The 72,089-nt window shown below is 44.3% G+C and overlaps 2 protein-coding genes across 3 annotated transcripts; both read left to right on the top strand.

The window, feature by feature from the left end:
• The first annotated feature begins 15,296 nt into the window (after window positions 1-15,296).
• On the top strand, window positions 15,297-20,201 carry LOC123482636 (BTB/POZ domain-containing protein 17-like). 2 transcript variants are annotated; one of them, XM_045211028.1, is made up of 3 exons: window positions 15,297-15,568; window positions 18,392-18,677; window positions 18,856-20,201. In XM_045211028.1, exons 1-3 carry the CDS (start codon window positions 15,475-15,477, stop codon window positions 19,922-19,924), a joined length of 1,449 nt encoding a protein of 482 aa, XP_045066963.1. In that variant the 5' UTR covers window positions 15,297-15,474; the 3' UTR covers window positions 19,925-20,201. The 2 variants fall into 2 exon arrangements, with proteins under 2 accessions (XP_045066963.1, XP_045066962.1); XM_045211027.1 differs by having other exon boundaries at window positions 18,347-18,677.
• A 1,586-nt stretch (window positions 20,202-21,787) lies between these two features.
• Window positions 21,788-48,720, top strand: LOC123482637 (dual specificity mitogen-activated protein kinase kinase 6). Its single transcript, XM_045211033.1, has 12 exons — window positions 21,788-22,102; window positions 30,661-30,730; window positions 31,311-31,359; window positions 32,178-32,291; window positions 33,053-33,172; window positions 34,370-34,486; window positions 34,982-35,033; window positions 35,289-35,416; window positions 39,212-39,289; window positions 39,690-39,829; window positions 45,364-45,409; window positions 45,700-48,720. The coding sequence occupies exons 1-12, from the start codon at window positions 22,084-22,086 to the stop codon at window positions 45,775-45,777; spliced, it is 1,011 nt and encodes a 336-aa protein (XP_045066968.1). The 5' UTR covers window positions 21,788-22,083; the 3' UTR covers window positions 45,778-48,720.
• The last annotated feature ends 23,369 nt before the right edge of the window (window positions 48,721-72,089 follow it).

Raw genomic sequence — 72,089 nt, 5'->3', positions numbered from 1 at the left:
TAGTATGCAACGATGAGTACATAGTATGCAGTTTAAGTATGTAGTACGCTAGTATAGGTATTCGGACAGGGCAAGCGTCTGGGTGTGCTTCTACATCTGCATTGCTTGCTGTTTGGGGTTTTAGGCTGGGTTTCTGTATAGCACTTTGTGATGTCTGCTGATGTAAAAAGGGCTTTATAAATACATTTGATTGATTGCTCCTGCCACCCTGTTATTGGTTCCGTGGCGTTACCTGCCAATGTGGTTGTTTGGTTGGTTGGTCGGGCTGTTCCTGTTGTGGTGTTCCAGTAGATAGGTGGTGCTGCTGTGGTGTTGCTGCCACCTGATGTAGCTAAAGACAGGAGTTCAGTACAAACTTACTTTACACAATTTTATAATAATGAAGTCCCTAGTGGAGGTCGGGTTATAAAGGGATGGGGAGAAGTGGAGGTTGGGTTATAAAGGGATGGGGAGAAGTGGAGGTTGGGTTATAAAGGGATGGGGAGAAGTGGAGGTTGGGTTATAAAGGGATGGGGAGAAGTGGAGGTTGGGTTATAAAGGGATGGGGAGAAGTGGAGGTTGGGTTATAAAGGGATGGGGAGAAGTGGAGGTTGGGTTGTCCTCCTGATTGGCGCAGTGGTCTAAGGCACTGCATCGCAGTGCTAACTGTGCCACTAGAGATCCTGGTTCGAATCCAGGCTCTGTCGCAGCCGGCCGCGACCGGGAGACTCATGGGCGGCGCACAATTGGCCCAGCGTCGTCCAGGGTAGGGGAGGGAATGGCCGGCAGGGATGTAGCTCAGTTGATAGAGCATGGCGTTTGCAACGCCAGGGTTGTGGGTTCAATTCCCACGGGGGGCCAGTATAAAAAAAATATGTATTCACTAACTGTAAGTCGCTCTGGATAAGAGCGTCTGCTAAATGACTAAAATGTAAAATGTAAATATAAAGGGATGGGGAGAAGTGGAGGTCGGGTTATAAAGGGATGGGAGAAGTGGAGGTTGGGTTATAAAGGGATGGGAGAAGTGGAGGTTGGGTTATAAAGGGATGGGGAGAAGTGGAGGTTGGGTTATAAAGGGATGGGGAGAAGTGGAGGTTGGGTTATAAAGGGATGGGGAGAAGTGGAGGTTGGGTTATAAAGGGATGGGGAGAAGTGGAGGTTGGGTTATAAAGGGATGGGGAGAAGTGGAGGTTGGGTTATAAAGGGATGGGGAGAAGTGGAGGTTGGGTTATAAAGAGATGGGGAGAAGTGGAGGTTGGGTTATAAAGGGATGGGGAGAAGTGGAGGTTGGGTCCAAATAGAATAAACATTTAAAAAATGAGGAAAATGAATACATAAACGAGAAAAGGACAATTCCTAAAAATGTGTGCTTGCTTCTCTTGACGTATTTATGGTTGTGAAATCAGTTGTGGGGTTTAAACCATAAGACACCAGGATGGTGATCTACCTGTATCCAGAAAACCTTTACTAAGGTTGTTGATTGAAAAATAATTGATAAAGAAGCTTAAAAAACAATACTCCTACCTGAACAGACGACACCAGCGTCTTCGTGATGTCCACAGTTGTGTAATCCAAACCCATTGTGACTGCACCTTGTGAGATTAGACTCGCTGCCTGTACATATAACGTCATCCAGCCAGATCGTCCCGTTCCCCTGTCCGAAGTAGGAGTTAGGACCGTTGACCAATCTGACTTGACTATTGGCTATTGCTGATGTTGTATCGGATGTCATTGTTGAGAACATAGTGTCTGCGATGCTGTCGACACCTGTGTTGGAGAGGTGGTGTTGACATCTGACCGAACTGACAAAAGAGAGTTTCTGATGAAGCATAGGCTACTAGCCACAGTATCATGTACCATAATTATGTATGTCTAACAAGACCTTCAGAAAAGATGTCAACTACTATGATGAAAATTGAACTCTGCCCAGATCTTAAACACAAGGACCTGAAACACATAATACCAAATGACCAAGACCATCAACCATGTTACCTGAGCTATGACCAGTGGTGGCCTGTATGAACAGGAGCAGCAGGGGAGCCCCTGAGGACGTCATTAGGAACAACATCATTCAGATCCAAAACACACCTGAGAAGAGGTTCAGAGTTAGTCGTGGATAGTTAGTGGAACAATTGGTTGATACTGTATATAGTTAAACATCTATAAACCATCTATAGGGGACAATTCACATGAAGTGGTACTAGGAATTACAAATAAAATAAAGCATAATTGAAACCAAATCCAACAATGTCGTTTCAGTCTGCTAGAATAGTCAAGTCTTCCAGGACACCTCCGTTGTTGACTTACCACTCAGAGGAGTGTTCTGGATTTCACCTGGGAGCTCCATTTAAACCGTTTCCTAGGACACATCATGTGACGATAAAGAACATTTATACTGTGATTACCGGCATCAAGTTACTTATTCATCGCTTTTAAATCCAAGCAGAAACTAAACTGACAGATTAATAAAATGACTATTTGTCAGAAAGCCTTGTATCAATATACTTAGTCATAGGACTTTCAATAATTTGGACACAACCTCCATATAGAATAGAACAATACAACCTTGGGGGTTATGAACACAAAGACAGTTCCAAATAATACCACAGCCAACCCCTTTGTTCCTTTGGCCAACAGCCATGTCTATAAAATGTATTTAATGTTTTACTATCAAGAAGTCCTTTGAAGTAATTTGAGTCCATTGCGAAACTGAACAAAATAAAAAATAAACATAACTTTTTTAAAGGCAAAGCTCAGCTCAATTGTAAAAGTGAACTATTTGTTTGATTGTACCCATTTCTTTGAATGTTTGATACTCCTTTAATTTCCTTCTGCAAAATGAGTTATTTTCACAAAGTAAACTTTTCTATTGCACAAAGTAAACTGACCCAACCTGCACAAAGTAAACTGACCTTAACCTGCACAGGACAGTTGCCATAGATTCAAAGTGTGCAAGAATGCAGAGAGGCTTTGTCTTTTGTGTAGTAAACCATGACAAACAATCTTGTAGAGCATTTCCACTGTCTAAATCAAACATAATAACCATGGTGGTCAGATAACCTACATTCCCAAATTGTCACGTCATGTCTGCGTCAAGTGTTGCTGGGAAATACCCAGGATGCGTCCCAAATGGCACCCTATTCCCTATATAGTGCACTACTTTTGACCAGGGAAAAGGGTGCCATTTGGGACTTAACCCTCCACACATGCTTGAGGCTGTTTACCAAAACTAAAGAAGTTGGCAAAGTTACATGGTGGTGTTTTGGAATCCCCACCTCATCTACTAATAAGATTAATTGTCATACGTGTGATATTTGCTTTACTAGAAGTGTTGTTGGTGCATGCCTCTTGTTGTATAGCTCCTGAAGTCCTAACTGTGCTGTACACTCTCAGATCAAAATAAAAGGGTTTTATTGCAGACAGAAATACTCCTCAGCACCCCCCCTGAGACGATCTCGCAGGTGAAGAAGCCAGATGTGGAGGTCCTGGGCTGGCGTGGTTACATGTGGTCTGCGGTTGTGAGGCCGGTTGAACGTACTGCCAAATTCTATAAAATGACATTAGAGGCAGCTTATGGTAGAGAAATGAACATTCAGTTCTCTGGCAATCTGGTGGACATTCCTGCAGTCAGCATGCCAATTGCACGCTCCCTCAAAACTTGAGAGATCTGTGGCATTTTGTTGTGTGACAAAACTGCACATTTTAAAGTGGCCTTCTATTATCCCAAGCACAAGGTGCACCTGTGTAATGAGAATGCTGTTTAATCAGCTTCTTGATATGCCACACCTGTCAGGTGGAAGGATTATCATGGCAAAGGAAAAATACTCACTAACAGGGATGTAAACAAATTTGTATACAACATTTGAGAGGAATAAGCTTTTTGTGAGTATGGAACATTTTGGGATTTTTTTATTTTAGCTCATGAAACATGGGACCAACACTTTACATGTTGCCTTTATCTTTTAGTGCAGTGTAATTGTGGGACAAATGCTTATCACTGGGGAGATACCCAGTAAGATACACTCTACAGTGCCTTCGGAAAGTATTCACACCCCTTTACTTTTTCCTAATTTTGTTACGTAACAGCCTTATCCTAAAATTGATTAAATAAATAAAATTCCTCCACAATCTACACACAATACCACATAATGACAAAGCGAAAACAGGTTATTTGAAATGTTTGCTAATTTATAAAAAGAAAAGAACAGAAATACCTTATTTACATAAGTATTCAGACCCTTTGTTATGAGACTCAATACTGAGCTCAGATGCATCCTGTTTCTATTGATCATCCTTGAGATGTTTCTACAACTTGATTGGAGTCCACCTGTGGTAAATTCAATTGATGATTGGACATGATTTGGAAAGCACACATTTGTCTATATAAGGTTCCATGTCAGAGCAAAAACCAAGCCATGAGGTCGAAGGAATTGTCCGTAGAGCTCAGAGACAGGATTGTGTTGAGGCACAGATTGTGTTGTGGCCTCCATCATTCTTAAATGGACAAAGTTTGGATCCACCAAGACTCTTCCTAGAGCTGGCCGCCCGGCCAAACTGAGCAATTGTGGGAGAAGGGCCTTGGTCAGGGAGGTGGCTAAGAACCCAATGGTCACTCTGACTGAGCTCTAGAGTTCCTCTGTGGAGATGGGAGAACCTTCCAGAAGGACAACCATCTCTGCAGCACTCCACCAATAAGGCCTTTATGGTAGACTGGCCAGACGGAAACCACTCTTCAGTAAAAGGCACATGACAGCCCACTTGGAGTTTGCCAAAAGGCACCTAAAGACTCTCAGACCATTTGAAACAAGATTCTCTGGTCTGATGAAACCAAGATTGGCCTGAATGCCAAGCGTCATGTCTAGAAGAAACCTGGCACCATCCCTACGGTGAAGCATGGTGGTGGCAGCATCATGCTGTGGGGATGTTTTTCAGCGGCAGGGACTGAGAGACTGGTCAGGATCGAGGAAAATATTAATGGAGCAAAGTACAGAGAGATCCTTGATGAAAACCTGCTCCAGAGCACTCAGGACCTCAGACTGGGGCGAAGGTTCACCTTCCAACAGGACAACGACCCTAAGCACACATCCAAGACAACGTAGGAGTGGCTGAATGTCTTTGAATGTCTTTGAGTGACTTGAACCCGATCGAACATCTCTGGAGAGAGCTGAAAATAGCTGTGCAGCAACGCTCCCCGTCCAACCTGACAGAGCTTGAGAGGATCTGCAGAGAAGAATGGGAGAAACTCCCCAAATACAGGTGTGCCAAGCTTGTAGCATCATCCCCAAGAAGACTCGATGCTGTAATCGCTGCCAAAGATGCTTCAGCAAAATACAGAGTAAAGGGTCTGAATATTTATGTAAATGTGTTTTTTAGCAAACATTTCTAAAAACCTGTTTTTGGTTTGTCATTACAGGGTATTAATGAGGCAAAATTGTTTTTTAATCAATTTTAGAGTAAGGCTGTAACAAAACAAAATGTGGAAAAAGTCAAGGGGTCTGAATACTTTCCGAAGGCACTGTATATACAAAGGTATGTGGAGACCCCTTCAAATTAGTGGATTCGACTATTTAACAGTCTGATGGCCTTGAAATAGAAGCTGTTTTTCAGTCTCTCGGTCCCAGCTTTGATGCACCTGTACTGACCTCGCCTTCTGGATAATAGCGGGGTGAACAGGCAGTGGCTCGGGTGGTTGATGTCCTTGATGATCTTTTTGACCTTCCTGTGACATTGGGTGCTGTAGGTGTCCTGGAGGGCGGGTAGTTTGCCCCCGGTAATGCGTTCGGCAGACCACACCACCCTCTGGAGAGCCCTGCGGTTGGGGGAGGTGCAGTTGCCATTACAGGCGGTGATACAGCCCGACAGGACACCTACCTTCTCCACTGCGGTCCCGTCGATGTGGATAGGGGGGTGCAACCTCTGCTGTTTCCTGAAGTCCACGATCAGCTCCTTTGTTCTGTTGACGTTGAGGGAGAGGTTATTTTCCTGGCACCACACTCCCAGAGCCCTCACCTCCTCCCTGTAGGCTGTCTCGTCATTGTTGGTAATCAAGCCTACTACTGTTGTGTCGTCTGCAAACTTGATGATTTGAGTTGGAGGCGTGCTTGGCCACGCAGTCATGGGTGAACAGGGAGTACAGGAGGGGGCTGAGCATGCACCCTTGAGGGGCCCCAGTGTTGAGGATCAACGAAGTGGAGATGTTGTTTCCTACCTTCACCACCTGGGGGCGGCCCGTCAGGAAGTCCAGGACCCAGTTGCACAGGGCGGGGTTCAGACCCAGGGCCTCTTGAAGCATGTGGGGACAGTAGACTGGGATAGGGAGAGATTGAATATGTCCGTAAACACACCAGCCAGTTGGTCTGCGCATGCTCTGAGGACGCGTCTAGGGATGCTGTCTGGGCCGGCAGCCTTGCGGGGGTTAACATGCTTAAATGTCTTACTCACGTCGGCCACGGAGAAGGAGAGACCACAGTCCTTGGCAGTGGGCCGCGTCGATGGCACTGTGTTATCCTCAAAGCGGGCGAAGAAGGTGTTTAGCTTGTCTGGAAGCAAGACGTGGCTGGTTTTCTTTTTGTAGTCCGTGATTGTCTGTAGACCCTGCCACATACATCTCGTGTCTGAGCCGTTGAATTGTGACTCCACTTTGTCTCTATGCTGATGTTTTGCCTGTTTAATTGCCTTGCGGAGTGAGTAGCTACACTGTTTGTATTCTGCCATATTCCCAGTCACCTTGCCATGGTGAAATGCAGTGGTTCGCACTTTCAGTTTTGCGCGAATGCTGCCATCTAGCCACGGTTTCTGGTTATGGAACAGGGTTGGAGAGCCTTGTGTTATGGATTAGTAGCCTATGGCCCCGAGATTAGCAAGGGAACCACCAAACGTAGTTGGTCTTGTAAAGCCATCTGGTGGGTGATATTGATACAGAATAATGAACCAAGACTTGGCAATATGCCAGGACCTTCATCAGATTGATTATTATTAATTATCACATCCTCAATGTCAGTGGCGGCTCCTGAAAAAATTCTCAGGAGGGGCAATTTTTCTGATGATTTAGGTGACCTACACACATTTTTAAAAAGATATGTCCAGCAACAACATGAAGACAGGGGCAGCATATAAGTCAATACCAGAATCATTTATTGACTGATCTCAGGGAGTGCTCCTAATCTCAGCTTGTTACCTGTATAAAAGACACCTGTCCACAGAAGCAATCAATCAATCAGATTCCAAACTCTCCACCATGGCCAAGACCAAAGAGCTCTCCAAGGATGTCAGGGACAAAATTGGAGACCTACACAAGGCTGGAATAATAATAATAATAATAATAATAATATGCCATTTAGCAGACGCTTTTATCCAAAGCGACTTACAGTCATGCGTGCATACATTTTTGTGTATGGGTGGTCCCGAGGATCGAACCCACTACCTTGGCGTTACAAGCGCCGTGCTCTACCAGCTGAGCTACAGAAAGTGGGATACTCATGGATGCGCATGCGAATTGTAAAATGTCAACACAATTGGAGACACCACGTCATTTTGGAGACATGTTATTGACAGTAAACTATTGTAGATGCGACTGCTAACTAAATAAAACATTTTAGCTGGCTAGCTAATCATCTTAGCTAAATGTGGGGCAAACAATTCAGTTATTTACCGTTAATTTGAGGGATTGGGGTGAAAGAAATCGAGTTACATAGTGGATACTTTACGATATACTGTATTGACAATATCGCTAAATATAACCATATCCACCCCTGTCCAAAGTCTCTACTTGGTCTCAGTTCTCCAGTAAACTTGTGATTATCAACACTAACCTCATCGTTGTGGCGGCGGACAGCTAGCCTGTATCCCTCATCCAGTTGAGTGGCAATGTTATTTTTTCGTTCGTGCCATTTTTTTGGAAAATCCTCGGGTGTAGGACTTCCCCCCTTTAGTAGAAACCTGTTGAATTATTAAATTTGGTCTGGGGAGGTCCTAATTGTTTCGTTAAGCCAATTTATCTTCATTTGTTCGCCGACAAAAGGAAATTCCTTCAAAGACACAATCGAGTTGCACTGAAGCCTAGCCATGTTGATAGTAGTAGTGAATTGATTGACGCTGCTACCCTCTCTTTTCTTAGTTACGTTCATGTGACGAAAGCGCGTAAGTGCAAGCCCACAGACACCCATTGAGATTGTATTGAAGGCTCTGAAATTTGAAAAAAATAGATTTTACATGGGAGTCTATGACAGAAGTTCTGGGCGATTTTCAATCTGACTGAAATCGCCCCAAAAGGGGGTGGAGCCATTTGAAGCACGACTTTAGCCTGATTCGACATTTAGTGGCAGTGTGGCACTGTGGCAGATCAGACGTATAGATTACAACACTGATAACTACTGTTGCCGTGATATAATTGATTCGAAAAAAAATCCCTTCCTTTTCCCGTTTGGCAGTGCGTCGCCCATATCGCCCTATTGAACAGGCCGTCCCTGCTCAATGTTGTTTCAATGATAAGACTTCTATTTGACATGAAGTCGATATTTCCAGGTGTCTTGGAATCATACAGAAAGTCAATAAAATATATATTACATGTTTATTACAACTCATGTAGTTCTTTTTTTGATCATACAACACATCTCTTCAGATCTCTTTTTTTTGTGACTGACTGGGTTCAAAACCGGATTTCCAGCACACCACACAACTGTTACCCTGAGCTGAAGCCTGCCAGCGCACCACACAACTGTGTTACCCTGAGCTGAAGCCTGCCAGCATTGGCATTCCCCTGGTGGAGCTAACAGAAGTCTTCAGGTCTCAGGCAACGTTACACACATTTACATTTACATTTTAGTCATTTAGCAGACGCTCTTATCCAGAGCGATTTTTTTTCATATTTTATTTTTCATACCCCCCCGTGACACACCACATTTTTCATACCCCCCCGTGACACACCACATTTTTCATACCCCCCCGTGACACACCACGTCAGTGTGGTACAAACCCCCTCTGTTACATCTGGCTACGTGTCCCGTGTAGCTCAGTTGGTAGAGCATGGCACTTGCAATGCCAGGGTTGTGGGTTCGATTCCCATGGGGGGCCAGTATGAAAATGTATGCACTCACTAACTGTAAGTCGCTCTGGATAAGAGCGTCTGCTAAATGACAAAAAAAAAATGTCTGCGATTGAATATTGAGAGCATTTTGAACACTGCCCAATGTTTACTGACTCAATTGAATCAAATAGTAGTGTGAAACAGATGGACTCAGTTAGCTATCGATCTGATATAAAGGCAAAGTCAATTAGAAACCATTTGATAGGAAAGCTATCGAGTCACTGCCATTGATTTGAAGCGTTTTCAACCTTTTTCTGCTCTCTGTGTATTTAAGTTGTATCAGTAGGTTCGTATTCTGGGGAAAGGTTACATCTTTATTAATAGACATGCTGGAATGAGATATACTCCTGGATCCTGTAGTATTGTTGCTTAATGATGATTCCAAATTGGCCTTGTGGACAAACAACATACAATTATTGTTAGCTGGTCCAGCTGCGAATTCCTCCACATGAGCTTTGTGTGCCACACTGACTCAGACAGTTTCAGGACATTGTAATGTTAGAGTTGTCCACTGCTAGGATGAACAAGGCCAAGGCCTCCACACTGCTGACATGGACAGATGGAAGTTCTAAGACATCATAACTCATTTCCCTGAGGTCAACTGTCTTACCATCGTGTTTCTTACTTTTCTGTGATCACTGTTTCCGTTGTGTTTGGCATGTGTTACTATTTTATTTGTATTTATTTATTATTAATGTATCTATTCTTTCCCTTTTGATTTCCATTTTCATATTTCTGTTTTAAAACTATGCTGTTTTCATTTAACCTATGGCATGATATTAAAACTGGGACCTTTAGGGGAGGGGGGTTAGTGGGTGGTGGATGGGGTGTTCTTTTAGGGTTTTATGTAGTTATGTCTGAAAATGTTATAAAAATAAATGTATCACAAAAAAGTTATATAATTGACTCCTTAGGACTCACAGACAGGCATCCGTATGACCTTTAACAGAGGTGCTTTGGATCACATAGAGTTGATAGTAAAACACACATCCTTTATTTTGGGGGTTCAAGTCCAAAAAGCTGATAGTAATGAAGTAGATGCTCCAACACATTAGTTCATTCTTAGAAAAGGTTCCAGGAAGAACCTTTTCACCAAAGGTTTCCTAAAGGGTTCTTTGATTGTTCTTTGTTGGGCAAAAGGGTTCTACCTGGAATAAAAAGCATTCCTGGAAACTGGACAGCCGAAGAACCCTTTATGAACCCTTTCAAAGAAAAAAACATTTAGATCCCTGAAAGGATGTTGGTCATGTCCATGCCCTACTTCATTACTGCTTTGCATTACAACAAAAGAAACAGAATGGGAACATTATGACACTGAAAAGGAAAGTACGTGAGCTGTATGTTTAATTGATATCACAGAATGTGTTTTTCAGATCAATGGAACCCCTCCATTTTAATGTGGGCCAGTGGACAGACTGATTTATCTTCTCTCCCTCTTATTACTCCTTGTAAGAGAAAAAAAAAAGATTATGCAGATATTTTTAAAGCGCACCAAATGTGTAATTCGCTTGTCCTCTACAAAGAACACCATAGTATTTTAGATCACTGAATGCACAGCCTGTATTTTAGATCACGGAGGAACATGCAGGCCGTGCTTTCAGTTAAGTACAGTATTGAGTGTTTAGATTGGCGTGATGTTTTGGAGGTCTCCAAGGGAGCCAATCAACTGGTTGAAACCCTGTGGCTACAACACCCAGCGTGAGGTCACTCAGGACACATTTCTGGTGTTGGCACTGCCATTTACCACTCGCTAAACTAAGCTGTTTAACATGGCTGCGATCGGGGCAAGCAAGGCCCCCTGTGGTCTCATCGATCCTACCATGCAGTTCTCCCCAGGGGTGCTTTTAGAGATTTGGAAGGGTGTCAATTGGATTCTGAACCCTCTGACCACTGTCCTGTCAGTACGTTCTCCTTAGAACTGGTCACCTAGAATTCTAGTTCTAAGAGTTGGAAAGTTGCAACCGGGAGAATGATTTGTTGCTACTCGGCACACAGTGAATCTACACTGAACGGTTTTACATTTCAGGATTGATCTACTCACCGCCAGAGGATTAGAAGACGAACAACAGATGAAGAACAGAGTAGATATTGGTCATCCTTGGCGCATGCCCCTTAAAAGTGGAAATCACTGTGAACTTAGTTTGTAAGCACTGATGCCTTGAGTGCACAGGCGGCCGGTGGCACCTTCATTGGGAGGACGTCTCATAGTAATGGCTGGAACGGAATAAATGGAATAGTATCGAACACATCAAACATGGTTTCCATGAGTTTGATACCATTCCATTTACTCCATTCCGGACATTATTATTAGCCGTCCTCCCCTCACCAGCCTCCTGTGCTTGGGTGGCAAGTCCAAAAGATGAATCACGGAAATGTACTTCTCAGAAGCCACATTTTCAGGTACAGAGAATAAATAAATAGTCCCATTCTCCCCTGTCAAACACATCTGAATCTAAGGATGCACAGGAACGTCCCAATATGCAGGGGAGTGTTGGACATTGATTAATAAACCCTGTCTAATCCGATATTATGTATATCAAAGCAGATGTCTTTCATAACAGAAATTTAGCTAATATTTGAATGTTGTGATTCAAAAGCTAAATTGGTCTATAAGAGCAACAATTAGACACATCTTTGCAATGCTTGAACAAAAGTTTGAATGCTGCTTCTGTCAGACTTTGACACACTGGTCGAGAGAGTGTTTAAACATTTCCAGAAGAAAAGATGCCAGTTTGGCAGGAAGTGTATCGGCTACCCTCGGGCGATTCGGAATCATTAAGGAGAGAGGAGAGACGACACGCTCAGATCAGGTAGTGAAATATTCCTTTTGAATCTCACTGGGCCTGAAAAAGCAGCCTGAATGAAACCTATTGGATGGGATCGGTCAGTGTCTGTAATTGACTGTACATAAAGAGATGGCTTTGAATCACGTGTCATCATCTCAAATACAGCCTCTCTATATTTTTTCATTGTCATTCCATGGCAACAATAGTTGGTTACAGCCTGTCAGGTAAGAGGGGCTTGGCTTTTACTCAGCAATTATTTTAGACATCCTCAGTGTTTTGTTATTTTATGAATCCTTTATACGGCTACCTGTTTGCTTTAACTTTATTCATTTGATTGTTTTAATATGAAGTGTGTTGTGATTTTGAATGTACTTTAAATAAAGTTTGATTTAATTTACAACACATTTACATAGAACCAGGGCAAGCTATCACTTCTTCTCACAGGGATGCAGTGTCTCTTGTCCTCTGTCCTCCAGTAGCCATCCCAATTCCTTCCTTCCTGTCTCAGACCTCATTAGAGAGTACCTCAGCCCAGCTCTCCTCAGAGAACATGTCAAACTATTCATAGCACACAGGCTAGGTATGAATCTCCTAGGACATCTGTAGGTAACTACATAGATGCATTCTTACAAGCCGACTGCAACTGCAACCCAATCCCCTCTGAAACAATGTTTTATGCTATCCTTGGTGGACTACGTAGGATACCATAATGAAATAAATCCATATTCTTTCTACAGATGTATTTATCTATTTGTCTTATGTGGGGGTTATTCAACAGAGATGATTTGACTAGACAGAAGGTAATCTCATTTAACACAAAACTAAAATATTGCGTAATTTGGTCAGATGCTCGATAGATGTCTGTCAACCAAGAGATTAGACTGAAGGCTAATTAGTGCAGGTTAGGGTTTTTTGCCATGAATCTTGTTCTGGAGGCAGCTCTGCAGAGTGGTCACAAGTCATAACATCTGATTTTAAACGTAACCCTAACCTTAACCCTAACCACACTACTGACCATAATGCCTAACCGTAACCTTAAATTAAGACCAAAAGGCAAATTTTTGTTTTCAATGTTTACAATACAGCCAATTTTCACTTTTGCTGGTCCATCTAGCCGTAATCGCTCAGTTCTGCCTCAAGTACAAGACTCATCCCAATAAACATCAACCTGCTTAATTAGTCTGAGAGGCTTCTTCATTTGCTTTCATCTCAGTCAGCGGTTCAACACACTTTGAGCACATCGCTTCATCTCTCCCCGAAGAGATCATCAAAACCATTTGGGTATTGGCTCCCCATTACCCCAGAGACAGGGAATCAATATTGAAACTATGCGGCAGAGAAAGGGTCAATTTAACACCACGTTCATTGGTCAATTACTTCAACCTTTTTAGGTCATCACCACATTCTCATGTGCCAATGTCATGGGTGGCTTCTCTCTGCCGGGACTACAATGCACCAGGCAGTAACCATTACGCGTCAATAAGGCTGAGTAACAGTTTTTAGGAGACCATGTGGCTTGATGCCACTCACCAGAGTGGATAGTATGCGTGGTATTGATTTCATGGTTCCCCGTAAGAGCAATTAGCATGTTCCCTGCCTGCAGCAGCAACCTGTGAACTCTTTGACCAGCTGTTCCTTTTGTTGCTGAGGATCACGCACATTCGTTTTGCACTCGGCAACAGAACACAGAACATACAGACACACAGTCACTCTGCATGCACTGCCTCAGGTACCGCTTGTTAGTGTGGTTTGTCTCTTCAGCACATTTAAATCCTTTTCAACACAAAATAAGTAAGCATTAAAGGGATAGTTCACCCAAATTATTAAATTATATATTAGTTTCCTTACCCTGTAAGCAGTCTATGGACAAGGTATGACGACAGCAATCCATATACATTTATTTTTTATGTTTTTTATTATTTGGTGTTTTTATAAATGTCAATCAATAAGATGTAGTAGTTGATTTTGATTACCATAGTGACAAAACATGAGCAAGAAGGGGGGATTGATACAGCAGTTCAAGATACAACAATTGAGAGATAATATTACATGATGGGTACCTAACCACGGTCTTTGATGGTGGAGATGGCATTTGACCAGCCCACTAGAGTCTTTGTAGCCGTACCATGCTTTGGTTTTATTTACTTGGCCACAGTTTCCAAATACTAACTTTGTAGCATTCGTGGCACAAATCCAATGCAAGTCAATAGTACCGAAATGTTTCACACTTCATGTCCAAACCATCTATTGAGCTACACAATCAATGTTAGATATTTTAGGATGATTTGGACATGAAGCATTGTCCAAACTGAACTCATATCAAGCCATTTGTCATGAAAGCAAGACATGAACAAGAAGACAGGTGTGTACATCAGTGGAGGCTGCTGAGGGGAAGACGGCTCATAATAATGGTTGGAATGGAGCAAATGGAATGGCATCGAACACATGGAAACCATGTATTTGATACCATTCCACTGATTCTGCTCCAGCCATTACCACGAGCCAGTCCTCCCCGATTAAGGTGCCACCAACCTCCTGTGGTGTACATCCATGTGAATGTATTTTATTTTCCGAAGAGTACAAACAGATGAGTTAAATAGACGAAGCCCCAGATGGATATGTGCACTAGTCCAATCAGAGTGCAGTGCACTGAAATTGTCATGTGAAAATTTGGACAGTGGCCATTGCTCTAATGCAGGGCTCTCCAACCCTGTTCCTGGAGAGCTCATGTAGGTTTTCAATCCAACCCCAGTTGTAACTAACCTGATTCAGCTTATCAACCAGCTAATTATTAGAATCAGGTGTGCTAGATTACAGTTGGAGCAAAAACCTACAGGACGGTAGCTCTCCAGGAACAGGGTTGGAGTTAACCTACAGGACGGTAGCTCTCCAGGAACAGGGTTGGAGAGCCCTGCTCTAATAGGTATTCACAAATCTTTAAATTACTAAGATTATCAGGCTGTTACTGACAACTGTTGTAAATTTCCAGCAGACATGCTGTTATAGGATTTTGTATTCAAATTGATTGGTGTTGGTATGGTGTCATAGATATCACCAAACTAATGAACTCTGTGCTTAATTACTTAATTGTGCTATTGACACAGATTTCACATTATATTGGTCTTATTACTTCTAATTAACATAAATTAAATCCTCACATACAGTACCCTAATTATATTATAACAGGGTACTTTATCATAAAATAATCGATTCATATTGACTCCATAATATAGTGTTTAATCACCCTTTCTCATCCGCCTACACTCAAAAAATGAAGAGAGTCCCTACTGGGCCACAGATCAATGTTAACATGGAAAATGGAGAATTTCAAAATCAAAGCCGTCGCCATAGCAACGGCCCCTGCCAGATTCCACCAATCAATGGAGTCCGCAAGGCGATGCGAGAGGCACCAGGCGGGGGAAAAGGCCAGGCGTCCTACATAAAGAGTCCGGGACGGGGAGTCAGGGCGCCACAACGGGGAAACCCACCTCTTGCACACACACACACACACACACACTCAGACACTCACACACAAAGACACTAAGCACCAAGGGGAAGACGGAGAGAGTGAAACGAAGAAAAAATAAGGAACAGAGAAGAGAGAGGGGATATATATGACTAGATATGGCACACACCTATGAAGGAGGAATCCCTGCCCGGGTATATCTGGGAAGCCTGCTTGTGGCTCTTTGCTTCCAACCCATCACCGTTGGAGGAGGTAAGGTGACTGTGCGACAGACTGCACTGCATTGTGATCAACTGTTTACTTTGTCTATTTTAGTCACTCTGCCACTTTCCTCTCACTACAGTGCATAAAGAACATCTGTTTTATTTCCTATCCTATTTACATTTCTTATCCTAAAGAAGGGTAGGAAAGAGATACAACTCTGTTTTAGAGGAATATCTCCTCACTCAGTGTGTTGGGAAAAACGGCAGTGGGACACGTTGCATGTGGGTTGCTCTCTTTAAGCCCTCAGGCACTGGGTTGAGTATTGGAACAGCAGTACTGTCCCCCCAGTTCCCACATCCTATCTCTGTCTGTCTGTGGTGTTTTGCAGAGAGAGCCTGAGATGTTTGTTTTTGTGCTGCCTTTGTGAGTCAGAATCGATAAGGATGCTATTTTAGAGACTGAAGAAAATGTTCCTTCCTATATTGAAGGACTTGACCGGGGAAGCATCAATTGAATTGCACTTTATTTCAGGCTATAATGCCTTCATCTTGCATGGAAGTTTCTTCCTCATGCGTTTTGTGTGCAGAATCCTCACACACACTGTAGGATTTTTCAGTGAGCATATATCTATGTTTAATTTAAGGGATTCAACCCCCCAGCTTCTAAAACTCACTGTGCTTAACTAGAGGATAACATTCTTAATATTTTATTAATAACATCATCCTCAGATGTATCAATTTCTCTGAAGTTCACACTTCAATCTATTGTAACGAATTCGCCACAGCATTTTAAAGGAAACAAATGGAATGCTTGATTACAGCACATTTAAATTAGGAAGTTAATTAGCCGGAACAAATCAATCTGTCACAATTAAATGGCATGTTCACCTATCACAATTAATATGCTTGCAAAAGACAAATTGAACTTCTGAAGTCCGATTTTGTTTGAGCTGGGTGAATGACAAATTCCACAAATGCAATATGCAAATGCCAAAGTTATTTGTCAATGGCCCACAAGCATCAGCTGCCGTCACGGAGATGTAGGCTATAGGCTAGTTGTGTTTAATGAACTGAACAAAGGTTGCTTTGAAGTGGAGGTGCATGATTAGCCGACAGTGGTGATATGAAGACTTGGGGGGGGCAGGAGGCAGCTAAGGGAGTGGAGGGGCAGGAGTCTTCCTCCCCCCGTGTCTCATTAAACCTACAGTAACAGGAGGAAGCAGCTGGTGTCGTTGGTGGCAGAGCAGGAAGGGCGTTAAAGAGAGTGAGTGTGCAGCTTGTCGTGCTGAGACTTTCTTTCATGTGACTCTACAGTGTGCATGTGACACTTGTGCTCATCCTCAAGAAGACCCTGTAGTGAAGAAGGAGACATATTGTGCTCAACCTCACAGGGACCCTGTAGTGTTAGTAATAAATCAAATCAATAATAATTTTAGCAGCAGCGTAGGTATGAGGGGGAGCAGTAGTTAGCCATTTAACAGTCTTATAGCCAGGAAGTACAGTAGAAGCTGTTTAGCAGTCTGTTGGTCTGAGCCTTGATGCACCGGTACCACCTGCCATATGGGAGCATGGAGAACAGTCCATGTCTCGGGTGGCTGGAGTCTTTGGCAATTTTTCGGGCCTTTCTCAGACATCGCCTGGCATGTACGTCCTGGATGGCTGGGAGTTCACCCCCACTGATGCACTGGGCCGTCCGTATCACCCTCTGTAGGGCCTTCAAGTTGAGGGGGTTGCAGTTGCCATACCAGACACCAAATCGTATCAGCCTCCTGAGGGAGAAGAGGCACGACTGTGCTGGTGTGAGAGGACCATGTTAAGTCCTCAGTGATGTAGACACCGAGCAATTTAATACAGTATATGAACACTATATTCATGTAATTATCTGAAGATATGGGTTTAAAAACTAATAATAAAACTTCAAAAAAGTTGTTTAGTCAGGGGATAAAAATATGTTTTAGACATGTCTGGTGCTTGTACAGTATAGCCTAGGCAAAATTGTACTTAAAGACAAGTAGCCTATAGGTTTCACAGCCTACACTATTACCATCCATTATTATCAATTTCACATAGTCTATTAACAGTGTGCTTTATGCTCCAAGATGCTGACCCTAAACCCAAACCACGGGTAGGATTTCCGCATTAGCGACTGGGTCAGTCATTTCTGAACTGCAGACGAACTCAGTGACTGTTCAAGTTTATGGCCATGTCATCACTGCACTGTTATTTAAGCTTTGAAGGGGAGAGTGCAGAGTGTTGAGGCTAGTAGACGGCTTGTCATAATGAATGATTGGTTAGATGTTGTAATTAATTGTGAGAGCCAGGTGGGTTTATAGGGACAGCAGGGCTTTTACGTTTTAGAACGATGTGTTGAGTTGCTCGATAGTGGCGCATGTTTTAGAAGGAGGTGTCGATTGGCTGAATAGGGGTGTTTATGTTTTAGGAAGATGTGTTGATTGGACAGTTGGATAGGACTTGATGGATGTACCAGTGTTGTAGGACAGGACGTCAATCAGAGAGACTCAGGTGTCAATACATTGATCAAGGAGGGTCTCACATGGATTGAGTATCTGTTGGCTGAGTTGGTGTTGATTGGCAGAATGCTCAACTGTCAACTCAACATTCAGTGTCAAAGTGAGTGATGACTGGAGAAGAAGGGCTCTATCTTAATTAGTCTTTCCGCAATTCCTCACCTCCTTCACAACCGTATTGGAGGAGAAGGACCAAGGGGAGGATGTCATACAGAATAGAGAGTATGGTAAATAGAAAGAGGTTGCGAGGAATCAAGGACAGATTAATTGAGAAAGAGCTATGGTGTTTTCACTTGCAGTTGACCCAGTGTTGAACGGGATCCCTTCATCTTCTCTTCCTGTAGCCGCGCTGAAGCAGGAGGTGGCGCTGGAGAATGGCGCCACAACGCTGAACCACTCCATGGCAATGGTGCAGCGCATGGAGGGTCTGCTGGCCCAGGGCAACGGCAGCGATGTGGCCCTCCGCGTGCAGACGGTAAACACGGACGAGGTGAAGGTGATCCAGGCGCACACGCTGGTGCTCTCGCTGCAGAGCGAGGTGTTTGAGGAGCTGATGCTCAGCCGCAACACCAGCACCGTGGTCCTGAGAGAGCCTGCTGACTGTGCTGCTGTCTTTGACAAGTTCATCAGGTGAGGGGACCTGGAGGGGGGAGGAGACAGAATGAGTGCACACCTCAGGGGGATGGAGGAGGAACAGAATTGGGCTAGTGATGTTTCATATTTTGTATAAAAAAGTGACCTCCTTTCAAGTTCAGTAATGACTGCTAATGTTTCTGCAGACCGATCGAGCCTTGTTTTATCTCTGCAGGTACCTCTACTGCGGTGACATCTCCGTGCGTCTGGACCAGGCAATCCCTCTGCACAAGCTGGCCAGCAAGTACCGTGTGTGGAGCCTCCAGCAGGGCCTGAGCCAGTACATGACGGGGCACCTGTCCAGCGACTCCCCGACGGGCCACGTGGTTGGCTGGTACCAGTACGCCATGCAGATCGGCGACGCCAACCTGAGGGACAGCTGCCTCCAGTACCTCTCCTGGAACCTGTCGTCGGTGTTGCAGAGCGGCGAGTGGGGCTCCATCAGCGACGACCTGCTGCTGTCCCTGATGCAGCGCTCCGACCTCATCCTGCAGAGCGAGCTGGAGCTCTATGAGGCCCTGGAGGCCTGGATCGGCCAGAACCAGCCGGCTGGCCTGACGGTGGAGAATGCCCTGAGGCAGGTGCGCTACGGCATGATCCCCCCGCAGCACCTGTTCCGTCTGCAGAAGCAGTCGCCACTCATGCTGAAATACTACGAGTCCATCCGTGACCTGCTCTTCCTGGCCTTCCAGTTCCACTCGGCCTCGCCCGTCCAGCTGGCCAAATACTTTGACGTCAACTGCAGCATATTCACGCCGCGCAACTACCTGTCGCCGTCCTGGGGCTCGCCGTGGGTCATCAACAACCCCACGCGCGACGACCGCAGCTTCAGCTTCCAGACCCAGCTGGGCCCCAGTGGCAGCGATGCCAGCAAGCGGGTGACCTGGAACGCCCTGTTCTCCCCACGCTGGCTCCCGCTCAGCGTGCGCTCCGCCTATACTAACGAGATGCAGGCCACACGCACCGACGGCGGCCGTCCGCGCATCATCGTCACCCCAGCCACTTCCAGCCCCGACTTCGCCGGTGTGAGCTTCCAGAAGACGGTGATCGTGACGGCGAGGCAGGGGGGTAAAATGGTGGTTCGTCACATCTACAACTTCCACCAGAGCACTGAGGAGGCCGGGGATTTCCTGGTGGACGCCGACCTTCACCGCCGGGCGTCTGAGTACCTCATTGACAGCTCCCTCTACCTGCACGTCGTGGTGAAGCCCCTTTACCACAGCCTCATCGTCGCCAGGAAATAGGTCAAGAGGTTGTTGTCGCCTTAGTAACCAACGGTTCCCACTAGATGGTCTAGTTGCAATGTCAAAATTGGCTATATTATAAAAAATTATGAAAACCAAAAATTTGCTTTTTGGTCTTAATTTAAGGTACAAGGCATAAGGTTTGCAGTGTGATTGAGGTTAGATTTCAAGAATATAAATTGTAGAAATAGGCTGGCTTTATGACTTTGGAACTTGCCCAGACAGTGACGACCGTAACCAACCGTCCTCCCTGCTGAGTCCCCCTCCTACCCACCCCCCAGCCTGCAGACAGTCACATATGCACACACCACTATGCCAAACACACTCATATCGCAACTCCTGTTTATTGGCCTGGTATTGGGCACCTTTGTTCAACATCATTAAATGGTGCTTTTTGCAGTAGTGGTTAAGTTTGTCTCCGAACTGTTTTAGCTCCAAAAAGAGGTGTCTGGTGCCAGCTGTAAATGTACTGCATCTATTAAGTCAATGAAAGAGTTTCAGATAATAACAGTTCCTCCACATTATCCCCCCCCCCCATCTTACACACATGGTAGTGGCAAACACATGACTGCACTGTATTTGTTTGAGATATGATTATGTCAATACTTGGATATTTCCTTGATTGCCCCTGATTAGAGGAAAGGCACATTCTTTATGACACATTTAACTGTATGATGCTATCTGCATAGCTATAGGATACTACTAGTAAATCAAAGTGTCAGTTATTGGTATTGTTTCCATTAGCTGAACTCTCACTTTGTCGGTGCTAACCAAACCTCACAGGATCAAGTGAAGCTTCTTTCATTGCTTTGCACACTGCTGCAACACCATAAGTACTGGCCATTTTAAAAGCATGCATTCATACCATTAGTCACAATTACCCACATATAAGTTTACAAGCCTAAATGTTATAGCCATGCTGATGCTCAGTGACCAGACAATTCCTATACCAGAGTTTCTCTAGAAGCCATTTTGCTGTTGCCCTACTCTTTTGCAAGTTGGGGAGCATTTCTATTGAATCTTTAACCCTACCTACAGTATTAGTGCTATTAGTAGGATTGTGTTGTTGTGAGTAGTGCTGACATAATTAATTATACACAGGCCTATGGATGACATTGTTGGTCTAAGTTATACTGTCAGGTCTTTAGAATGTTACTGTTATTGGTTCATGTAGCTACCGTATCTCTCTATGTCCTCTTCCTATATCCTGAATAAAATTGTATTTTACCCAGTCTGTAATTGGTCTGTTTACTTGATTCACCGTAATATGCAGAACACTATGTGATACAGAGGACAATTGTGACTTATGCCTAATTTATACCATACATATGCAACGAAGTAACACAAACGCAAAATAGCGACCCTGTATACTGGCATCACATTTATAATTGCGGGGCTGCAGACGTGTGTATTTTTGCTACACAACAATACAGGATTGCCATTTTTCATAGCTATTGGTAGCTCTTGTATTTCATACTAGGTATGGTATAAATTAAGCTTTAATCAAAAACAAACAAGGTAGGCCTATCAAAATGAATTTCACATGCCTTGTATGGGGATATCGCTCTGAAATCAACATGCTTTGAAGCCATTGAAAACCACAAATTATACAATTACATTCTTGGAATTTTTATATATTTTTTTCAATCATGATTTGTTCCATGAACGTCTGGGACATGTCCACACCTGTTGGCAATGACAGCAGAGACTACATATCCCACAACTATGTAAACCAGGGCAGGAAAGACGTCATAACGCATTTGACGCTCGAGCCTTTAGATTGGTCGAGTTCGTTTTGCATAGCCCGGTGCCCCGGGTCAGCGAGTTTACTCATTTTAGACCATTCCATTGGTCCTGAAAAAAATCTCTACATACCCGGGGCACCGGGCCATGCAAAACTAACTCGACCACTTCTTTCGCGACCTAAAAAGTGTAACGTTTGGTATTGTATCGAGTTAAATTCGCTGTCATTCATATTTGTGCTTTCGGTTTATAACTTTTTAACAAGAAGCCCTGCAACACGGAGACAAACTAACGCAACTTGCATGAAGATTGAAACAGACTTGCATCGAAGTTGCAGGAGAGCGGGGTAGATGCAGGGAGGGAGGGAGTAAAAAGTATTTGTGCTTCCCCTCCCCCTCATCAAAGCAAAGGGGGAAATGTCTCTTTCTAAAGGAGGTAAGAATTCTTTCGTTTTACTCACAATAGTGTTAATTGTGCAACAAGACTGAGTTTCCGACAAAAATGCATTACTGGAAGTCAGGGTTATGTATTGAGTCATTGCATTATTGACCTTTTTAAAATATCGGTTCGTTTCCTGCTTAACTAACGTTAGGGTCTGCCCTTGTACAAAGTTGCTAACTTCAGCTAACTACATTTTAGTACAAGTTGTACTGTGGTGCCCCATTGCCCAATGCATTTATCTGTAACCTGGTTAGAAACCATAACATTATGTGGTTGTTTCCTGTCAATTCTTGGAAATTGAAACAATTGTTTATGGACAAGCGATAACGTTGCTAACGTTAGCTAGCTAGTTAGGCTACTTGGGGCTGCAAGTTGCAACGGTTGCTTGCTAGTTACCTACTTACCTAGTGAACTAATGTTACATATATCATTGTCTATTCGACCAAACGAAAAGTGTGTAGCTAGCCACACCGGTATCGATGTAACGTTAGCTATATCGCGTGCGTTATTTTATTGGGAGCACGCATGCCATGCCTCGCCTCGCGACTTGTCGCTTGATGGGGAAAACATGAGTCATGTATTTCTTCCGACAACGTTACTTAGTCTAATATTAGCGTGTGTGTGTTCATATTGTCTCCCACGCATTCTTTCAATAGTTTTTCACTTATATTTGTCTGTCACATATTTCCTGCAAAGCAATGCCAACAAACGCCTGACCTATCATACATCATCGTGGTCCTCTGTAGCTCAGCTGTAAGCCGAACGCCAAGGTAGTGGGTTCATGACCACTCATGTATGCACGCTGTGTAGTCGTTGGATAGGTTCTAAATGGCATATTTTTTATACGTTGGTCTCCCTCTGACACTAAGTTATCAGTGATGTGTAGCTAGCTAGCAACAGCCAGGCAATGTTGAATAAAAAACACCAGGTGGAAAATAAATCAAGGCCCTCCTCCTACCTCGCACATGGGGACATTATGTTGATGATGTGAATTTACATTTCATGTTCACTGCGTGGTATTATGCTACACGAGCGTTTGTCCCGGGGATCCCAAGGGGTGCACATTTTGGGTTTTGCCTTAACACTAACGTAACACAGCTGATTCAAAATGTCAACTCATTATCAAACATCGATTATTTGAATCAGCTGTGTAGTGCTCGGGCAAACAACAAAACATGCACCCCTTGATGTCCCCAGCAGTGCTGGGCTACACAATCCTACTGGCATTACCATGGCTAGGAGAGGCCTGCTCACTGACTATGCTGTACAGGAGCTATCCCAGGCAGCCCCTCTATAGCCTAGCTACCCGAATGCATGTGTTGACTTGTACTTCCAGTGACTTCTGCAGTCTGTCTTTGTTGACAGCCTGTAACAGTCTGCGGTTGTACAGCTGCTACACTGGTGTGCTATGCTGACATTATTGGTGCTCACCTTCCTTTCGGGAGCAGCAATGGCCTGTTTGCTTATAGTAAAAGTGTAGGATGAACCCTGGGTTTTCCATTGTGTATGGACTTTTCTTGACCACTGTAGCCAGTTTCACTTTGTTTGAGGTATTGGTGGAGTAGGCCTAAGTGCTTTGCAATGCTTGTTTGTTCATTTCAAGTTGCTGTTGCTTAAGGAGGTTTTACAACAAATAATGCACTCTTCTACAATGGTATTTGCCCTGCCCACACAAGAAATGTCAGCTGCAATGTGAGACATTTTCAAGCAACCCATTCAGAGCTAGCAGAGGTGACATACCGTGAAAGTGAGGTCTTTTTTTTTTTTTTTTTTACATTTACCTTTTAGTAATTTAGCAGACACTCTTATCCAGACCAACTTACAGACAGTGCTAGCTCCTGGAGTTGAAACCAAGGCTTTAGCACAGTGGGTTAACACAGTCTGACCTGTGTGCCTTCTGACTGGCAGCCTGCCCCATCCTGGACACGGATTAAGCCTAGTTCTGGATTAAAAATACATCTCAATGGTTTATCTCCACTGAAAGTGCATTGTAGTCCAGGACTAGGCTTAGAGGTAAACTCGGCAATGCACAAAGTATTTTGTATTTTATTCGTATCCCCATTAGCTGTTGCTGAAGCAGCAGCTACTCTTCCTGGGGTCCACAAAAACATGACATAATCCAGAACGTCAATAGACAAGAACAGCTCAACGACTGAACTACACACATTTTAAAATAAAAACAATAGAACCCCAAAAAGGTCCTACTGACAGTTACACACATTACTGAGTTACCGCACATCAGTACAGGTACCTATGCCTAAGAGTTATTTGGATCAGACAGGGGAGAGGCATTGTGATGTGTGGTTTGCTTGAGTCATTTGAGATGGAAATGAGTTCCACACAGCAATATTGGGCCGATTTCCGCAACAACTAAGAACGGTGAAGCACAAGGCTAAACTTCTCTGCTGTTTTGGTCCCGTACCTACCACGTTGTAGCAGTGTGAAGCAAACCCATGCACAGAAATACTGTGTGACAGTGAGAGAGCACTGATGCTCATCCAGAGTGAAAAATAACCTGTTACTTGGAAGATTAATCTTTGCCGGTGTAAACGGGTCGAGTGCCTGTACCCCACTGTGATGGTGGTTCGCGACCCAGCTATTCACGTCGTCATCCAATGGGCTGTCCAAGAATTCAGTGTTCATCTTCACACAGAAGATACAGCATACCTTGTACAGGAGTCTTCAAACCAGTGCACCTGTCTGTGACTAAAGCCGGGGTGTGGTTATTTTCCTCTACAAGGTACTGAATCACCTGTAATATGATATGCACACACACCACAGCTACGGCTGTAGCTGGATTAGTCAGCATCAATTATTTAATTTTACCGCCTAGGCCTATAGGCTATTTTTGTGCATGGTTCAGGTCGTTGAGGGAATGCTTCCTTTGAAATCTTTGAAAGAAAGCTGCTGTATTGCTCGAGTTGAGTCACGTCCAAGCTCAAGAATCGCAGAGGTTCAATTCTCGATGGCTGACGCGCTCCTTCATTCCATCTCGTGAATTGAATGAGAAATAAAGTTGATTTTGGTGACATACGGCCTCGACTATAGACCACTGGTAATTTTTACAACGATTTACAACGCGCTCTGTGTAGCAGGTAGAACGTCACATTGGCACGACCTTGATGGCAAAGCAACGCGTTTAGTGGCGCTGAAGTGTAAGCCCACTGTCTATAACGAAAGGGTTGTAGTGCAGCAAGCTTATTAGGCTGGGTTTAGGGTTCGGGTGGATGCATGTACCAGGGGTTCAGAAAGCTGAAGGAGAGCTATGCCCAATGACATCATGTTTCCCAAAGAATCTCGCTGACAGCTGTTCAGAAAGGATGAGTCTTGTTTGGTCGGCAGTCATCCTCTCTTACCTGGTCACAGGCAGTAGAGGGGAGTGCACACTTGCCCCTACCCCCAAACCCTGAGAAAGTTACCACAGTAGGCATCATCCATATGGGCTGCCGTTTGTAACATGATAACTTCCAACTTGTTTTCGGCGACGTCAGACATTCCCACAAAAAAAGTGTTGGACACTGCAAAGTCCCATACCTGAAATGCTTAGAGTTGTAGGATTTTTAATAGCTCCCTCGTTGATATGAGGCCCGATGTAGGCCTAGCTGTCAACTAGTCAAATATGTGACCTCAGACGCTCAAGGTATATGTCAGGGAGTTCAGCTGAAACAGAGTGCCGCGTAAGATCCGTTCCTGCCATGCATTTTAGCTATGCGTTGCGAGCTAAGGGCGATATTTAGCCGACCGAAATAGTTTCTTGCCTTTAAATTTTTTTGGCCTGTAGATCAGCTTTAACATTGCAGATAGATTGTGGCTTCTAACAATGTAATTGTCTGCATCATTTCCAATCCCCCATATTTATTTTTTGGGGAAAAATTATAATATATAGAACAAAATATAACAACAATTTCATTGATTTTACTGAATTACAGTTCATATGAGGAAATCAATCAATTAGGGCCTAATAAATTTATTTAAATTGACTGGGAATACAGATATGCGTCTGTTGGTCACAGATCCCCCCCCCCCAAAAATGGGCCTCAGGATCTCACCACTGTGTTTTTGTGCATTCAAATTTTCCTTCGATAAAATGCAATTGTTCGTTGTCCGTAGCTTATGCCTGCCCATACCATGACCTCCCCACCATCATGGGACACTATGTTCACACCGTTGACATCAGCAAACCGCTCACCCACACAACGCCATACACGTGGTCTGCGGTTGTGAGGCCAGTTGGACGTACTGTCAAATTGTCTAATAGAACGTTGGAGGGGGCTTATGGTAGAGAAATTAACATTAAATTGTCTGTCAACAGCTCTGGTGGACATTCCTGCAGAGCGCATGCCAATTGCATGCTCCCTCAACATGAGACATCTGTGGAATTGTGTTGAGTGACACAACTGCACATTTTAGTGGCCTTTTATTGTCCCCAGCACAAGGTGCACCTGTGTAATGATCATGCACTTTAGTCAGCTTGGATTATATTGACAAAGGAGAAATGCTCACTAACAGGGATGTAAACAAATTTGTGCACAACATTTTAGAGAATAAGCTTTTTGTGCATATGGAACATTTCTGGGATCTTTTATTTTAGCTCATGAAACATGGGACCAACACTTTACATGTTGCGTTTATATTTTTGTTCAGTGTATTTTAAATATTAAAAAATATATATATATATTTTTTCTTCTTTATTATTTTCCCCTAACCCTAACATCCCTCCCCTAATTGGAGTAAACAAATGGACAACAATGCCTCTGCTTCCAGCTTATACATACTATATACATTTTACGGACACAGTATATTTTATATTAGTTATCTTTTGTTTGATTTTAGTCCCAGCCTTCAGCGGTCTAAGGCACTGCATCTCAGTGCTTGAGGCGTCACTACAGATCCCCTGGTGGAATTCCAGGCTGTATCACAACCGGCCGTGATTGGGAGTCCCATAGGGCGGCGCACAATTGGCCCAGCGTCGTCCGGGTTTGGCCGGTGTAGGCCGTCATTGTAAATAAGAATTTGTTCTTAACTGACTTGCCTAGTTAATTAAAGGTCAAATAAAAATAAAATCCTCAACCCCTCCCATCGATCTCTGAAGACTATCCAGTTTGGATTTCTAGCTGCCATATGTTTTCCCACTGTGCTGTGATGTTTCACAAAAGTTCTGAACCTTTCTGTTTCTCATGGTCTCTACATATTGTAAATCAAAGATAAACATTTTTGTTAAGAGTGTTATTATATTATTGATCGATTATACTATGACTTTTCAAATCACCCAGCAGTGCTATTTGTAGAGTTAGCGCCAAGTAAATGTTGTAATTTTTCAGCCATTCCTGAACCTGCGACCAAAAACAAGCTACATATGGGCAGTACCAAAACAAGTGATCTAATGATTCTCTTCGCAGCAAAATCTGCAGAGCTGGGATGGTTGTATCCCCCATATATATGTGTGTGTATATATAACATTGGTTGCAAGAATTCTGTATAATCATTTAAATGGAAAAACTTGTACGTTTTGAATCCGGCATCGTTTTGTGTATCAGTTCATAAACCATGTGCCATGGAATCGGTACATCGAATCTCCTCCCAACTATTTTGCAACCTGTATGGCGCAGCTGTCCATTTTTTGGTCCTTAAATGAAACTGGTTTACTTTTTTATTTATCACAATTTTCTTTAGCCAATGTTGGTCTTTAATGCCGACAGACAAGTTCCTTACCTTCTCCCTCTTCCACTTGCCGCCTCCATTTTTGCGGTAATGCTACAATTAGTTGGTTGTCATTTTGAATAGAGCAGACATTTCCATATATATTTTTTAACTGCTTGTGTGACATAATTCCACCAGTCCTATTTATATCATTTACAAAGATTATACCGTAACAGTTTTTATCTCCAAATGTAAAAAATAAAAAAAATCTATTAGTATATTTGATTTTAACCATAATATTTGTTGTAATATTTGTTCTGTCTTTTCTGGTGGATGAAACTGAAATTGCAACCAGCTTTCTATGGCTTGTTTCAAAAATAGCGATTGTTTGGAGATTTCATTTCAAATAACCGAAAGTGAGAGGTTGTAATCTGAAATGAAGGGGAAAAAAGCAATTTCTTGCCATGATACTTCAGTTGGGACAAAGGCTGTTTTTACACTGTTGTTCTAGGTCATTTTAGGAAGGGAGCTTCATGAAATGGATTTCCATGGCCGAGCAGCCGCACACAAGCCTAAGATCACCATTGGCAATGCCAAGCGTCAGCTGGAATGGTGTAAAGCTCGCCGCCACTGGAATTTAGAGCAGTGAAAACGCGTTCTCTGGAGTGATGAATCACGCTTCACCATCTGACAGTCCGACGGACTAATCTGGGTTTGGCAGATGCCAGGAGAACGCTACCTGCCCGACTGCATAGTGCCAACTGTAAAGTTTGGTGGAGGAGGAATAATTGTCTGGGGCTGTTTTTCATTGTTCGGGTTAGGCCCCTTAGTTCCAGTGAAGGAAAATCTTAACGCTACAGCATCTAGACGATTCTGTGCTTCCAACTTTGTGGCAACAGTTTGGGGAAGGCCCTTTCCTGTTTCAGCATGACAATGCCTCCGTGCACAAAGCAAGGTCCATACAGAAATGGTTTGTCGAGATTGGTGTGGAAGAACTTGACTGGCCTGCACAGAGCCTCGACCTCAACTCCGTTGAACACCTTTGGGATGAATTGGAACACCAACTGCGAGCCAGGCGTAATCACCCAACATCAGTGCCGGACCTCACTAATGCTCTTGTGGCTAGCTGAATGGAAGTAGGTCACCGCAGCAATGTTCCAACATCTAGTGGAAAGCCTTCCTAGAAGAGTGGAGGCTGTTATAGCAGCAAATGGGGGACCAACTCCGTATTAATGCCCATGATTTTGGAATGAGCAGGTGTCCACATACTTTTGGTCATGTAGTGTATCTCTGAGCCAAGTTGTGAAGGTGCTTCCTTTTCCCCTTCCTTGCCTAATGGCCTGTCTGGGTTAGAGGGAACATCATGTCCAGGTCAATGACAGGTGTACAGGACAAACATGTACCAGGATGCATCTCAATCGTCTCAAGTGTCATCCTCCTCCCCTTGTGTCCTTTCCAACACAGATCTTAAAACAGAGAGCAGAGCCTGTAATTGGCTACCTGCCAATGTGGCTGGTGCAGAAGACAAATGCAGGGGTCGCTTTAGAGTTCAGAAATCTGCGTTTTCAAAATGCAGACCATCAAGAAGTCGGCTTTAAAAAATATATAATTTCACCTGTTTTATATTGAAAGTCACATTATTTTGCTTCAATAGTGATCAGAGGCGTGCAACTATAGTTTTCCTTTACAGAAAATACATTAGTCCAACACATTCGGCAGAAAATAGCTTCATTCAACAGACGACAACAGAAGTGCAACGCTATTTGTCTAGCAGCCACACAAATAAATGAGCGTTCAATGAAAAGGCAAGGTATTTTTTTGCAAAAAACGATGCATGGCCATCATATTTCTAATGTTTATCATAGAAAGAATGTAGCCAGCTACATTTCCGAATGTTTTGCTTGAAGCTAATCGTGCATTTTACCAGAGAAAAATAAGCTACACCGTGAAAAGTACTGGAGAAAAAGTAGCTACACATCAGTCAGTCCTGTCTGCTGATAGAATGTCTGTTTGTGAATTCTCATCTGACTGGAGAAGTGCAACTAAAGCACAAAATTAGTCTGAGCAAAAATTCCAGCATTTAAATGTGCGTTTTACAAAACGCAGCAAGATATTTCTTATGTCTGCGTGAAATTGCAGAATTCTGCATTTAACATGACCCCTGCAAATGTATCTGCCAATACCTGGGAGAAATCAACCTGCCTCAGGCCCCGGATGAGAGCAGATCCTAAATATCTTTCTGCTGTATCACTTCCACTCATCCGATGTTGTGATCAGGAGAGTCTGAATTTACACCGGCAAGGCCCCATTGCCCTAGCCTGGATGAGAAGTCCCCACTTGTTGCTTGTGCACAGTGTTTATGAATGCACTGTAGTGTGCATTTCACACAGGGAGAGGTCTCTGGTCTCCAGTGTGTAGGCAGGAGCAGACCTACTGCAGGAGATAACGAGTCACTTTTCAGTGAGTATTCTTCTGATTATGGTTGACTTTGGTTGAGACAAACCAAAGCGGTCTCATTGTGTGCGGCGCTGCTTGTACAACAGTAGGGTTAGAAAAAACAGAGGGTTAATGAATGAGGTCATATGTTTCTGCCTTCTTCGTTCCAATTATGAGCCAGTCATTCACCTGTTTCCTATTGTTAAGCAATCACTGGGTAGATAACAAATCCAGCTGTACAGTCAGTAACACATGTTACAGTACGAGTCGGAAGTCCCCACCAAAAACGGAACAACTCCCCCCAACACCACCCCACTGAAAATCAAAACCAAGCATTCTCACAACACATGGTTCACCTGGGGGTTTCTCTGGTCTGGTTTATTGAAAGTGAGAATTGACAGGTCATGGTACAGATAGGTTTTCTGAAAGGACTAGGCTAGGCTAATATCTCCTCTCCCCATCCTCTCCTCTCATAGGGAAGAAGAAGAACCCAGGCCTCAAGCTCTCCAAAGAGGTCTTTGAGCAGCCCCCACCTGCACCCCCAGTGTAAGGCTTCTTCTGTCATTGGTTGGCCGGATTCCAGGTTGTCTTTTTCGTGGTCACGCTGTGCATCTCAGATGATTGCTAAATCATATTAATGTGGTTCCTGAGATGGTCGGCAACACTTCTCCAGATATTGTGAGATCTGTGCAGCACGACTCCAAAAAAGATGCCCTGGATATTAGCCACTGGTGTGTGTGTGTGTGTGTCACAAACGTCATGATGACCTCTGTGCAGATTATGTATTTTGTTTTAATTTCTTAATAATGGTGAAGAAGAAAACCACTGATGCCAGAGAGAAACTAACAAAAGAAACAGGGAGAGTGTGCTGAAGAGGTAGTTGTACTGTAATAGACGATGAGGTTATGGTTTTGGTTTCATATGCCATATGTCATTACCTGACTCTCCTTTTTCACAAAAAGCCTAAACTATACGACCCAGGATTTAAATGGCATCTTGTGAAAGTACAGTGACACAGTGTGATGTTCAATAAGAGCATTAGTCGTTTCTGTTAACACTTTGATATCGATGTCACATTTTAAACGAATGCATGGTGTTAATCCCACTACCTATCCTCTCTCCTCAGCCCCCCTCGAGATCTGGATTCGAAAGCCTGTGTTACCATTGGAGAGAAGGTAAGGAAGGGAAGAATGTGGTGTTCAGGCTGTAGTACTTCAGTTTCTATCACCTTTGTGGTTTTACCTGGGTCATGATCATTAGACACCAAACGGACGAAAATGGACTGAAACAGGAAGGGACTACCTGGGCTGTATTCATTATGCCGATTATGTTGGAAAACATTTCTTAAACGGAATGAAACGGGGACAGACCTTCCTGAATCTGTCCAATAGAAACTCATGTTTTAGTTGCAAAACATAATTTTCTCAACTGTTTGGACTAATGATTACACCCCTGGGCTTGTCCTATAAGAAGCGCTTATTTTCGTTTTGTGATGCTAAGGTTTTTGAAAACGTTTTCTGTTGCATGCCCTAATAAACACGACCCTAGCGTTTTCTCTAATGCATTTACTGGTTGACTTTGATGTGACTGATAGACTTCTCACACTGCATCTCAAGACAAACATGACGATGACCTCTGTGCAGATGATGTATTTGTTTTAATTTCTGAATAATCCTGATGAAAGAAACCACTGATGCCAGAGAGAAACTAACCAAAACAAAAAAACAGGGAGAGTGTGCTGAAGAGGTACTGTAATCGACGATAAGCATATGGTTTTGGTGTCAAAATGCTGATGTCATTACCTGACTCATCTGACAGAAATCCTAAACTATACCACCCAGGTTTACCTGGACTTGTCCAATAAGAAACGCTTATTTTTGTTTTCTGTTGTCCTAATGAACACGACTCTGGGGTTTTCTCTAATGCATGTATTGGTTGACCTTGATGTGATTGGCTGATAGACTTCTCTCTCCACTGTTTCTCTCCTGGCCAGAACTTTGTTGTGAAGGCAGATGACTTGGAGCAGATCGGGGAGCTTGGGAGAGGAGCGTATGGCGTGGTGGACAAGATGAGACATGTGCCCAGTGGCCTTATCATGGCCGTCAAGGTGGGTGGAGTGCTCCAGTGTGCATGTTTAGTGCGCAAATGTTGTGTAACGTTGCAGATAGAAATGCTATGAATAGAGACAACATGGTTCCTTGTTCTACATGTCAGAGGCATGTTTGTTCTACATAGCATGTTTCTATCTGAATGTTCCAAAATGTTGTATTCTGCTGAACGCGCGTGGTCCCAGTCCTCAAAAGTCAACAGGCATTTTAGATGTATATATCTGAGATGTTTATTAGATATTTGTGTGCGTGTGCGTGTCACATATAAAGACAAACCACACAGCTCTATCTCGGCGTCAACACTCCTGCCCAACAAAGATCTGTGCTGTTTTGACAACTCCTATGGTCATTGTCAAGACAAACGTGACAATGAATGACCTCTGTGCAGATGATGCATTTGTTTTAATTTCTGAATAATCCTGATGAAAGAAACCACTGATGCCAGAGAGAAACTAACCAGGGAGAATGTGCTGAAGAGGTAGTTTAACAGTAATAGATGACTGTATGGTTTTGTGTCGTATGCAGATGTCATACCAAATTCAACGTTTATTTACACTGGGATGTCGTACACTTTAACAAGTGAGCTCTGAACTATATTCAAAATACACACATTAAATACATACATTATGGAAGAGCTAATTGGTGTTTCTGTGAGTCTTCCATTCAAATTGCCGTGGTCTGAGCTGAAGGGCTTTGTTCCTTCTAGTGATTGTATTTCTGTGGCTAGTCCTGATGGTCCGTGTCCTCCCTCCCTCCCCAGAGGATCCGGGCAACAGTGAACACCCTGGAGCAGAAGAGACTGCTGATGGACCTGGACATCTCCATGAGGACCGTGGACTGCTTCTTCACGGTCACCTTCTACGGCGCTCTCTTCAGAGAGGTCAGCTCTCTGTAGCACATAGACTGGGTTTACCTGAACACTATCACTCAGCACCACATCTGTAGCACATAGACTGGGTTTGCAGAGGCAGCCCAACTATTACATTTTGCCAATTTATTGGCAAAAGATCTGATTGGTCAAAAGACCAATTATTGGCAAAAGATCAGAATTGGGCTACTTGTGTAAACGCAGCCATAGACTGGGCACCGTCAAATTAACTCTTGTTCAGATTGTTGTCAAACTACGATGAGGAGTTATCTGGACTTCATCTTAATTGGTCAAACAAATCTGTCCTCGTCTCATTCCCTTCATCAACTGGTTAGAAAACACTTAACAGGTTGTTACGTTCCCCAGCAAGAAAACCAAAAATTGTCACTCAAACAGAAACGGGAACTAGCAGAGTCACTGACGACAACCAAAAGGAAACAGGTGGGGTTTTAAGAGGGGTTCTAAAAGACACTCATGGTGTCCACTGAAAGTTGACTAGCAACAACAACTGGGACCTAAGACACCCATCATGAGTGCCCACAAAATTTCCCCAAAAGAGGCAAACAAAATAAAAACCCGCACCAAACTTAAAGACAGGAAGCAACCCAAAAAGTGGAGCAAAATTAAGAGGGATGTTTTTCTAGAAATCAAATGGGGAGAGCCAACTAAAGGGGTTGACCCTCCACATTTCTCCAGACAACTGGAGCACTGGGCCAGCACAGGTCAAACACCTTCCGAGTAACGAGATGGACAAGCCAGCACAGGTGTAACTCATACTCACTAACGAGGTGACGCCCTACGTGCTAACGTGCTATACGTGCTAAAAGTCCAACCTCAAAACATACATAGAAAAACCAAAACCTTTAACAAGGTGAAAACGTTATGGTGGAAACCCATCGCTAGGCTGGCTTTCTCTTGGCCCTCAAATACATTTTCATTTCGGGTGCGTTTTCAAACTACGATTAAAAGTAGTCTCCTCCGTATTAATCATGGAAGGACTTATTTGCTTTTTTTTACTGTGTTTTTGTGTGTCACAATGACCTCAGTGCAGATTTATATATTTGTTTTAATTTCTGAATAATCCAATAAAATGTGATTTGAAGGAAATCACTGATGCCAGAGAAACTAAACAAACAACAACAAAGAAACCAGTCTGAGTGTTCTAAAGAGGTAGTTGTACAGTAATGGGTGATGTCTCTGCGTTGCCAGGGTGATGTGTGGATCTGCATGGAGCTGATGGACACGTCTCTGGATAAGTTCTACAAGCAAGTGATAGATAAAGGCATGACCATCCCTGAAGACATTTTGGGGAAGATCAGTGTAGCGGTGAGTGGACACCTGGGTCGTGTTCATCAGGGCACGCAACATGGAAAACATTTTAAAAAACGCTTTGCAACCAAAAACAAAAATGAGTATTTTCTTATTGGACCAGGTCCATGTAGTCCCTCCCTGTTTCAGTTCGTATTTATTCTGTTTGGTGCCTAATGAGCACAACACTGCAGGGTTACTGAATTAATGCTTATAGCTACAGTATAACATGACTATGACTTCTGTGCAGATGATGTATTTTGTTTTAATTTCTGGATAATCCTGATGAGAGAAACCACTGATGCCAGAGAGAAACTAAACAGAACAAAAAAACTGGGAGAATACTGAAGTACACTTTCATATTGATATTATTTATATTGTAAAAAAATAAAAATTGTACACACCACGTTGGTGTGACACTGTATTAGGACCAGTCACACAGCTAGTCCTGTTCCCTCAGGTTGTCATTAAAATCCAGTGTGTGTAACTGCTTCTGTCTCTGTCTCTCTCCAGATCGTCAAGGCTTTGGAGCATCTGCATAACAAACTTTCAGTGATACACAGAGGTAAATGAAGGACAAGACTGTGTTATCCCACTGAGCTAAAGCCAAGTCAAACAAATTTAGCTTGGGGAGCTGGGAGCTAACACACGTCTTCAGGTCTCGGGCACGGTTCCTCATCACTCAATCACCTCCTTTACCCATGCTGATCTGGAATGTGACTTTATTTTCTTTGTATTCCACCACGTTTGGGGGGACTAAACTATTCATTATTATTACAAAGATTCTTTATTTTTGTAAATATTTCCCTTCTTTGTGCAGATGTGAAACCGTCCAACGTGCTGATCAACACACAGGGTCAGGTGAAGATGTGTGACTTTGGCATCAGCGGCCACCTGGTGGACTCTGTGGCCAAGACCATGGACGCCGGCTGCAAGCCCTACATGGCGGTGAGTTGGAATGGGGAGAGAGGTGGGTGAGCTCTGACACCTTCTCGGCCGTGTTCAGTAGGCACCGGGGTTTTGGTTAGCCGGTAATAGCCGGCTTTTGGTTAAAAAACATTTTTTAAATCCAAAACATTGCAGAGGGACAATTGTCCGGGAAAAGAAGAAAAAATCCCATAGCAAAATAATACTTTTTAGCCTATTTATTTATGGAAATACCAGTCGATGTAAAAGCATTTGACCGGTCATGCTTACAGTGCATTCGTAAAGTATTCAGACCCCTTCCCGTTTTCCACATTTTGTTATGTTACAGCCTGATTTTAAAATGGACTCAATTCATTTTTCCCCCTCATTGGTCTACACATAATACCCCATAATGACAAATCGAAAACAGGTTTTTAGAAATGTTTGCAAATGTATTACAAATAAAAAACAGATACCTTAATTACATAAGCATTCAGACCCTTTGCTATGAGACTCGAAATTGAGCTCAGGTGCCTCCTGTTTCCATTGATCATCCTTGAGTCCACTCGTGGTAAATTGCGCTTCCCATTTGCCATTTATATATGCGACGGTATAGGTAGGCATCAGTGCGTCACACACCACTTTGTAATGAGCTGGAGGCAGTATGCATGTTGAAAACATACTTACATGTAATTGTTTGAAACCTGAACGTTTTACTGCATATTATGAGAAGTCTTACCTTCCTTACAAGTAAAATCCGAACATAGAAACGTGGAGGCAATTATTTTATAAGGACTTCCATTTGCCATTGAAACCAGTAGCATATTTCTCGCATGTTCTATTGGTTTTCAAATCAACTTTCTTTCATTGTCCAGTAGCCAAAGGCACAATCCTAGTCATATTAGAAACCCATTCTAGTTGTTGCATCTTTAGTTCTCCCCTCTCTCTAAATTGTTTGTGCGGTGCGCATTTGACAACAGGGTTTTCATGCTAATTGCATTTTCAAACGAACAGCCGCGTGTAGCTTTCTGCCTTGTGCTCATTGCTGCGCTAATAATGTGAAGAAATAATCATTTATCAACATTTTAAGTTAACATTCTGATCTGTTGCATCAGCCTTGTTGTTTTTTTATGTAGCCTAGGCCTACTGGTTGTATGAATTTGGAATCCTTCGTCCCACAACTGTCCCAGAGTCTGTTTGGAATAGGCTATTTCTTTCTCGCACAGAATGATAAGCTGACCAATAGAATAGGTCAACTTTTCTACTATGCGGGATAATAGATTGACATAGGCTAGTGATTTTGCTGTTAGTTTCTCGTCTTGTTAGCTGAGGAGAAGTAATGTAACAGTTATTCTAAGATCTTCAAAGTGCGCATCAGAATTCGGTAAGAAGGACGCACGCCGTTGCATCTTTGATGTTCTTTTAAGATGAATAACCATAATCTAAATGTGATTTCGGTGGGTGGACGCCCTAAAATGCGTACATTTCGTAAGTGTGTACATTTCATGTCTGTTAAATTAAAGTGCTGCCGGTCAAATGTCCTGCGTAACCCTGGTAGGCACCATATGGGAAACGTTTTAGAGAAGTTTGACACGGAATAAATGAAATGAAATGTCCATATTGGACAAGTTAATGTGGTACTACCTCTTACGTACCGACTGAACACGACCCTGGGTGCAGTCATGGGTTAGGCAGATTCCTTTTTCGTGGTCAAGCTGTGCTTGCTATATCATGTTGATGTGGTTCATTTACATTTTACATTTACGTCATTTAGCAGACGCTCTTATCCAGAGCGACTTACAAATTGGTGCATTCACCCTATAGCCAGTGGGATAACCACTTTACAATTTTTTTTTGTTTTTTTTGGGGGGTAGAAGGATTACTTTATCCTATCCCAGGTATTCCTTAAAGAGGTGGGGTTTCAAATGTCTCCGGAAGGTGGTGAGTGACTCCGCTGTCCTGGCGTCGTGAGGGAGCTTGTTCCACCATTGGGGTGCCAGAGCAGCGAACAGTTTTGACTGGGCTGAGCGGGAACTATGCTTCCGCAGAGGAAGGGGAGCCAGCAGGCCAGAGGTGGATGAAGGCAATGCCCTCGCTTTGGGTGTAGGGACTGATCAGAGCCTGAAGGTACGGAGGTGCCGTTCCCCTCACAGCTCCATAGGCAAGCACCATGGTCTTGTAACAGATGCGAGCTTCAACTGGAAGCCAGTGGAGTGTGCGGAGGAGCGGGGTGACGTGGAGAGAACTAGGGAAGGTTGAACACCAGACGGGCTGCGGCATTCTGGATGAGTTGTAGGGGTTTAATGGCACAGGCAGGGAGCCCAGCCAACAGCGAGTTGCAGTAATCCAGACGGGAGATGACAAGTGCCTGGATTAGGACCTGTGCCGCTTCCTGTGTAAGGCAGGGTCGTACTCTCCGAATGTTGTAGAGCATGAACCTACAGGATCGGGTCACCGCCTTGATGTTAGCGGAGAACGACAGGGTGTTGTCCAGGGTCACGCCAAGGCTCTTCGCACTCTGGGAGGAGGACACAACGGAGTTGTCAACCGTGATGGCGAGATCATGGAACGGGCAGTCCTTCCCCGGGAGGAAGAGCAGCTCCGTCTTGCCAAGGTTCAGCTTGAGGTGGTGATCCGTCATCCATACTGATATGTCTGCCAGACATGCAGAGATGCGATTCGCCACCTGGTTATCAGAAGGGGGAAAGGAGAAGATTAGTTGTGTATCGTCAGCGTAGCAATGATAGGAGAGGCCATGTGAGGATATGACAGAGCCAAGTGACTTGGTGTATAGCGAGAATAGGAGAGGGCCTAGAACTGAGCCCTGGGGGACACCAGTGGTGAGAGCACGTGGTGCAGAGACAGCTTCTCGCCACGCCACTTGGTAGGAGCGACCGGTCAGGTAGGACGCAATCCAAGAGTGAGCCGCGCCGGAGATGCCCAGCTTGGAGAGGGTGGAGAGGAGGATCTGATGGTTCACAGTATCAAAGGCAGCAGACAGGTCTAGAAGGACAAGAGCAGAGGAGAGAGAGTTAGCTTTAGCAGTGCGGAGCGCCTCCGTGACACAGAGAAGAACAGTCTCAGTTGAATGACCAGTCCTGAAACCTGACTGGTTTGGATCAAGAAGGTCATTCTGAGAGAGATGGCAAGAGAGTTGGCTAAAGACGGCACGCTCAATAGTTTTGGAAAGAAAAGAAAGAAGGGATACTGGTCTGTAGTTGTTGACATCAGAGGGATCGAGTGTTGGTTTTTTGAGAAGGGGTGCAACTCTCGCTCTCTTGAAGACGGAAGGGACATAGCCAGCGGTCAAGGATGAGTTGATCAGCGAGGTGAGGTAGGGGAGAAGGTCACCGGAGATGGTCTGGAGAAGAGAGGAGGGGATAGGGTTAAGCGGGCAGGTTGTTGGGCGGCCTGCAGTCACAAGTCGCAAGATTTTATCTGGAGAGAGAGGTTCCTGAGATGCTAAAAGTGATTATGACCTCTGTGTTTTAATTTCTGAATAATCCTGATGAAAGAAACAACTTATACCAGAGAGAAACTAAACTGAACAAAAAAACATGGAGCTTGTGCTGAAGAGGTAGTTGAACAGCGATAGTGAGTAGGAACGGGAAGAGAAAGAGAGGTGGCTCTTACACCGTCTGGGCCACATTCAGTAGGCACCACATGGAAAACGTCTAACACAACAAAAATACTTAACACGACCCATTCAGCTCCCAATGAAATAGGATTGGTGCTGGTTGTGTTGACCTCATTGTTATATGTTATTGTGCTATTCTTATCCTATGTTATGGCGCTGATGTCAATGTAATGGTGGTCATAGTGTTTTCTCTGTTTCAGCCAGAACGGATAAACCCTGACCTCAACCAGAAAGGCTACAGCGTCAAGTCAGACATCTGGAGTCTAGGAATCACAATGGTGAGTCACAGACATGATTGGGACCAAATCTTGGATTGAGATGACGTAAACTGTGCATTAACGTCAAATTACATCCATTCATCTCAAATCGGCAATCTACCAGAAACAACCACACCAATTCTATCAACAGCAGGGTCATGTTCATTAGGCACCAAACAGAAGAAAATGGGACTGAAACGGGGAGGGGCTACCTGAATTGATGTTATTGTATTCTGTTGCAACATTAGTTTTACGGTGTACCCTAATGAATACAACCCTGGTCTGAGTGATGATTCTACTGTGTTGTCTCGTGTGACGATAAATACCAGGCTCCATAGTTGAAAGATGAGCTCCTGCCTGCTTCTCTCTGTGGGTTAACAAACTTCTGTCGTTCTGTCTGGTCTTCTCCCCCCTGCCCCAGATTGAGCTGGCCATTTTGAAGTTCCCCTACGACTCGTGGGGTACACCCTTCCAGCAACTGAAGCAGGTAGTGGATGAGCCCTCTCCACAGCTGCCCTCGGACCGCTTCTCCCCTGAGTTTGTGGACTTCAGCTCCCAATGGTGAGCCCATCTCTCTCTCCCTGTGTGCGTTCCAAATGGCACCCTCTTCCCTATTTAGTATGGATGGGCATGAGCACTCGAACAGACGTCAAAACGTGCTTTTTAACCAGAGATCCATTTTATTTATTTATATATATATATATATATATATATATATATATATATATATATATATATATATATATATATATATATATATATATATATATATATATATATATATAATATATCTGTAAAACTATTTGGTGGAATGGTTCCACACTGAAAATATACAAAAACATTAATTTAAAAAAGACAACGAGCTGTATTTTCATCAGAATCATTTAAGCCTAAACCTACTAAACCAAACTGATGTCGTGGCTGTAATTCATCACTGTGCGCAGTGTTCAATGTGGAATTGTTAATCCGTTCATAAAATTCCAAAGAACAGGCAGAGTAACCTAAATCGAAAGTCTGTAGGCCTATATCGTAAAGCCAGATTTTGGTTTGTAACCCTGAAGAAATTGTATTTCAACGTGCCAAACTAAGCCCCGTTTCAAATTATCACTCTTTGAGAATAACTGTTCCAGAGGCCATCACTTATCACTTCGCACTGGCAACATTTTTCATTTGGAAAAATATTCTGTTCTGTTTTATTGTGTTATATTATATCATGTTTTTTGCGGTAAAATAGGTGTCTTGACTGATAAGTGCTCAGGAAATTACCGTATTTTCCGCACTATAAGGCGCACTTTCAATGAATGGCCTATTTTAGAACTGTTTTCATATATAGGGCGCACCGGATTATAAGGCGCATAGAATAGAAGATACTGCAGTCAAACGTTTGACTGGGGTTGCGTTATGCATCCACTAGATGGAGCTGTGCTAAAGGGAATGTCAACAAAACAGTCAGATAAAGTCAAACTTTATTAAGCGTTCTGACAACAATTTTGGGGTCTTTATACACACACAAGTGGTGTGGGACTGTGAGTAAGCACAGTACCGGTGTTTACTGACTACGGTAGCCGTAATGCTGCATGCGGTGCGGCTTTGTAGTTTACCAGTCGTACTGAAACATTTCATTATTATTAAATTGGTTTTATTGGTTTTTCATACTGAAACATTTTGACAGAGCGCCTTGAGCGCCGTGTACAACCAGTATGTATCAACCAATTAACCAATTGATCCATATATAAGCGCTCCGGATTATAAGGCACACTGTCGTTTTTTTTTAGAAAATTAAAGGCTTTTAAGTGCGCCTTATAGTGTGGAAAATACGGTAACAAAACAAGGCTATGCCATTGCAAAGCCATAGGCTTGTACAAGCAAGCGCCACTGCTGAGGTTACTACCTTTTTGAAGATTGTGTTCCACAATATAATATAACCAGTTGATATTATTGTTTCAAGAAATGAATCTTAAATGGCAATAGTTTTTTTTTTATTGAGTGTGTGTATGTGTACAGTGGGGAGAACAAGTATTTGATACACTGCCGATTTTGCAGGTTTTCCTACTTACAAAGCATGTAGAGGTCTGTAATTTTTATCATAGGTACACTTCAACTGTGAGAGACTGAATCTAAAACAAAAATCCAGAAAATCACATTGTATGATTTTTAAGTAATTGATTTGCATTTTATTGCATGACAGAAGTATTTGATACATCAGAAAAGCAGAACTTAATATTTGGTACAGAAACCTTTGTTTGCAATTACAGAGATCATATGTTTCCTGTAGGTCTTGACCAGGTTTGCACACACTGCAGCAGGAATTTTTGGATTTTGACTTCTCCAGATCCTTCAGGTTTCGGGGCTGTTGCTGGGCAATACAGACTTTCAGCTCCCTCCAAAGATTTTCTATTGGGTTCAGGTCTGGAGACTGGCTAGGCCACTCCAGGACCTTGAGATGCTTCTTACGGAGCCACTCCTTAGTTGTCCTGGCTGTGTGTTTCGGGTCGTTGTCATGCTGGAAGACCCAGCCACGACCCATCTTCAATGCTCTTACTGAGGGAAGGAGGTTGTTGGCCAAGATCTCGCGATACATGGCCCCATCCATCCTCCCCTCAATACGGTGCAGTCGTCCTGTCCCCTTTGCAGAAAAGCATCCCCAAAGAATGATGTTTCCACCTCCATGCTTCACGGTTGGGATGGTGTTCTTGGGGTTGTACTCATCCTTCTTCTTCCTCCAAACACGGTGAGTGGAGTTTAGACCAAAAAGCTTTATTTTTAGCTCATCAGACCACATGACCTTCTCCCATTCCTCCTCTGGATCATCCAGATGGTCATTGGCAAACTTCAGACGGGCCTGGACATGCGCTGGCTTGAGCAGGGGGACCTTGCGTGCGCTGCAGGATTTTAATCCATGACGGCGTAGTGTGTTACTAATGGTTTTCTTTGAGACTGTGGTCCCAGCTCTCTTCAGGTCATTGACCAGGTCCTGCCATGTAGTTCTGGGCTGATCCCTCACCTTCCTCATGATCATTGATGCCCCACGAGGTGAGATCTTGCATGGAGCCCCAGACCGAGGGTGATTGACCGTCATCTTGAACTTCTTCCATTTTCTAATAATTGCGCCAACAGTTGTTGCCTTCTCACCAAGCTGCCTGCCTATTGTCCTGTAGCCCATCCCAGCCTTGTGCAGGTCTACAATTTTATCCCTGATGTCCTTACACAGCTCTCTGGTCTTGGCCATTGTGGAGAGGTTGGAGTCTGTTTGATTGAATGTGTGGACAGGTGTCTTTTATACAGGTAACGAGTTCAAACAGGTGCAGTTAATATAGGTAATGAGTGGAGAACAGGAGGGCTTCTTAAAGAAAAACTAACAGGTCTGTGAGAGCCAGTATTCTTACTGGTTGGTAGGTGATCAAATACGTATGTGATGCAATAAAATGCTAATTAATTACTTAAAAATCATACAATGTGATTTTCTGGATTTTTTCTGGAAATTACAGACCTCTACATGCTTTGTAAGTAGGAAAACCTGCAAAATCGGCAGTGTATCAAATACTTGTTCTCCCCACTGTACATACAGTGGGGAAAAAAGTATTTAGTCAGCCACCAATTGTGCAAGTTCTCCCACTAAAAAAGATGAGAGGCCTGTAATTTTCATCATAGGTACACGTCAACTATGACAGACAAAATGAGATTTTTTTTCTCCAGAAAATGACATTGTAGGATTTTTAATGAATTTATTTGCAAATTATGTTGGGAAATAAGTATTTGGTCAATAACAAAAGTTTCTCAATACTTTGTTATATACCCTTTGTTGGCAATGACACAGGTCAAACGTTTTCTGTAAGTCTTCACAAGGTTTTCACACACTGTTGCTGGTATTTTGGCCCATTCCTCCATGCAGATCTCCTCTAGAGCAGTGATGTTTTGGGGCTGTCGCTGGGCAACACAGACTTTCAACTCCCTCCAAAGATTTTCTATGGGGTTGAGATCTGGAGACTGGCTAGGCCACTCCAGGACCTTGAAATGCTTCTACGAAGCCACTCCTTCGTTGCCCGGGCGGTGTGTTTGGGATCATTGTCATGCTGAAAGACCCAGCCACGTTTCATCTTCAATGCCCTTGCTGATGGAAGGAGGTTTTAACTCTAAATCTCACGATACATGGCCCCATTCATTCTTTCCTTTACACGGATCAGTCGTCCTGGTCCCTTTGCAGAAAAACAGCCCCAAAGCATGATGTTTCCACCCCCATGCTTCACAGTAGGTATGGTGTTCTTTGGATGCAACTCAGCATTCTTTGTCCTCCAAACACGACGAGTTGAGTTTTTACCAAAAAGTTATATTTTGGTTTCATCTGACCATATGACATTCTCCCAATCCTCTTCTGGATCATCCAAATGCACTCTAGCAATCTTCAGACGGGCCTGGACATGTACTGGTTTAAGCAGGGGGACACGTCTGGCACTGCAGGATTTGAGTCCCTGGCGCGTAGTGTTACTGATGGTAGGCTTTGTTACTTAGGTCCCAGCTCTCTGCAGGTCATTCACTAGGTCCCCCCGTGTGGTTCTGGGATTTTTGCTCACCGTTCTTGTGATCATTTTGACCCCACGGGGTGAGATCTTGCGTGGAGCCCCAGATCGAGGAGATTATCAGTGGTCTTGTATGTCTTCCATTTCCTAATAATTGCTCCCACAGTTGATTTCTTCAAACCAAGCTGCTTACCTATTGCAGATTCAGTCTTCCCAGCCTGGTGCAGGTCTACAATTTTGTTTCTGGTGTCCTTTGACAGCTCTTTGGTCTTGGCCATAGTGGAGTTTGGAGTGTGACTGTTTGAGGTTGTGGACAGGTGTCTTTTATATTGATAACAAGTTCAAACAGGTGCCATTAATACAGGTAACGAGTGGAGGACAGAGGAGCCTCTTAAAGAAGAAGTGACAGGTCTGTGAGAGCCAGAAATCTTGCTTGTTTGTAGGTGACCAAATACTTATTTTCCAACATAATTTGCAAATAAATTCATTAAAAATCCTACAATGTGATTTTCTGGATTTTTTTTCTTCTCAATTTGTCTGTCATAGTTGACGTGTACCTATGATGAAAATTACAGGCCTCTCTCATCTTTTTAAGTGGGAGAACTTGCACAATTGGTGGCTGACTAAATACTTTTTTCCCCCACTGCACGCACACACATTTTTTCCCAATGCGGGCCTTGCCCATGTGTTCTAAAAGTAGATTTCTTTACATTCTGAGTACGCTGAAAAAAAATCATGCGAGTACTCGGAACAGTGAAAGATGTTGAAATGACCATCCCTACTATTTAGTGCACTACCTTTGACCAGGATCTATAGGAGAAGAGTTTACGGCCCTGGTCAAAAGTAGTGCACTATATAGGGAATAGGGTGTCATCCTGGTCAAAAGTAGTGCACTAAATAGGGAATAGGGTGTTATTTGGGATGCTGCCTATCTGTGGCCTTACTGATGAGGCAGTGGAACCAAATACCACCAGGTGGCACTGCCCTGCTGTCCTCTCCCTGTGGGTCCCCTTCAGCCTGTGCATCTCTGACTGCTACAACATATGAATGTGGTTGGTGAGACTGATTGTGGGACTTCCTGGTTAAATAACTAAATAGAAACATTAAAGCCTTCTCCAGGCGTAATCAGATCTGATTATCTGCCCAGTGTGAATGTGACCTGGAAAAATAGACTACCTGGAAATAAATCCACCTAAATCTTGGGGGACAATCCAGTTGTCCTGACCTAGTTCCACCTTGGCCCGCTCTATAAATGTATTCCTGTTGCTTTCATGTACTCTTTTGTGGTAAGTTTATCTGGTGTAAATGTGTTTTGGTGTACTTAGGGTTGCATAATTACAGCAACCTTCCCAGGTTGGAGGATTCTGGATTTCCTGCTTATTCCTTCCTGATTATGGGAATTTTAGGGAAATTATCAGAATATTGCAACCTTATGTGTACTAAATCATAGGTTGAACCAGAGGACAGGATCCTCAAAGATGTTTAGATGTGTTGGGGGCTCTTACTAAAGGTGTATTGTAAGAAGTGTCCAGTATTGAGGTCTGTTTCTCAGTTCTTTGTTTTGTTTTGTCTCTGCAGCTTAAGAAAGAAACCCAACGAGAGACCCGCCTACACAGAATTAATGGTTGGTTTTAGATCCTCATAAGCATTTGTTTCTATCCGTGACCGGTGAATATGTTGTTTTTCTCTCTTCATTCATGCCGTCTTTGTAAAGGCTCACTTCCTGCTCCGTTTCCTCTGTCATGTGTCCACAAGAGGACAGGCTTACCCAAGTGATTAGTCAAACCATGATGATGATGTATTCTTGTATACACAACGCATGTTTAAATCCTGTGTGTAAATGTTTCTGTTGGACTACACTTATTTTAGGAGTTGTTGACTCATGGTGTTTTTCTCATGTATTTCTTTTTACAGCAACATCCCTTTTTCACCCTGCATGACTCCAAAGAAACGGACGTAGCCAGCTTTGTCAAGATCATCCTGGCAGACTGACACGCCCCTCCACCCACCAGGGTAGGAGGTAGGTGGGACTTCTCCACCCACCCACCAATCCCAGGCCTTTCAGAAAGCTCACTGGAAATGATCTGCCACACAACTCCAACTTTCTGTCCACCTACCTACCCCACAACAGAGGGGTTTTCCCGAAAGACTGACTACAGCTCACAGAGGCCATGTGGGAGAGCGCTTGTAATATGAACTCAAGATATTGATGTTGTCCACCCAAACTGGAGAGGGTCAACTCGCCCACGGATCCAACAACCCCTTCCCTTCCTCTACTCCTACAAACTGAACTGAATCAAACTCCTCACTGTACCAGTTTTCTGAATGGACAGTGTCAGCAGAAAGTAAATCTCTCGTTACACATACTGTATGTTCCTCACTCTGAATTACACAAAGAGAAAAATAGTTCGATAAAATGTGTACGTCTCTGTATAATTAATTGAAAAAATATATTTAGCATTTATGCGTTTATTTTTCTCATACAGTTTGTAATACTGTATATTTTCATCAAGTATGAATTAGCAAGGGAGTGTCTTTACTCTTTCTGAATCCTAGCATGAGGTGACCTACATTTCTCGTCTCACCTTCTGGTGATTGGTCGGTCAGTGACTGGACGGCAGCAGCTGTCTTCGGGCAGGGTTTGGGGAGGCTCTGGAGGGGTCAGACGAAGTAAGTTTCTTCTTGGGTAAAGTTCAAAGGTGAAAGCGTGACAGGGGGCCCTGGACAAAAGGAATTGCAAGTCCTACCTAGGAGTCTTTTGTGGCATGGGAATGCGAGGCATCCGATATCATCTGACCTCAAAGATATGCAACCCCCACACCCCTCTGCCCTGCCCCTTCCTAAACTCTCTCACCCATCTGTACACACCCCTCTGCCTCGCCCCTTCCTAACCATCGCACCCTGCTCTGTCACCAAGAGTGTTGTGAAGAGTGTATTCTCGTATAGTACATGGAGATGTAATTGGGGGAATGATTCTCTTAACTATCCAGACTATACTGCATCTATCTTCCAGTCCCTCTGAGCCATTTCAAATATGTATTTTCATTATGAATTATTATTACCTTGGTTTCCTGGATGTGGTTGGGGGCTGCTGTTTGACACATTTAATTATTATTATTATTTTTCATTTCCTTTTCCTGAGTGCAGGACAGGAGCATGTCAGTATCGTGTTTCGCCCCCAAAGCACTTATGTTAACAGAGAGGTCTACGAAGCCTCATGCCTTACACGTACAGTATGTTAGGGGAAATAATTTATGTGTGTTGAAGATGTAAATACTATTTTGGACAACTTTTTCTCTTTTAAATGTAACGTTGGCGATGTGGCGGCAGAGTGGACGTGTACTCGTGCGCAATGCGGCTGATTGATGTGTACTCGTTAGTTTTAATGCAGTCGGTGTGTGAGAGAGGTAAACGCAGCCCGCTGACTCCTGTACTCGTCCGTCTGTTTGATCGTTGAGCTGCTGCAGCCACCTCTCAGGTTTCAATGCCCTGCGGAGGCAGCCATGTTTGTTTCCCCACGATGTTGTACCTCCTCTGAAGGCTGGGTAGTGTTCATTAGGCAGCAAACGGAATGAAATAAACAGTGAGGAACTACCTGGACTTGGTCCGAATAAGAAACGCTCATGTTCGGTTCCTCGTTGCAAAACGTTAAACGCTTTCTGTTGCATGCCCCAATGAACATGACCCTTTATGGTGGAAGACTACTTCTGTGTGAGATCATGCTAGGCTGTGAATGCGTACTTGCCATTTAGGCTTGAATCCCAAATCGACCCCTAATCCCTAGGCAATCCTCTAGGTCTGAGACCAATTGGACAGGTATGAGCACTATAACAAGGTGATGCAATCACCATATTGGTTAAAAGTATCCACTCCAATCTTTATCTATAGGAGTGCCCTAGGGAGTAGGGAGGCTCTGGGTTGATCTGGAACTCAACCCTCCGGACTCTGCTATGCAGTGGCCCTTAAGTCTTTGATCAGGACTATGAGAATCCTGCAATGTGACAACCAGTGGTAGTGGTGGCACTTGCCCTTAGTGTTTTTAGGGTGCGTCCAAAAGGATGCCCTATTTCCTATCCCTTCTTTCTAGGGAATCGGGTGCCATTTCAGACGCAGCCCTGGTCTGTGATTGGTAAGCCTCTCCGGTCACCTCAGCCTCTCTGACGTACACTGTAGTGGGCTTTTTATCAAAGTCGGTGGATGAGGAGTATTTATGATATGTGAGTAAAGAAGGGAAAGCTAATAAAGAGCTGCTGTGATTTGACCTTTTTTCTTGTTGGCCATCTTAGAAGTGGGCCACTGTAATACTCGGAATAGTTCTGTTCCACTTTTTAGTTCCGTAAGCGAACTAGAGCAGTGAACAACACATTAGAATGTAGGGTGTAGCGCCTTCTTTGGCCCATTCACAGTGTATTTATGGCTATCGAACTTACGGTGTTAGTTCTTTATGGGTAACTTTGTAGTTTGCGAAGCTTAAGGATCTAGAAGTGGAACGGGACTATTCCAAATAGTACAGAGGCCCCGCAGAAGACACTGATTCCTTATGTGTTGAGAAGAGTGAGTACAGGCTGATGACAGTGTGGATGGAACTGTACAGGCTGATGACAGTGTGGATGGAACTGTACAGGCTGATGACTGTGTGGATGGAACTGTACAGGCTGATGACAGTGTGGATGGAACTGTACAGGCTGATGACAGTGTGGATGGAACTGTACAGGCTGATGACAGTGTGGATGGAACTGTACAGGCTGATGACAGTGTGGATGGAACCGTACAGGCTGATGACAGTGTGGATGGAACTGTACAGGCTGATGACAGTGTGGATGGAACTGATGGTCTACCTCTCTCATTCACTCTACCCGCCACCACGTCATTGGGTAGTTCTGACAAACTTGAACTGTGGGAAGATGTAATAAAGGCTTTATTCTTAAAATAAAATGTGTCCTTGTGAATTACTGTTATCGCACAAACCTTCCCGAGTGTCCCGTTTTATCAACTAAATCGCAACCATGATTGTTATTGTTGCTAGACCTTAGAATCATGATTAAATCAAATCAAAGTTTATTGGTGTCGTACATAGTAGCAGATGTTATGGCAGGTGCAGCCAAATGCTCCTAACAGTGCAGCAAAAATGTCAAACTAATAATAATCAAAAACTAGAAACAAGAAATCACGAATGTCAGAACGAAACCAGTGAACAACCCAAATAACACTATCAGTAATCCAAATTCAATCTATGCGTCTGTACTAGTGTTGTCACGATACCAGAATTTTGACTTCGATACCAGGTTTAGTACACTCGATACCACAGCAAAAAAAATAAACCAGGGAGGACTAATTGGATGTTCTAAGTCCACAACAATGCTTAAACCACGTCAGGGGACAATTTTTTTAGGTCTGGGAATTTTATTTTTACTTTTTGCCGTAGTTTCCCTTTAATTCAAGTGCTCATGCACTTAGCAATGTTTGGTTAGCAGTGGTTCTGTAGGGCACATAATTGAGTTTGTAAAACAAATGGCCACTGGATTGATGCAAATAATCATGATTCTGCCTACTTTGTAGTTAACTTTTAATTTAGAAGGTTTTGGGGAAAGCCTTTCCATCTATCTGACGAAGGTTAGCCTATCATTAGCATTGCTAACGGCTACACAAGGTGGTAAACATACACACACCACACAGATGGGCATTCAAATAATGATAAACTTGGGCAAATTAATTACGTTTCATCTTGGCATGGTTCTGTTATAATCTCCACCCGGCACAGCCAGAAGAGGACTGGCCACCCCTCATAGCCTGGTTCCTCTCTAGGTTTCTTCCTAGGTTTTGGCCTTTCTAGTGAGTTTTTCCTAGCCACCGTGCTTCTACACCTGCATTACTAGCTGTTTGGGGTTTTAGGCTGGGTTTCTGTACAGCACTTCGAGATATTAGCTGATGTACGAAGGGCTATATAAAATAAAATTGATTGAAATTGATAATAAGTTCAACAGATTTTGTTGATTTCCAAACGTGAGACACGTTTGATAGAAGAACCGAAAGTACAATTATAGTACCGGACTGTTCATTTTGTATTGAAAAACGACTGAAATATTTTGTATTTATTATGTATCCCCATTAGGCAGTTATACAATTTTAAAAACATTACAATACATTCACAACAGATTTCACAACATATTGTGTGCACTCAGGCACCTACTCCACTACCACATACCTACAACCCAAAATCCATGTGTACGTGTGTGTATAGTGCGTATATTATCGTGTCTGTGTATGCATGTGTCTGTGCCTGTGTTGCTTCACAGTCCCGCTGTACCATAAGGTACTCCTGAGTGGCGCAGTGGTCTAAGGCACTGCATCGCAGTGCTAACTGTGCCACTAGAGATCCTGGTTCGAATCCAGGCTCTGTCGCAGCCGGCCGCGACCGGGAGACTCATGGGCGGCGCACAATTGGCCCAGCGTCGTCCAGGGTAGGGGAGGGAATGGCCGGCAGGGATGTAGCTCAGTTGATAGAGCATGGCGTTTGCAACGCCAGGGTTGTGGGTTCGATTCCCACGGGGGGCCAGTATAAAAAGATATGTATTCACTAGATATGTATTCACTAACTGTAAGTCGCTCTGGATAAGAGCGTCTGCTAAATGACTAAAATGTAAATGTAACATGTATTTTTATATTTTTTGAATCTAATTTTACTGCTTGCATGAGTTACTTGATGTGGAATAGAGTTCTATGTAGTCATGGCTCTATGTAGTACTGTGCGCCTCCTGTAGTCTGTTCTGGACTTGGGGACTGTGAAGAGACCTCTGGTGGCATGTCTTGTGGGGTATGCATGGGTGTCCGAGCTGTGTGCCAGTAGTTCAAACAGACAACTCGGTGCATTCAACATGTCAATACCTCTCACATACAAGTAGTGATGAAGTCAATCTCTCCTCCACTTTGAGCCAAAGATTGACATGCATATTATTGTTAGCTATCTATGTACATCCAAGGGCCAGCAGTGCTGCCCTGTTCTGAGACAATTGCAAGTCCCTCTTTGTGGCACCTGACCACACGACTGAACAGTAGTCCAGGTGCAACAAAACTAGGGCCTGTAGGACCTGCCTTGTTGATAGTGCTGTTAAGCGGCAGGTAGCTTAGTGGTTAAGAGCGTTGTGCCAGTAACCGAAAGGTCGCTGGTTCTAATCCCCGAGCCGACTAGGTGAAAAATCTGTCGATGTGCCCTTGAGCAAGGCACTTAACCCTAATTGCTCCTGTAAGTCGCTCTGGATAAGAGTGTCTGCTAAATGACTAAAATGTAAGAAGGCAGAGCAGCGCTTTATTATGGCCAGATTTCTCCCCGTCTTAGCTACTGTTGTATCAATATGTTTTGACCATGACAGTTTACAATCCCAGGGTTACTCCAAGCAGTTTAGTCACCTCAACTAGCTCAATTTCCACATTATTCATTACAAGATATAATTGAGGTTTAGGGTTTAGTGAATAATTTTTCCCAAATACAATGCTTTTAGTCTAACTTATTCCTTACAACCCATTCTGAAACTAACTGCAGCTCTTTGTTAAGTGTTGCAGTCATTTCAGTCACTGTAGTAGCTGACATGTATAGTGTTGAGTCATCCGCATACATAGACACACTGGCTTTACTCAAAGTCAGTGGCATGTCTTTAGTAAAGATTGAAAAAGTTAAGGGGCCTAGACAGCTGCCCTGGGGAATTCCTGATTCTACCTGGATTATGTTTGAGAGGCTTCCATTAAAGAACACTCTCTGTATTCTGTTAGACAGGTAGCTCTTTATCCACACTATAGCAGGGGGTATAAAGCCATAACACATACGTTTTTCCAGCAGCAGACTATTATCAATAATGTCAAAAGCTGCACTGAAGTCTAACAAAACAGCCTCCACAATCTTTTTAACATCAATTTCTCTCGGCCAATCATCAGTCATTTGTGTAAGTGCTGTGCTTGTTGAATGTCCTTCCCTATAAGCGTGCGGAAAGTCTGTTGTCAATTTGTTTACTGTAAAATAGCATTGTATCTGGTCAAACACAACATTTTCCAAAAGTTTACTAAGGGTTGGTAACAGGCTGATTGGTCTACTATTTGAGCCAGTAAAGGGGGCTTTACTATTCTTAGGTAGGGGAATTACTATTGCTTCCCTCCAGGCCTGAGGGCACACACTTTCTAGTAGGCTTGAATTGAAAATATGGCTAAAGGAGTGGCAATATCGTCCGCTATTATCCTCAATAATTCCATCCATCCAAATTGTCAGTATTGGTGTACCGTGCAACACTAGTATATACAACAAAAATATATACTAAGAAGGATATGTACAGCAGTAGATACAGTGCCTTTGGAAAGTACTCAGGCCCCTTGACTTTTTCTACATTTTGTTACGTTACAGCCTTATTCTAAAATGGATTCAATAAAATAAATCAACAATCTACACACAATACCCCATAATGACAAAGCAAAAACAGGTTTTTAGAAATGTTAGCAAATTTATAAAAAATAGAAAACAGAAATACCTTATTTACATAAGATTTCAGACTCTTTGCTATGAGACTGGTCATCCTTTAGCTGTTTCTACAACTTGATTGGAGTCCACCTTTGGTAAATTCAATTGATTTTACATGATTTGGAAAGGCACACACATGTCTATATAAGGTCCCACAGTTGTCAGAGCAAAATCCAAGCCATGAGGTTGAAGGAATTGTCCGTAGTGCTCTGAGACAGGATTGTGTCGAGGCACAGATTTGGGGAAGGCTACCAAAACTTTTCTGCAGCATTGAAAGTCTCCAAGACACGTCCTAGAGCTGGCCGCCTGGCCAAACTGAGCAATCGGGGGAGAAGGGTCTTGGTCAGGGAGGTGACCAAGAACCCGATGGTCACTCTGACAGAGCTCTAGAGTTCCTCTGTGGAGATGGGAGAACCTTCCAGAAGGACAACCATCTCTGCAGCACTCCAATCAGGCCTTTATGGTTGAGTGGCCAGACGGAAGCCACTCTTCAGTAAAAGGCACATGACAGCCCGTCACGTCTGGAGGAAACATGGCACCATCCCGACGGTGAAGCATGGTGGTGGCGGCATCATGCTGTGGGGATGTTTTTCAGCGGCAGGGACTGGGGGAATAGTCAGGATTGAGGCAAAAATGAACGGAGCAAAGTACAGAGAGATCCTTGATGACAACCTGCTCCAGAGCTCTCAGGACCTCAGACTGGGGCGAAGGTTCACCTTCCAACAGGACCACGACCCTAAGCACACAACCAAGACAACGCAGGAGTGGCTTCGGGACAAGTCTCAGAATGTCCTTGAGTGGCCCAGCCAGAGCCCGGACTTGAACCCAATCAAACAGCTCTGGAGAAACCTGAAAATAGCTGTGCAGCGACACTCCCCATCCAACCTGACAGAGCTTGAGAGGATCTGGAGAGCTGTCATCAAGGCAACGGGTGGCTACTTTGAAGAATGTCAAATATAAAATATATTTTGATTTGTTTAACACTTTGTTGGTTACTACATGATTCCATATGTGTTATTTCATAGTATTGATGTCTTCACTATTATTATTTAAAAATGTAGAAAATAGTTAAAATAAAGAAACTCTTGAATGAGTAGGTGTGTCCAAACTTTTGACTGGTACTATATATATATATATAATTTCCACACTATGAGGTTGGAATAATACTGTGACATTGTGAAAATTATAAGGCTCTTTAAGTGTAAGAGCTGTAAAAAAGAGTTTTGGCCTTCCATGGTGACATCCCCATGCGGTAAATTAGTCAATAGACCAATAAGAAAGAGTTTCAAACCTCTGCCAATAACGGCACATTTTCAGTTTTCCCCTCCCGACAACCACTCCAAGTGAGTCCTAGCAAAATTATTCTTTGAGAAATTACTCTTTGCTAAGAAGCTATTTTTAAATTTAATTTGACCATTTTAAGTGGTCCTCTGTAGCTCAGCTGGTAGAGCACGGCGCTTGTAATGCCAAGGTAGTGGGTTCGATCCCCGGGACCACACATACACAAAAATGTATGCACGCATGAATGTAAGTCGCTTTGGATAAAAGCGTCTGCTAAATGGCATATTATTATTATTATTATATTATTAATTGAAAACAATCACAGTAAGGTACTTACAGTTGAAGTTGGACGTTTACATACACCTTAGCCAAATACATTTAAACTCAGTTTTTCACAATTCCTGACATTTAATCCTAGTAAAAATTCCCTGTTTTAGGTCAGTTAGGATCACCAATTTATTTTAAGAATGTGAAATATCAGAATAATAGTAGAGAGAATGATTTATTTAAGCTTTTATTTCTTTCATCACATTCCCAGTGTGTCAGAAGTTTACATACACTCAATTAGTATTTGGTAGCATTGCCTTTAAATTGTTTAACTTGGGTCAAACGTTTCGGTTGCCTTCCACAAGCTTCCCACAATAAGTTGGGTGAATTTTGGCCCATTCCTCCTGACAGAGCTGGTGTAACTGAGTCAGGTTTGTAGGCCTCCTTGCTCGCACACGCTTTTTCTGTTCTGCCCACACATTTTCTATAGGATTGAGGTCAGGGCTTTGTGATGGCCACTCCAATACCATGACTTTGTTTTCCTTAAGCCATTTTTCCACAACTTTGGAAGTATGCTTGGGGTCATTGTCCATTTGAAAGACCCATTTGCGACCAAGCTTTAACTTCCTGACTGATGTCTTGAGATGTTGCTTTAATATATCAACATAATTTTTCTTCCTCATGATGCCATCTATTTTGTGAAGTGCACCAGTCCCTCCTGCAGCAAAGCACCCCCACAGCATGATGCTGCCACCCCTGTGCTTCATGGTTGGGATGGTGTTCTTCAGCTTGCAAGCGTTCCGTTTTTCCTCCAAACATAACGATGGTCATTATGGCCAAACAGTTCTATTTTTGTTTCATCAGACCAGAGGACATTTCTCCAAAAAGTACGATCTTTGTCCCCATGTGCAGTTGCAAACCGTAGTCTGGATTTTTTATGGTAGTTTTGGAGCAGTGGCTTCTTCCTTGCTGAGCGGCCTTTCAGGTTATGTCGATATAGGACTCGTTTTATTGTGGATATAGATGCTTTTGTACCTGTTTCCTCCAGCATCTTCACAAGGTCCTTTGCTGTTGTTCTGGGATTGATTTGCACTTTTCACACCAAAGTACGTTCATCTTTAGGAGACAGAATCTCCTTCCTGAGCGGTATGACGGCTGCGTGGTCCCATGGTGTTTATACTTGCGTACTATTGTTTGTACAGATGAACGTGGTACCTTCAGGCATTTGGAAATTGCTCCCAAGGATGAACCAGACTTGTGGAGGTCTACAAAAAAATTTCTGAGGTCTTGGCTGATTTCCTTTGATTTTCCCATTATGTCAAGCAAAGAGGCACAGAGTTTGAAGGTAGGCCTTGAAATACATCCACAGGTACACCTCCAATTGACTCAAATTGTGTCAATTAGCCTATCAGAAGCTTCTAAAGCCATGACATCATTTTCTGGAATTTTCCAAGCTGTTTAAAGGCATAGTCAACTTAGTGTATGTAAACTTTTGACCCACTGGAATTGTAATACAGTGAATTATAAGTGAAATAATCTGTCTGTAAACAATTGTTGGAAAGATTACTTGTGTCACGCACAAAGTAGATGTCCTAACAGACTTGCCAAAACTATAGTTTGTTAACAAGACATTTGTGGAGTGGTTGAAAAATGAGTTTTAATGACTCCAACGTAAGTGTACAGTGGGGAGAACAAGTATTTGATACACTGCCAATTTTGCAGGTTTTCCTACTTACAAAGCATGTAGAGGTCTGTATTTTTATCATAGGTACACTTCAACTGTGAGAGGACGGAATCTAAAACAAAAATCCAGAAAATCACATTGTATGATTTTTAAGTAATTAATTTGCATTTTATTGCATGACATAAGTATTTGACCACCTACCAATCAGTAAGAATTCCGGCTCTCACAGACCTGTTAGTTTTTTTAAAAGAAGCCCTCCTGTTCTCCACTCATTACCTGTATTAACTGCACCTGTTTGAACTCGTTACCTGTATAAAAGACACCTGTCCACACACTCAATCAAACAGATTCCAACCTCTCCACAATGGCCAAGACCAGAGAGCTGTGTAAGGACATCAGGGATAAAATTGTAGACCTGCACAAGGCTGGGATGGGCTACAGGACAATAGGCAAGCAGCTTGGTGAGAAGGCAACAACTGTTGGCGCAATTATTAGAAAATGGAAGAAGTTCAAGATGACGGTCAATCACCCTCGGTCTGGGGCTCCATGCAAGATCTCACCTCGTGGGGCATCAATGATCATGAGGAAGGTGAGGGATCAGCCCAGAACTACACGGCAGGACCTGGTCAATGACCTGAAGAGAGCTGGGACCACAGTCTCAAAGAAAACCATTAGTAACACACTACGCCGTCATGGATTATAATCCTGCAGCGCACGCAAGGTCCCCCTGCTCAAGCCAGCGCATGTCCAGGCCCGTCTGAAGTTTGCCAATGACCATCTGGATGATCCAGAGGAGGAATGGGAGAAGGTCATGTGGTCTGATGAGACAAAAATAAAGCTTTTTGGTCTAAACTCCACTCGCCGTGTTTGGAGGAAGAAGAAGGATGAGTACAACCCCAAGAACACCATCCCAACCGTGAAGCATGGAGGTGGAAACATCATTCTTTGGGGATGCTTTTCTGCAAAGGGGACAGGACGACTGCACCGTATTGAGGGGAGGATGGATGGGGCCATGTATCGCGAGATCTTGGCCAACAACCTCCTTCCCTCAGTAAGAGCATTGAAGATGGGTCGTGGCTGGGTCTTCAAGCATGAAAACGACCCGAAACACACAGCCAGGGCAACTAAGGAGTGTCTCCGTAAGAAGCATCTCAAGGTCCTGGAGTGGCCTAACCAGTCTCTAGACCAGAACCCAATAGAACATCTTTGGAGGGAGCTGAGAGTCTGTATTGCCCAGCAACAGCCCCGAAACCTGAAGGATCTGGAGAAGGTCTGTATGGAGGAGTGGGCCAAAATCCCTGCTGCAGTGTGTGCAAACCTGGTCAAGACCTACAGGGAACGTATGATCTCTGTAATTGCAAACAAAGGTTTCTGTACCAAATATTAAGTTCTGCTTTTCTGATGTATCAAATACTTATGTCATGCAATAAAATGCAAATTAATTACTTCAAAATCATACAATGTGATTTTCTGGATTTTTGTTTTAGATTCCGTCTCTCACAGTTGAAGTGTACCTATGATAAACATTACAGACCTCTACATGCTTTTTAAGTAGGAAAACCTGCAAATTGGCAGTGTATCAAATACTTGTTCTCCCCACTGTATGTAAACTTCCGACTTCAACTGTAATTGTTAACCAGAAATTATTTGATATTGAGATAGAAACGGCTGCACCTTTAATAGCCTCCTGACACCAGATAACACCCAATTTCAACCATTAGAACATTTGCTACATAAACATACTAATATTATAATAAGACATAGGTGGTCATACATGTAATATATTTTTTACGTGCAGGCATAGTGTTACCTAAAGTTCATGCTCAAACTTGCAGGAAACTCCCAGGAAATGTACACAATAGTAGTCCAATAAATAGTAGAGTAGTGTTGTGACCGCTCCAATACATGATTGAAGTATCTGTCTCTAACTTTTATTGTGTACTTGCTGTAATTACTTGTATTGTGTAATTGCTGCTGGTCTTGTCATGCAGGGCTCTCCTGAAAAAGAGACCGTGGTCTCAATGTGACTCCCGGCCTAAATAAAGGTTAAATAAAACATGCATCTTGGCCTACACTGTTAGACCTGCCATTGAGACAGGTCCTCCATCAATCAAGCCTCCTGACCCTGAGTTGTGTGTCACTAACGGGTTCCACTTAAGTTCATCCTTCCTGAAACCACGCACCTTGATTGAGATGGGGGAGATATAGGATGTGTCTGTTCCTTCAGATAAAGTAGGGAAACAGTCTCACGTTCTCTTTCTCTCCGGCCAAACCCTCCCCTAATCCGGACGATGCTGGGCCAATTGTGCGCCGCCTCATGGGTCTCCCGGTCGGCTGCGACACAGCCTGGGATTGAACCCGGGGTATGTAGTGACGCCTATAGCACTGCGATGCAGCGCCTTAGACCGCTGCGCCACTCAGGAGGCCCCTTTTCAAGTGTCCTTGTACCCCAGGCTCCATTCTTCTTCTCTATTCTGTACCATTAATATTTTTTATCGTTAACCTTTAGTCAATAGATATGTTAAAGAGGAACAGTGTTACAGTACTTGCTAGAGGCTTTGTAGAGAATGTCTGATCAGGAAATAGGGTTCTGTTGTTGTCTACACATGCTCATACCATATTGTAGGAACACATCCCAATGAAACAGAGTTTTCAAAGATTGAGAGGAAAGATGGTCGCTGTGCCCCTTCTCTCCTTCCACTCTCTCTCACACAGACACATAGGATTTGGGAACAACATCATTGTTTTCTATGGTATGACTTTTCGATCTGGGCTGTCAGACATAATCCTCAGAGGCATTGTCTGAGTTTCCTTTACAGCCAATTTCCCCATGTAGTTATATTAATTCATATTGTTCATTATGATAACACATGTGCATGTACCTGATGATATTGCAGTGGTGTCTGTCTTTATGTTGCATCTTCATGGAAGCAAAAGTTGTGGAGCTTTTCATTTCAGAGGCTTCATGAAAAGAAACACAGACACACATTTCTGTGGCTCTTTTTGAGTTATTTCACTATGAATGCAACAGCTAACAAAGGATCACTTCACATGACCAGTCCAGTGCAGACCACTCCACTCTGAATGTGTGTCTGTCAAAGACCCAATCTATTCACGGCACCATGGGGAAACTCAATGCCAGGAGACTGCAGCAACCGGCTCAAGAGTTGTGAGGTCCAAGACATGGCCACCAGCCAAAGCGGAGGCACTCTTTTTAGGAAAATAAAAAGTCCACCAAAGCGAACACTTATATAAGGGCAATGAAATACAAGAGCTTTGCTGGAGAAAAGGGCCAACGTCCACTTGAATTAATATCCCTCAATGGAGAGGCAACCTTGGTGCCGAAGGGAATCACTGTTTTATAACAGAGGTTGTTTAAGGACTTGCCAGAGGATTCATTGAGTGTGTAGGCTTAACTGTAGGTTAGTGTGTGAGTGTGTGTTAGGTATCCCCATATATGGTTGCTCTGTATTGACAAGATCTGTATAGGAAAAAGTCAGCAGACAGACAGTAAGTGGGCCCTAAATCATTTACTGAATTTGCTAGGGGTTTCCTGTGTTTTTATTCATGTACATTGAGTTGAAAAAAGTAGACTTTTCCTCCACCCTCTCCTTACCCTCTTTTCTCTCCTTTCGGTCATATCTCTCCGGCTACAGGAGAAGGTTTTGGGCTCATATATGCTCCACCATTCAAGGTAAAGACATGGAGCTGAGTGCTTGTGGCATCTGGAGAGCAGGTTAATAAGTAATAAACAGCAGACTACCTACTGAACATTAGTGCAGGATCGTCTTCATTAGGCACCAAATGAAAGAAAACAGGCTGAAACTGGGAGGGACTATCTGGACTTGTCCAATAAGAAGCGCTCATTTTCTGCTGCAAAAGCGCTTCAACACATTTTCTGTTGCGTGCCCTAATGACCCAGACGATTGGACCTGGGCTTTATAGATTCACCAGATCACATGCAGGGGGACAGTCAGGGGAGGGTGGGTTCAAAATAACTTGTTTTCATGACGCCATGGAATACAACAGGTGTAAATGGGTGGGGGTGAGGGGTGGCAGTACGGCCCCGTTACCGACTCAAGTTCAGCTCAACTCATACTTCCAACTACCCCAAGCTCCCTAATGATTTACACTCCCCGTTAGCAATTAGTCCAGCAGATTCCTGTCTCTCTAGTCCTGCTCAGAGCCAGTCTCATCCTGTTTAGTCCTACTCAGAGCCAGTCTCATCCTGTCTAGTCCTGCTCAGAACCAGTCTCATCCTATCTAGTCCTGCTCAGAGTCAGACTCATCCTGCACACCCAACCCTCAGATTCTTGTGCCTATTTTGTACATGAAGACAGCTCTACATTTAACAGGGAACCTCCCTATAAGAGATTGGACTGGACAGTGTATGACAAAGTACAATATGTTACACTCCATGTTTAGAGCCTTAATCTGATGCCAGGTCTCACAATCTTTTGACCCTCAAAAGGATGGGACATTGGAAGGCTCTATTTTAGGATGTGATCTAGCAAGACAGAGACTGGATCCAGAGACAAAGGACAGTTTTCCCGTCCCAGTGTGGTGGCCTCCCGTAATTACCTCTTGGCCTGAGAGAGAGAGAGAGAGAGAGAGAGAGAGAGAGAGAGACTTCCACCCAAGGGGGATGGTCAGCAGTTGGGGAGATCTCTCTCTCTCAATTAAATGAAATTCAAAGGGCTTTATTGCCATGGGAAACAGATGTTTACATTGCCAAAGCAGATGGAATAGACAATAAACAAAAGGGAAATTAACAAGAGAAACATTTGTGAACATTACACTCACAAAAGTTTTAAAAGAATATAGACATTTCAAATGTTATATTATTGGCAATGTGCAAGTAGTTGAAGTATGAAAGGGGAAATAAATAAACAGATAAATATAGGTTGTATTTACAATGTTGCATGAGCTCCACTGGTTGCCCTTTTCTCATGGCAACGGGCCACAAATCTTGCTGCTGTGACTGCACACTGCGGTATTTCGCCTAACAGATATGGGAGTTTCTCTCTCTCTCTCTCACACACACACACACTCTATCCACGCCTCCTCCCTCTCAGTCTGCCCTGCCAAGGAATGCAGCCCCTATCCTAGTGTCACGGTGCCCTTATATGGTAGAGCTACAACAGCCCCTTCCAGAACACTCCATCTACCGAGCAAGCATCTCTGTTCACCAGCACTTCATCATTGGATGGCAGCGACAGCCAAGTCTGACACAGGATGTACTTGGAACAGGGATTACAGGGGGATCTACATCTACGTCACAAATGGCACCCTATCCCCTATATAGTGCACTGCTTTTGACTAGGGCCCATAAGTGGGGGTAGTGGAGTAGGAGGATGGAAGAGGGAGTAGTGGAGTAGGAGGGTGGAAGAGGAAGTAATGGAGTAGGAGGGTGGAAGAGGGAGTAATGGAGTAGGAGGGTGGAAGAGGGAGTAGTGGAGTACGAGGGTGGAAGAGGGAGTAGTGGAGTACGAGGGTAGAAGAGGGAGTAGTGGAGTAGGAGGGTGGAAGAGGGAGTAGTGGAGTACGAGGGTGGAAGAGGGAGTAGTGGAGTACGAGGGTGGAAGAGGGAGTAATGGAGTAGGAGGGTGGAAGGTGGAGTAGGAGGGTGGAAGAGGGAGTAGTGGAGTAGTAGGGTGGAAGAGGGAGTAGTGGAGTACGAGGGTGGAAGAAGAAGTAATGAGTAGGAGGGTGGAAGAGGGAATAATGGAGTAGGATGGTGGAAGAGGGAGTAGTGGAGTAGGAGGGTGGAAGAGGGAGTAGGAGGGTGGAAGAGGAAGTAATGGAGTAGCAGGATGGAAGAGGGAGTAGTGGAGTATGAGGGTGTAAGAGGGTGTAGTGGAGTAGGAGGGTGGAAGAGGGAGTAGTGGAGTAGGAGGGTGGAAGAGGGAGTAGTGGAGTACGAGGGTGGAAGAGGAAGTAATGGAGTAGGAGGGTGGAAGAGGGAGTAGTGGAGTAGGAGGGTGGAAGAGGGAGTAGTGGAGTATGAAGGTGGAAGAGGGAGTAGTGGAGTACGAGGGTGGAAGAGGAAGTAATGGAGTAGGAGGGTGGAAGAGGGAGTAGTGGAGTACGAGGGTGGAAGAGGAAGTAATGGAGTAGGAGGGTGGAAGAGGGAGTAGTGGAGTAGGAGGGTGGAAGAGGGAGTAGTGGAGTACGAGGGTGGAAGAGGAAGTAATGGAGTAGGAGGGTGGAAGAGGGAGTAGTGGAGTAGGAGGGTGATACAGGCAGGCAAGCACGTTGATTGTGTTACAAAACTTTTACAGGTGGAAATGTTCCTATGTGCAGTCAGTGTTTCACAGTCATAATCTTAGATTGAGTGTTTTTCAACTGTCCTTGAGGTGATTGGTCTTTGCTTTGCTTCCCCACAGAAGGCCATGGTAATGTCATTGAAATGTGTTGGAATAAGGTCATGGGTCACCATAGGCTTTGTATAATGTACTTACCAACTTTTATCCCTTATTTCCAAAGCCTCTAGGGGACTACCGTCCCCTCTGAAATCAAAGGGTTAGGACACAAAGCCAACCTGTGTATGAATGAAACTCCTCTACCGAAAGGATGTCTCAGGGAGACTGTATCAGGCCATTACATAAACAACATGTGGGAGAGTTATTTGGGATATTACCTGGCTGTCAAAGGGTTGAATGTCTCAGTAGATGCATCAAACCTGGCTATGGTATAACCCATATGTGTCAGTGGAGGCTTATGGAAGGAGCTATAGGAGGACGGGCTCATTGTAATTGCTGGAATGGAATGAATGAAATGGAGTTTTGTCCCCCTGCTTAAGCCAGTACATGTCCAGGCCCGTCTGAAGTTTGCTAGAGTGCATTTGGATGATCCAGAAGAGGATTGGGAGAATGTCATATGGTCAGATGAAACCAAAATATAACTTTTTGGTCAAAACTCAACTCGTCGTGTTTGGAGGACAAAGAATGCTGAGTTGCATCCAAAGAACACCATACCTACTGTGAAGCATGGGGGTGGAAACATCATGCTTTGGGGCTGTTTTTCTGAAAAGGGACCAGGACGACTGATCCGTGTAAAGGAAAGAATGAATGGGGCCATGTATCGTGAGATTTTGAGTGAAAACCTCCTTCCATCAGCAAGGGCATTGAAGATGAAACGTGGCTGGGTCTTTCAACATGACAATGATCCCAAACACACCGCCCGGGCAACGAAGGAGTGGCTTCGTAAGAAGCATTTCAAGGTCCTGGAGTGGCCTAGCCAGTCTCCAGATCTCAACCCCATAGAAAATCTTTGGAGGGAGTTGAAAGTCCATGTTGCCCAGCGACAGCCCCAAAACATCACTGCTCTAGAGGAGATCTGCATGGAGGAATGGGCCAAAATACCAGCAACAGTGTGTGAAAACCTTGTGAAGACTTACAGAAAACGTTTGACCTGTGTCATTGCCAACAAAGGGTATATAACAAAGTATTGAGAAACTTTTGTTATTGACCAAATACTTATTTTCCACCATAATTTGCAAATAAATTCATTAAAAATCCTACAATGTGATTTTCTGGAGAAAAAAAATCTCATTTTGTCTGTCATAGTTGACGTGTACCTATGATGAATATTACAGGCCTCTCTCATCTTTTTAAGTGGAAGAACTTGCACAATTGGTGGCTGACTAAATACTTTTTTCCCCCACTGTATGTAAGTATAAGTCCAGGATGCAGTCCAGACCGTGGAAGATCCACGTTGTAGCGCGCTTGACATTTAAAGGTAATTTCCAATTGAGCCGACATCTGCAGCTTTTACTTTAAATGCGATCTCCGTGACCGCGGTAACATTGCCTTAAAATGGTGCATAGCCATAAAAGGGCAGATGGGATTATACTGGTATAGTAAATGTACATGGCCCTGCCCTACAACACTGGAGCCTTTGGGTTTGGGGCCCAATGTGGAGCCCGTGGTTATACTGAAAGACAAATCCAGAGAGGTGTAGTCTGAGTAGACTACTTGGCTGTTTAACATTGATAGCTTGATCTCTTAAGCTGTAAATAAATACCTGTGTGTAACTGGGTCTCAAGTGGTCTGCCTGATTAAACTTCTGGAAATATTATATCCTTACAGGCGGTTTCATTCAATACAGAGGCTCCTGGCTTAATTTGCAACGGTTCAAAGAAACAATCCCTGTTTTAATGTGGGCGTGAAGGAAAGTGATAGCCTGGATAGATTAGTGGATTTGATAGCTGAGCCTGGATTGAAGACGCAGTAAGTAATTATGCCTTGGTGGCAGCCATCCATCACCAATCACCAATCACCAAGGAGGACATCTGACCCCTGTCTGTTTACTGCAGGCCACAATGAGGGGGAGGAAGATATGTGTGTGTAGGTGTGTGCATGCTTGCATGAGTGGTTTGTTTGTGTGTGTGTTTATTTGTGCTTATGTGTGTCAGGTACTGTGTTTGTAAACAAACAGATTGATGAGAGACATCTGAGTAGGCAGGATCAACTCTTCAGCAGAACATTACTATTGGACAACTGGAATAGAAGCATCCTTCCAGAGATGTGATGACTATATTTCAGCACACTGACAGAAGAAAATATCTAGATAGCTTGGCACAGTAAAAGCTAACCACAATGTTGTTAAAAGGGTATGGAGACATCTTAAGAGGTGTGCCAAATTCTGCCTCAGAAATCTCAGACTTGATGGAGAGGGTGTAATGTCAATCAATCAATCAATCAATCAAATGCATTTTATAAAGGCCTTTTACATCAGCAGTTGTCACAAAGTGCTTTACAGATACCCAGCCTAAAACTGCAAAGAGCAAGCAATGCAGAGGCAGAACTACAATGGCTAGGAAAAACCTTGTAAGAAGGCAGGAACATAGGAAGAAACCTAGAGAGAAAAAAAAAAGCTATATATAGTGTAAGTCGCTCTGGATAAGAGCGTCTGCTAAATGACTAAAATGTCAAATGTGTGTCTACCATTTTAGGTCCTGTTCATTAAGCACCATAATGAAGAAAACTGACTAAACAGGGAAGTACTACATGGACTTGGAAAATAAACAAACTTTTTCGTTTTCAGTTGTAAAACATTTAAAAACAAGTTCTGTTGCATGCCCTAATGAACACAACTCTGGTCTTCTTAAAACGAGTCCAGTTGTGTTATACCAATTGCATTGCTGCCTTGATTAACCTTTACATAAAATAAACACCAGGACACCAACCACAGTTGAGTGTGTGAACGGCAGCATTGGGCACTGTTTAACATGGGTAACTCTACATGGCAACGGAAGATACACGAAACCCTCACGGAGAATTAGGCCTGATTTCTTTGACATGTGACAACAACCAGTGGTAACCAGCCACTGGTTGGAGGGTGGGGGAGAGAGCTGGAGTGTCAGAGCCAAGAATAATATAATTGGTCCAATTAGAGATGTGTAATGGTCACCAGAGCTTGATAAGGAAGGGGTGAAAGAGAGGAGAGGAGGGTGGTAGCTAGCAGAAACGTGACACAAGCGTCAGGGTAAATAAAGTATGTTCCAAACGTGTGTTGTTTACGAGGCAGTTTGGAACATTTTCCAGACTATTTTAGAATCGAGATGGTCCAAGAAGGTGAAATGTAATATCGTCTCATTGAGTATTATGTTGAGAAGGAGGAATGGAGGAGGGTGGTCAACGAGCGGAACAGCTGCACCTCCTCACCACTGCTGAATTAATAGTTTGTAAAGGGTATACAGACCTTTCTGATGTGCAAACCGAGATTTAATTTCAGAATTTGTTAAAATTGGGTTATGGTTAGGGTTAAGGGTTTGGTTAGGGTTAAATTGGGGCCAGTTTTAGATTTTGGCTAGTCGGTTTGCACGTCAGAAACTCTGTATAGCCCTTCCCAAAACAATGCCCTCATGATGCCTATAGGTTTTACCAGGGGCTGGTCTAGTGGTAGTGCACATAACCCCTGGAGGCAGCGGTTCGATTCCCGGTCCCGCTGCTCACTCTCTGTGCTGTCTACATCATGTCTATCCTCCTGAGACCCAGCAATTAATTTTGGTCCTCTGTAATGGACATTAGTTTTTGGTCTGTATCTCTGAGGCCATACATGTCACTGTGTTAGATCCTGTTGTCCCTTTGAGAGGACATGATGGACTTTTCAATGGCATCACACGTGTGGGGGTGTCACCTTGATCATCTTTTCTTCCTCGTTCTTCAAAATGGCCACCATCACAATTAGCGTCACAATTAGCACATTTTATGGTAAGTGTGTGTCATTTTGTAAATATCATTTTTCTGAGTTTGAAATTCTAATTGTTTCTAGTAGGTAAATATCTCAGGAATAGTTTGGTGAGATTTCAGAGCAGTGGGATCACTTTTTTCACATTAAATAAGAGCTAAATAAGAGCTTGCTAATGAATGTCCTCTGTAGTGGACATCAGGATGTTAATGAATATCCTCTGTAGTGGACATCAGGATGCGCAAACTTAGTTTTTTAACCTACTGTTCACATCTGCTCTAATGTCTAATGTCCACCACAGTGCACATCCAATAAAATAAAATAAACTTTTTTCACCCCAAACACTTATGTGATGTCAAAAATAAATATATTCCCAAACTTGTTTTTGCTTGGTCTCATGAGGCTATATAAGCCAATAAAATCTACAAAAATAAAAAATACCTTCCAATACAATCTACATAATTAGAGCACAGTCCCTGTTAGGTTGAGATAATGTAACGATCCCGGCTGTCTGAGTCGGGTCCTGTCTGGTGACTAGTTTTTCCTGTTCGTAATCTCCAGTTTCCCGAGGGTTCGGGAACGCTCCGGGGAGCGCTCTTGTTTTCCGCACCTGCATCCCATCAGCAATCTGCACACCTGGTCCTGTTCATCACCCTTCTTAGGCTCTGGCCGAACATCCAGTTCCTGCCGGATCGGTTAGCCATGAACAGTAGGTTTTGTCAGAGTATCAGTCCTAGAGCGTCTAGCGTTAGTTTTGTTGTTTTGTACCTTGTGGGTTTTTGGTTTTACTTACCTCCGTTTTTGTCCCATCTGCAGTCACTCGTCCGGAACCTTCACCCTACCTCTGCCTGATGGTCGGCGGCTGCCGAGCCATCACTGGACCAACAACTGCACCCTCAACAACTCATCCACGCCGCCCGCTCTGTCCCTGGATTATTCTGCACCTTTTTGAATCTGTAATAAACCCTCACCTTCGTTCAACTCTCCTTGTCCTGGTCTGCTTCTGGGTTCTGTCTGAGGGAACCGTGACAGAACGATCCGGCCAGTAATGAACCCAGCGGACCTGGACTCTGTTCGCCATGCCATTACCCAGCAGGAGAAGATGTTGGGCCATCATAGCACGGTACTACAGGAGATCGCGTTGTCAGTTCGGAACCTTTCTTCCGGTCTGACGGAGGTCCAGAACCAACGCCAGTGTCCGGTGGAGGACCCACTACCGGTTTCACCCATCTCGCCTGCCGCTTCTGAAGTTGTGTCCCTCCGTGAGCCCAAGGTTCCGACGCCGGATAAATATGAGGGGGAGCTGGGAAGATGCCGTTCCTTCCTTATGCAGTGTGGATTAGTGTTCGATCTACAGCCCTACTCTTATGCCACAGACAAGGCTAGGATAGCCTTTGTGATTGAGTTGCTGCGTGGTCGAGCGCTGGAGTGGGCTTCAGCCGTTTGGGAACGACAGGATCCCTGCATGGCTTCATACCAGGGGTTCACGGCCGAGATGAGGAAGCTCTTCGACCATTCCGTCCGAGGGAGGGACGCAGCTAGGCGCCTGTTTTCTCTTCACCAAGGAACTCGCAGCGTGGCCGACTTCGTGATCGAGTTCAAGACGTTGGCTGTGGAGAGTGGGTGGAACGAGGAGTCTTTGCAAGCGGCCTTTTACCAGGGTCTGTCGGAGCAGCTCAAGGATGAGTTGATCTCTTATCCGGAGCCTAGTGACCTGGACAGCTTGGTAGCCTTGTCTATTCGGGTGGATAATCGAGTCCGAGAGCCGAAGGAGGGAGAAGCAATGGGGTCCGTCCAATCGATCAGCTTCTCAGTTCCCAGTCGGGTCGGGTGGGGGACCAGAACACGTCGATCATTCTCCACCACAAAGGATTAGTGGAGAGGACCTCTCTCCCGATTCTGAACCCATGCAAGTGGGGCGGCACGGGTTAACCAAGGAGGAGCGTCAACATAGACGTAAGACCAACTGCTGCCTCTACTGTGGTCGCTCGGGACATTACATCTCCACTTGTTCCCGGCGGTCGTCAAACTGCCCGGCTCGCTAAAGTTGGGAGGACTGTTAGCGAGCCAGTTTCAACCTCTCAGTACCTCTGTCAGACCCCGTTTCCCGGCTACCCTTGTGAACAGGAATCAGAGCTTAGCGCTTAACGCTTTTATCGATTCAGGTGCCGATGGAAGCTTTCTTGATGCCGAGTTGGTGGAACAGCTGGGGCTTTCCAAGGAGCAATTGCCGGAAGCCATTGAAGCGACCACTCTGAACGGCAGTAGTCTGGCACGTATCACGATGAGGACTGAACCGGTTAAGATGCGGTTGTCGGGGAATCATTCTGAGATGATTTCATTCTTCATTCTGCCGTCTTCCCATGTTCCTCTGGTCCTTGGATACCCCTGGCTGAAGGAACACAATCCCACGTTCGATTGGGTGACGGGCAAGGTAACGAGTTGGAGCCTTGATTGTCATGCTAACTGTCTCAAGACTGCCTGCCCCCATTCGGTTCCCAGTCAGGTGATTGAGGCTAAACCCCCAGATTTGTCCCTGGTTCCCGAGACATATCACGATTTGGGGGAAGTTTTCAGTAAGCAGAAGGCTCTGTCACTTCCTCCCCACCGACCATATGATTGTGCCATCAACCTGGTCCCTGGAGCTGTCTACCCCAAGGGAAGGTTATACAGTATCTCCCGACCTGAACGTGAGGCGTTGGAGACCTACATCAAGGAGTCCCTAGCTGCTGGTCTCGTTCGGTCCCTCGTCATCACCCCTGGGGGCAGGATTCTTCTTTGTGGGTAAGAAGGATGGCTCTCTTCGACCGTGTATTGATTATCGGGGGTTGAATGACATCACGGTCAAGAACAAGTATCCCCTGCCCTTGATGAGTTCTGCCTTCGACTCCTTACAGGGTGCTACGGTGTTCACCAAGCTAGACCTACGCAATGCGTATCACCTGGTCCGGATCAGAGAGGGGGACGAGTGGTTGACGGGTTTCAATACACCGATGGGTCACTTCGGTATCAGGTGATGCCGTTTGGACTGACCAATGCTCCAGCGGTATTCCAGAGTATGGTGAACGACGTCCTGAGAGATATGATCGGTCTCTTTGTGTTTGTTTACCTGGATGACATTCTGATCTTCTCGAAGGAACCTTCCGACCACGTCCAGCATGTCCGGCAGGTTCTGCAGCGATTGTTGGAGAATCGCCTGTTCGTGAAGGCCGAGAAGTGCGAGTTTCACGCCCACACGACATCCTTTCTCGGGTACATCATCTCCAGGGGAGAGATTAGGATGGACCAGGAGAAGGTTAGAGCGGTTCTGGAATGGGTCCAGCCCGGTACGAGATTGCAGCTCCAGAGATTTTTTGGGGTTTGCGAATTTCTACCGCAGATTCATCCGGGATTACAGCCGTGTGGCCGCTCCATTAACTGCCTTGACTTCCAGTATCAGGACCTTCAAGTGGAATCCGGAGGCGGATCGTGCGTTTCTGGATTTGAAGAGGCGATTCACCAACGCACCGATTCTCTCTCAACCGGACACGGCCCGTCAGTTCGTCGTTGAAGTGGAGCCGCGTCTGATGTGGGAGTTGGCGCCATCCTGTCGCAGCGATGCTCCACGGACAGTAAACTCCATCCCTGCGCCTACTACTCTCGTCGCCTTTCGCCTGCGGAGAGGAATTACGATGTGGGTAACCGGGAGCTTCTCGCGGTGAAACTTGCCTTGGAGGAGTGGCGCCACTGGTTGGAGGGGGCGGAGCAACCGTTTATTGTCTGGACTGACCACAAGAATCTTGCTTACGTGCAATCGGCTAAACGTCTCAACTCCCCGTCAGGCCAGGTGGGCGTTGTTTTTCGGACGATTCAAGTTTTCCCTGACGTTCCGACCTGGATCTAAGAACGGCAAGGCGGACGCCTTGTCCCGGATGTTCTCCAAGACGGAGGAGAGTGGGTCCAAGACCGAGACTATTCTCCCCCGGAACTGCGTCGTGGGAGCAGTTATGTGGAAGATTGAGGAGGAGGTGCTGGCGGCCCTTCGGACTCAGCCCGGTCCCGGTAACGGTCCACCCGGTCGGTTGTTTGTGCCTGAGTCGGTTCGTCCGGCTGTCCTCAAATGGTCCCACGCCAGCAAGATGGCTTGTCACCCTGGCGTGGCTCGGACAATGGCGTTTCTTCGCAGACGTTTTTGGTGGCCTGCCATGGCCGAGGATACTCGGGGGTTTGTTGCTGCCTGTCCAGTGTGTGCGCAGAACAAGAGTACCAATCGGCCCAGCTCTGGACTACTTCACCCCCCTTCCTATTCCCCGCGACCATGGTCGCATCTCGGCCCTGGACTTCGTCACTGGGTTGCCCGCTTCTGAGGGGAACACGGTCGTTCTGACTATCGTGGACAGATTCAGCAAGTTCGCCCACTTTGTGCCAATTGCCAAGCTCCCCTCTGCCTCGGAGACGTCCGAGATCCTGGTTAGGGAGGTTTTCAGGGTCCACGGTTTGCCCAGTGATATCGTTTCCGACCGTGGCCCTCAGTTTACCTCTGCTGTCTGGAAGTCCTTCTGTTTGGCCATTGGAGCTACAGTCAGTCTCACATCTGGTTTTCACCCCCAATCCAATGGTCAGGCGGAGAGAGCCAACCAGAAGATGGAATCCACGCTACGCTGTCTGGTCTCTTCCAACCCCACCTCCTGGGTCTCTCAGTTGCCTTGGGTTGAGTATGCCCACAATACTCTTCCTACATCTGCCACTGGGATGTCTCCCTTCCAGTGCCTGTATGGCTACCAACCTCCCCTGTTTCCTTCTCAGGAGAAGGAGCTCTCAGTGCCTTCTGTTCAGGCCCATATTCGTCGTTGCCACCGGACCTGGCATCGGGCCAGAAAGGCACTCCTTAGAGTTTCGGACCGGTATCAGCTCCAGGCGAATCGTCGCCGGATCCCCGCTCCCACCTATACCATCGGAGATAGGGTTTGGTTGGCTACACGGGATCTTCCGTTACGGACTGAGTCTAGGAAGTTGTTACCAAGTTCATTGGTCCGTTTGTGGTGGAGAAGGTGATCAATCCAGTGGCAGTTCGACTCAAACTACCGAGGACGCTCAGAGTCCATCCCACCTTTCATGTCTCCTGCCTCAAGCCTGTCTTCCTCAGTCCTCTGTTGCCTCCTCCGCCTCCTCCTCCTCCTCCTCGGATGATCGGAGGTGGTCCTGCCTACACGGTGCGTCGCATCATGGATTCCAGACGGCGGGGCCGGGGTTTCCAGTATCTCGTGGACTGGGAGGGGTATGGCCCTGAGGAGAGGAGTTGGATTCCACGGCGACAGGTCCTAGATGCGGACCTCATCAGTGACTTCTACCGCCTCCATCCTGGCGCTCCGGGGAGTCCGCCCGGTGGCGTTCGTCGGAGGGGGTACTGTAACGATCCCGGCTGTCTGAGTCGGGTCCTGTCTGGTGACTAGTTTTTCCTGTTCGTAATCTCCAGTTTCCCGAGGGTTCGGGAACGCTCCGGGGAGCGCTCTTGTTTTCCGCACCTGCATCCCATCAGCAATCTGCACACCTGGTCCTGTTCATCACCCTTCTTAGGCTCTGGCCGAACATCCAGTTCCTGCCGGATCGTTAGCCATGAACAGTAGGTTTTGTCAGAGTATCAGTCCTAGAGCGTCTAGCGTTAGTTTTGTTGTTTTGTACCTTGTGGGTTTTTGGTTTACTTACCTCCGTTTTTGTCCCATCTGCAGTCACTCGTCCGGAACCTTCACCCTACCTCTGCCTGATGGTCGGCGGCTGCCGAGCCATCACTGGACCAACAACTGCACCCTCAACAACTCATCCACGCCGCCCGCTCTGTCCCTGGATTATTCTGCACCTTTTTTGAATCTGTAATAAACCCTCACCTTCGTTCAACTCTCCTTGTCCTGGTCTGCTTCTGGGTTCTGTCTGAGGGAACCGTGACAGATAATTTGCTTCACATTCTATCAATGGAGGTATTGAATAATACTGTATGGTATTATGTCATCAAGCAAAAACATGTATTTTCTGTTCACACTCTCCTTCAGTTGTGGATGTAAATGTGGACATTCTGGGCATGACTTATTATTTTGCCATTTTTGTTGCATCAGGCTTTGTTTTACTGACGCAGTAGTAGAAAATGATTTTTGGAAACACCCCCATCCTCCTCCCATCCCTTTGCCTGATTGCATAAATGTGTTTCCATTCGTGTCCTGCGGCCATACTGTCCCGTTACTATTGATCTAACAGTAATGTTGTGGTGGGAGGCTGCATGCCGTGGGTTATGCAAATAGAGTACCAGCATACTCACTGAAACAACCAGGATGTTTTAGGCCAGGCTGGCAGCACGAACCAGACATACTAGGGTTAAACAAGGCACCTCCATGACACGGCAGG

This window comes from Coregonus clupeaformis, chromosome 35 (genome assembly GCF_020615455.1).
Source record: "Coregonus clupeaformis isolate EN_2021a chromosome 35, ASM2061545v1, whole genome shotgun sequence".
Lineage (NCBI taxonomy): Eukaryota > Metazoa > Chordata > Actinopteri > Salmoniformes > Salmonidae > Coregonus > Coregonus clupeaformis.
This window is presented reverse-complemented; position numbering and strand designations above follow the sequence as displayed.

Coding starts and splice junctions, on each gene's coding strand:
- LOC123482636 (XM_045211027.1), top strand. CDS start 15,475: ATGGCACACACCTATGAAGGAGGAATCCCTGCCCGGGTATATCTGGGA. Junction 15,569..18,346: donor ACCCATCACCGTTGGAGGAG/GTAAGGTGACTG, acceptor TTTCACTTGCAG/TTGACCCAGTGTTGAACGGG. Junction 18,678..18,855: donor GTCTTTGACAAGTTCATCAG/GTGAGGGGACCT, acceptor TTATCTCTGCAG/GTACCTCTACTGCGGTGACA.
- LOC123482637 (XM_045211033.1), top strand. Junction 35,417..39,211: donor GCTGCAAGCCCTACATGGCG/GTGAGTTGGAAT, acceptor TCTCTGTTTCAG/CCAGAACGGATAAACCCTGA. Junction 39,830..45,363: donor GTGGACTTCAGCTCCCAATG/GTGAGCCCATCT, acceptor TTGTCTCTGCAG/CTTAAGAAAGAAACCCAACG.